The sequence below is a fragment of the Ylistrum balloti genome, unplaced genomic scaffold, assembly GCF_031769215.1.
Source record: "Ylistrum balloti isolate Yb309-2 unplaced genomic scaffold, AGI_CSIRO_Ybal_v1 Utg370354, whole genome shotgun sequence".
NCBI classification, from domain to species: domain Eukaryota; kingdom Metazoa; phylum Mollusca; class Bivalvia; order Pectinida; family Pectinidae; genus Ylistrum; species Ylistrum balloti.
The window spans coordinates 93,278-154,225 of record NW_026782252.1 but is presented as its reverse complement, the minus strand read 5'-3'; the positions used below and the strand labels follow the sequence as shown (position 1 = coordinate 154,225).

The following is a 60,948-nucleotide window of genomic DNA, read 5'->3' as shown; positions in this document are numbered from 1 at the left end:
AATGAGACATCGGCAGGATTTCCTTCACTTAGTAACTCGAACAATCAGTTTAACATTCAAATCCTCTGAGGGTTATAAAGCACGTATTTCAGACTTAAATCATGGTGCTGTGACCAGGATTCGAACTGTCGCATTTGAAAACTGTTGCTACGATATAAACCGTTCTTCACACAATCCGCCGTGCTGTAGCCAGACTATTCCCTCCTCTGTATTGGGTAGCACCAACATGTATAAAAAGTAGGGATTTAATTTCTTTTAATGTTTATTGGTTAAACTTTCGTCACGTCATGAATACCGTGTTGATAGAAGGTAAAGGCCCAGGGTCATTAAAGCTAGGGGAAATGTCATGATCGCCAGTCAACATCCCACTGACCGCCATACCTATGATGTCCTGTCCAATACCCTCGTGATGCACTGCAAAGATCAAAGGTTTACGTTCAGAAACAGAATACATAGTAATTGGTCAAAATTGTTTCTTTCCACATTTTAGAAAGTATTTTTGGTACAAATATGTGATGAAACTATATAACATTTGTATACTAGTAGCTTAGGCTATTTTAGGATAACGGCGAAACACTTGTTGTGAAACCATATACCCGGGATGAAAAGTGACAACCATGTACAGTACAATAGTTTATACCAATACAGACTACTCTGGTTATTGGTGTTTTAACGTTTCTTACTTCTTGGACTGTGACAACTTGCAGGGCTCCCGTTGCTATAGAGATGAAGGTCTTTGTGACGCTGTGGCTTGTCCAGTAAGTTAAGTGGGTCGCTCATGTCGTTGTGAAAAGGAGACGGGATAGGGTTTCTCTGCTGAATCACAGACACGTGTTCCACTAGGGGTTTGGAAGGCTGTGGGTAACCCGGACTATAGTAATCTACAGGAATAAAACAGACATGAAATAACAATCACCACATGTTACCAAGTGTAGATTAAAATTATCCAGGGTTGAATGTGAAGGTAGAGTGAGTAACATCTGTATTTCTGCGCGAAGCAATTATTTTGGCGTACGCCATCAGGCAAAATTCAGCGTAAGGTCAACGACAGGTAAACAAAGATTAAACTGTTGAAGTTTTGATTGTCTGATTTTCAATCAATGTTGAAGGGTAAATAGAATACATAACCAGTGTCTTAAGATATAAGTTGTATTTTGGGGAGGGTAAAGAAAGACAAAAGAGGCGAGCCTCCTTTGTCTATCTTCCCCGAGCCAAAATGCATCTTACATCTTGAGACACCTACTTTGAACTCTCTATATACACAATAGAGTATCAAAATTTATATAAAGGTGTAGTTACCTGAAGGCGAATACGAAGTGTTAAATGTAGGGTTACTCTGCACGACGTTAAAAGCACTGCTACCCTGGTTGTGGACATTTGACGTAGGATAATTGGCCTGAGAGATGCTGGTGTAACCGGCAGAATTGAAAAATGATTCTGCCCCAAAATCAGGATCTCCAAACGGCGGATATCCGGTGTCGAGATCCTTGCCTACGGTGTAGGGTGAGTGTGCAATGTGAGACCTGAAGGCGCTTGATGTGTAGGAGTTATTGTAGCTGCCAAGCCCGTAGTTAGGCGTTCCGGTATATTCGGATAATTGACCTGTAACATAGAAGTGCATACATACTTAATCGATTACAAGAAAAACGAATCGTTTTTATGACGTCGGTTATTTGTAATATCGTCGACATGATCCCTATCATAACAAACATGATTTTCTCGAAAATTATAAATAAAAATGTACCATCAAAAAAAAAAAAAAAAAAGAAGAAAAACCCCACAGATTTTTGTTTCCGTTTCTATTTTATCCCGTGTTGATAGCGATAAATAGTACACATCTTTTTCCCGGTGACATTTGTTATTAAATGACTTAACGATATAAAAGGTTGACTACAAATTCCTGTAATATTCTACACTGCAACATGTTTTTCTAACTACAATGTGAAAATGGCAAATAATTAATTTAAATGTGAGATATTGGCTTAAGTGATGTCAAAACCAGACACAGTGAGGGAAAATTGGATATATCTATCCATGTATGGGTACACTGGGCCTTTTAAGGACCGATGTGATACCTACCTAAGTATGGGTATCCTGGGGCAATTAAGGACCAATGTGATATCTAAGTATGGATATTCTGGGGCCATTAAGGACCAATGTGATACCTAAGTATGGATATCCTGGGGCCATTCAGGACCGATGTGATATATACCTAAGTATGGGTAGCCTGGTCCCATAAAGGACCGATGTGATACCTCCTAAGTATGGATATCCTGGACCCATTCAGGACCGATGCGATACCTACCTAAGTATGGGTAGCCTGGTCCCATTAAGGACCGATGAGATACCTACCTAAGTATGGGTATCCTTGGGCCATTAAGGACCGATGTGACACCTACCTAAGTATGGGTATCCTGGGGCCATTAATGACTGATTACTGTTGCTGTAAGGCAGGTTCGAGTTGATTACAGTATTCCTTATGGGATTGACAACAATAGGTGAGATAGGAGGTGTAGTGTGTGGCGTATGTTGTAGGTTGTTATTTCCAGGTACAGCCTGAAACAATAAAGGCAGAAATTTATTACACATTAGAAACTTCCTGTTCTCAGCCAATAATCTACTTAATGACTATTTCGTTAGACTAATCACTACACCGAACTTTTGTAAACATTTTCATTAGTCATTGGAATTCTCACTCTAACAAAAAATATTTAACAAATTGATGTATAACGACTCTGATAGCAGGACAGTTCTCCGAGGAACATACAGTTAAACAAACTGATTGGCGCACGATAATTGTAAAGGTGGCTACACATGAAATACGAGAGGCCTAATAGGCTTGCATCGCTCACCTGGTATTCAATGTCAACAATACAATCAATGTTCATCATAGATACATTAACACGTCCATCATTGACATTCAATGTGAACACATTCAATAAATTTTAAGAAATTCATCCGACAAACATTAACTTCTAACACTCAATTCCACGACCCTGCATATCGGTTAAGGTAATTTCTATTCGCAAACTTTGATGGGCTTCATCCTAGAAACCTGCCAGCCAAATAACATGTTTCTGGGCCTTTTGGTTAAATGCCATTTGGGCAGGTGAACTAAGATAGAAGGTACCATGTATAACAAGATAAAGGTGAACATCCTACATATGGTTGATCTCAATGATGAAATCTGTATAAATTTGCATTTTAATGGCTAAGAGAGAGAGAGTTAATATGGTCATCACCTATCTGTGTCATTGACGTGAGAGAATTAAGATGTGTTTAGTTACCTGTGTCATTACCGTGAGAGAATTAAGATGTGTTTAGTTACCTGTGTCATTGCCGTGAGAGAATTAAGATGTGTTTAGTTACCTGTGTCATTGCCGTAAGATAATTTAGATGTGTTTAGTTACCTGTGTTATTGCTGTGAGAGAATTAAGATGTGTTTAGTTACTTGTGTCATTGACGTGAGAGAATTTAGATGTGTTTAGTTACCTGTGTCATTGCCGTGAGAGAATTTAGATGTGATAGTTACCTGTGTCATTGCTGTGAGAGAATTAAGATGTGTTTAGTTACCTGTGTCATTGCCGTGAGAGAATTTAGATGTGTTTAGTTACCTGTGTCATTGCCGTGAGAGAATTAAGATGTGTTTAGTTACCTGTGTCATTGACATGAGAGAATTTAGATGTGTTTAGTTACCTGTGTCATTGCCGTAAGAGAATTAAGATGTGTTTAGTTACCTGTGTCATTGCCGTGAGAGAATTGAGATGTGTTAAGTTACCTGTGTCATTGCCGTGAGAGAATTGAGATGATGATTAGACATCATATTCTGAGCGTCTTTTTCGTGATTAAGACCCATGTACAGTCCATTCCCGTTGAATTGTGGGTCCAGGAAGTGCTCTCTCTTCACATTATTCATGTTGCCTCTCGGATTCATGTCCCGCCTAGTTGCTAGGAAACACGTGCTCGGTTGAGTGGACAGATTGGGACGGACACCGGAATCGTCTAAACACACGTAATTACTATATTCATAAAACGTTAACAAAGTTTCCATTTTTTGTTTCTATCGGACAAAATATTAATTCGGGAAAATGTATTAATACGCCATCATGATATCAGCTGATAATCAATGATTACCAGATCACCATCACTAGTGTTCGGAGCAGGCATGTAATCTTACTTAATGTAATGCCATTATTACACAAGGTAAATAACGAGACGTATTAGATTTAAATGTATAAGGCTGATTCTATTATAATGTTAGAGAATTATCACTGTTTGGCAGCCTTTTCAATAGGTAGCACCTTAAAAATCCCTTTCTTTTATTAACAAAATTAACAGAATGTGGTAAATTTACATTTTCGTTTATCAATCATTTCAACTTCGTTCCAGACAAAAAGAAAATAGATGATTTCTGTACAAATTCCATCGGTAGCAATACGTACCTGTCTTCATGTGTTTCTCTAGTAAGGACTGTATCTCGGCGTCTTTCTCCATGGCTAGCTGAGTTTCAACCGCCATTAGTACATATTCGTCCAGCAACATCCGAATCAAGTGAAATGACCCTAAAACCATTAATGAAATGTTTTTGTCATTCGACAGGAATTACAACATTTCACAGTGTCTATTACTTCTTATTTCCTTATTTAAGTTGCTAAATGAAAACATGACACGAATTTTGAGAATTATCTGCCTAGTACTCACCAAAGCTTGTGGCGTTATTGAGAGTAAGGTTATGCATGACCCTAGCTCCAAAAAAGGACCACTTCAGCAAAAATGACGACGCCCGCTTTTTAAAGGATCGACCATTTTGCTTACTAGGCTGTAATTGAAAAAACGAATAAAAGAAAGTTAAACCACATCATCAGGCACATAGTTCTCTTTGATTATGTAACAAAATATAAGCAACATATATTTTCTATCGATTGATAATTTTCTTGACGTAATATGTAAATAAACGCTGTATATTACACGCTCAACTTACCTTTCGTACATTTTTAAGGGTTTTTAATTGCATCCATTTAATCTTAATTCAGAAGAGTTTATATATTATATATTTGACATTAGATAACCTACCTTTATCACCTTTAATTCTACCACTCCGTCTAACCATTCTGTACACGCCTCTACCGTCGCCTGTTTCCGCAATAACTCTTTGAATTCCCTGAGAACTGTAACAGTAACCAAGCATATCAATAAGATGTTCATAATGCTTATGTCCATATTCAAACATAGGAAACAGCATACGATACAAATAATTAATCATAAACAAGCTCTTTATGACTTAGAAGTTTTCACTTTCATGACCGTGTTTAGGAAGATAATTTTTCTATTTAAATGAATTTTAGAATTTTTAAATATTTAGATGAACCTCAAAAATACATGAAAAGTCAATCCTTGTGTTTAATTCGCAGTGATTTTATTCTGAATACCATTGCATGCAAGTGTATATACGTCGAACGAGAAACTCATCTTCAAACGAGATCTTACATTCAGCATTCAGTTCCGTATCAATATCCCCGTCGTTGTTAGTATTTAGTGCATGTGTGCCTATACTGTTGAGATCTATTCTTTCGACATCAGCAATCATCTGATTGACGACCTGAGCGTCGTACAGCACAGGACGGGCAGTCTGTTAATGTAATTAACAATTCGTTAATTGCGGTGACATATCTTGTAGATAAGTTATGATTTGAGTTGTATTTTTCTTGGGATCAAAGCAACAAATTCTACGATAAAGACAATTACAAACTAGCTTGACGTCATTTAATACTTAACCTTAAATGGTTTTAACTATTTTTCACATTAAACATCACACTTAAACAAAAAAGAAATAGAAGTAGGTGATTTAAAACGAAACAAGAATGCTTATTTATAAAATATATAACTACCTGAGCGAGATGCAGGAATGATATTTGTCTTTTCATGGATTGGGCGAAACGTCGTGCTATCGGCAGTTTACTCTCGGATAGAAGATCGGGGAGGTTCTCTAGTGATGTGGATACCCAGTTCTCCCAATGTTTAGCAAAATTCCGTAAATCACAGAGTAAGCTGTAAGAAATATACTGACTATTTATTTGATTATGAATTAATTACAAAAGACATAAGATTAAACCTTTGTTAAAGATTTATGAAAATCACAAATTAACTGTAAGGCCAGAACTCTTTTTTCTATTTTCTTGTCAGTTCAAAATTTCATAACAAGTATGGTTTTATAATAACGTAAATAGTCCAAAGCTAATTATCATTTCTAGATAATAATTGCTGAATTTGGGTACTTACGTCTCCGGCATTTCTTGCATTGTCGCGGGGATTAGAACTTCAGTCAATACCTACAAATAGAAATGAAATTTACTACTAAGTTTGAGGTTAGCACATCGACTTATAAAACAGAATATTGAATGCGTTTTTAAACCAAATTTACTAAAACTGCAAAAATAATAAAATTTATCCTATATTTAATATATTTATATAATTTATATCAACAATCATTAACCAAATGTTCTCTTTTTAAATGAGTTTACAAAATCCTTTTGTATAATTACTGTAATTAGACGCTACAATGTGTGAAAGCAATACCTTGTATAATATGTTGTCACAAACGGCAATGATATCTATAATTACTGGGTTTTCCACCAACGGTAGTAAGTGCTCAGGCAATCCTTGCCAAAAATGGAGCAGAAAATTCTGAATCTGGAAAAACAAAGTTGATTTTTTATCATATATTTGTTTATAAGTAAACGACAAATAATAATAGATTACTTAATAAAACTTCTATCTACATGAACATGAAATTTTGTTATTTAGATTGATATTTATGAGCTGCCAGGGTCTCGGAACGTGGTATGCTTCGACCAGTGGACAGAACACAAAACTTTTCACTGGGGTGAACGGTTAACTAAAGGATAAAAATGAGGTAGTGTCAAGGAAAAATTAGGGAGGAGGAAGATCTTTATAATAGAGAGGTAACATGAAGACCCCAATTTAAGTTGCCTCTTACGATCTTAGCCAATCGAAGGAAGTAATGTCATGTTCTCAAATGAGATCAAGGTATGCAACAACGGAAATGACAGGCAAACTGACGAGCATCAAGCACGTCCAGCTTCATATCGCACAAAGAAAAAGTATATTTTTCAATGATATCACCAGGACGACCATAATACTTCCCCATTATTTTCATTAGCCTCTTTAAGCTCTTTAAGCCAATTACGTATAAGTCTAAACCAATAAAAATATTTGTGTACACAGTGCAACAAACGGATAACACATTAATACGATTAGGTAAGAAACGCTTCAAAGCTTTGGCATCTCTGACTGTGGCGAACCAAATGGTTACAGTGTAAGCCTCATTAATCAGTACTTACTGTTATCAGTATAATGATCGTGGAAAACTGAGGGTTGATAGAATAGTAAGTAAGGAGTAATGGTTGTTTTCAATTTAGTGTATAAACAGATTAAAGACTTCCACAGATAATGAATACGTAAGGCTCCACCAACTACACGTATAAAATGATTTGGATAAAATCATAGTAATTCTAGATATATATCTTAAGTTGGTAAATATAAGCGTTATGAATTAGTTTATCCATATTCAAAACGGCACCTAAATACATAGATTTGATTTTGTTTTCAATGTTTTACCACATTTTTCTTACATAGTGCCCTCTCTTAATACACAGACCCAAACCAACAGGGACAACAATATGTTATCTGTATTGTATTTCCCAGTAAGATTGGTTTGCATGGGACTGGTATGTCTATCGAAAAATGTCCCAGACCTCCTATGTTCACGATGTCATTTGCCATATTGCACTTGTAAATCATTTAATAACTCCGACATATTATGCACCATACTATGTTGTCCTAACTTCGGTACAAGTCTAACAGATAACTACTGCCCTTCTGTCATACACACAGTTGAATTCAACACCCAAATCTGCGACGGTGTGATTTGTTAATTTTATGAGGAAGGAAGGCGACAAAGAGCAAATACCACAACATGAAAAAGGAGATTTCTGGACGTGACAAAAACAGGGGATTGTACACTCGGAGTATTCCGACAGTGTGAAGCACGGCTTACACGTCAAGGATTGAAGGCGAGTCTGCAATACTGAGTGACTCATCCCTGGGGAAGATTAACGGTGTCCCCTGCTTATCCAGACCCCATACGGTGATGCAAATCTACTGAGGTCTGTTTGTGCAGGATTAGTGACCTGACAGATTCTTATTGAGTATGATAGCTTATAAATTCATTTTTTTCTTTTCTGTATAAGGACTTGATTCTCCTTGTTATTGAATATTTCTCCTAACGTTGATAAATCAGTCGGTCGCCATATGGTCTCCTTACTGTAAACACGATGTAGTTCACAACTGGCAACAATATTCTACAACATTCAGATTAATTTAACATGAAATGATTTATACTCAAACACATCCTACTTATTTATCATAGTTATGTAATAGGATTTTAAACTTTAGCATTGCTGCTCCGTCCTTTCTTAAATCTTGGGATATTTTTCATGCAAGCAATTCAGGCCACACAGTACATGCTTTTTTCAGTATCGACTCAAAAGATAATAAATTAGAAGACAAGTAAATATGGAAAGTTGAATTTCAATAGAGCAAAGGTATTGTAGATGCTGGAAGTAAATCAGAAACGTCTTGAAAACAAACATTGATTTAAACTATGCGTGGAAAAGGATACGATTAACATACGGCAACGATGACACTATATGGAATTCCATGTTTTTTGTATAAAGTAATTACATTCTAATTAGATGATATCTCTTGGACAATCTTAGAAATTTGAACCTTTCGAAAAAAAGTAGTGAGCCAAATCATAAATTCACAATTTCTGTTTGTTTTTCTCACGATGTTATTGATAATTACTGTCGACCTCGAATATGACCAGGGATTTGAAAACTATGGCATGAGATTATAAAACACGGAAATCTCGTGATAAGCATGCATCCAACTAGTTTAGTAGTAATCGTTTTATATCACGAATGTTGATAAATTCCTTTGGTAATTTAGTAAAGATATGAATCACCCAATCACCGAAGATCTGACATGTTATCATGTCGCTTCTGAATGTTGTATAAATAGTATACAATATGTATTATGCAATTATTACAGTGTACATATGCGCGGATTTATCATTGCACTAATTAGCCAAAAAGAGACAATGCGTGTAAAGTTGGTTGCGTAAAGTTTGCTACAATTTAAGTACATTGATTTGCATCTAAGACTCCATTTTGTATTTATTGATTGCCAGATATATGTTTTAGGGAAATTAGGGATTCGACGAGCAATAATTATATAAATCAATTAAGTTTTAATAATGTCTTATTTGTTTCAATGTGAGCCATTTCCCCCAAATTTTACCTGTTTTTGATTTCAAGGAAAACAATAAAAAAGCACATCGTTGATGATATTATTGGATCTAAAACCTGATCCGGAAACACTCAAAATAGATTTTCAAATTATTTCATATTGAAGACACCAATCAAGGAACAATCGAAAAATCTTTACAATCCTGAGGAAATGAATAAAGAAACATTTCTGAACCGATATATTCGCAAGAGTATATGAAAATCTTACAAATGTATCTACAGATTTATCAATTTTCGGTTTTTCACAAAAAGTAAAAGTAAACACAAAAATACCAACCATTTATTATTATGTATAGTCGTCGGCTTATAGTTCATGCATTCATATTATAGATTCCGATATAATATTTATAATATATAATATTTGATATACCTAATTATTTCGATCTACGTGTCCATTATCCTGTTACTTCATTATGATTTATATTTGTACCTGTCGTTGAATCAACTATTTTACTATATAAACCAATAATAACTATCAATACATAACGATATCTAAGGAAGTGTAAAACACTTATATCATTGTTGATACAGTTTAAATGTAACATCTGTATATAAAACAATCCTGCTGTTCTTCTTTGGTCTAAATGTAAATATGATACCATAAGACGATCTAAGAATTACGAGTGAATGTCTTTATCGGTATACAGGAAAGCTAGCGTGTTTGTGCTGTTTTCAAAGCACTAATCCCCAGTAATAGGTAGTTGATACCTTGTCAATGTAAGTCTATATATGACACTGTCCTCGGAGATAACCTTTTGGGGGACATCAAACGGCGGAGGAACATAGGGGTTAATGCAAGTGTAAAGGGATGCAGCTTCGTGGTAGGAGTCGCCTTAAGAGTGGCAAACAACGGTCTAAATACATCTAACATAATCTATCATTAATATCACGCTTAATACAAGTTTTATATAAACTACAGTTTGTTTCATTCTCTGTGATGTTCCCTTCTTGTTGCTTTCAAAGGGATGTATTATATTGATAGTCTTGTCCAAATGAACAACAAACATAGTTAACATGTATAACACATACATACACATTAGAGAATTTACAGTGATATGTTGTGATTTCGTTTAAATAAGAGAGAGTTAAGTTTGATCTTTTAATAATTATTATTAGGATCAATATTTACATTAAAATGTTACAGAATTGTCAATAATGTTAACGGCCGAAAAAAGATAAAAACGCATTTTTGTGTATTAATAATAAAATGTGACATTAAAATTTATTGTACAAGATAAATATGTTTTGTAGGCAGCAGGATAGTTTCTTTGAAAAACATATTTCCTTTACTTACACACTTCGTCTTCAAATATTTGCTTTAGAAATACACTTTTTAAAATTCGTTTACTTGTGTTATTACTTTAACTGGCGGCGGATAGAGCTCAAGAAGGACAAGCGTTCGACAAAAAAGATAGGAAAATGGATTTAACGTGGATTTGTTCAGAAGTTTGAGCCAATCAAGCTGGCTTGATTGCTCAGAGCAAAGCCAGCATAACGGAACTGATGATAAATATTTTCTTTTGTATAAAAACGAAAATTTGGACAAACAGTTATATATTCTCCATTCCCTATATCATAAATATAGAGATGGTAAAATTAACGAAATAGAATGTACTTGGTATCAATACAAATTTAATTTCTAATAATTAACTATAGAGTTATAAAGCTGACAATACACGGAACAAGCCGGTCGTTCACTGTTTGTAAGTTTACCTCTTCAAAGTTGGCATTAATGGCCGTGTCAAGAATGCACTGACAATGGGTCTTGTACATCATCACGAACGTCTCTACCTGGAATGACAAGGGAGGTAATTAGTCAGGTACCACCCCTAAACCTGTGTCCGGGACTGATAAACTGCTTCCTAATATCGAGAGTGATAAGACTAATGTGTACCTTGGGAAGATAGACGGACACATTAAGGAGATATGAGTTAAATTTACGTGGTTTTAACTTTCTTGTCTATTCTTTTGTTTAATGTCAATGGATGTAAAACCAAGGTCCAGTTCCCGGGAGGCAGACACAGTTTGAATGGATTTATCTTTATTTTCTGTGTTATTTATGTTATCAATCATGAGTATCGGTGAAAATATATGTGTGTCACAGTTATTTACCCAAAATTAGAGTAGTCCATAGTTGCTTTACACTAGAAAGATATAGCAGGAAACACATTTGATGAATTCGATAGATTTGATGAAATGACGTGTTTGAATACATAAGTGAAGTCAACGGGAGAAAACATTTCGCAAGAAGTATTCAATGAATTTCAAATCTAATTAAAAAAAAACAAAAAACAAAAAAGATTTATGTAGCCGACAAGACAGATAAAAATGGCATCCAAAATATACTACAAGTTAGAAATAGAACAAAACAGACCTATGTGGGACTATTTCGATGTATGTTTTAAAGTATGAGTCATTTTTGTCTAAAATACAGACTCATGTTTCAAACGCATAAAATACAGTTGATCTAGCCGGAAAGGGCAAAAAGGGAGGGCTAAATGATAGGTTTTAGGCTAACATTTAAGTTTAACAATACAGATCCTAGTAAATAAATCACTATCGGATTAACATCGTAGTATACTGTGAAAGAAATAAATCCATCAAAAGTCAGGTGCATCTGGCAATTATGTACCGTCAAAGGTTTGTATTGTGTATACAATATTGGAATATTTGCACCTTGGAACAGAGAGTGAGTATTGTCAGCAGGACAGTATGGTATTCTGGAATATTTCAAAGCTTACGTTATCTAGATTCTGATTCAATACAACAGTCAATAGACACACTAGTGTGGCCAGTATATTTAGTGAGACTGACATACGGTGAAGCTAGAGAAATTACCTTCATGATAAATTCTCAAATGATACATTTTTCCTTTTACAAGTTGTAAGGCTGGACCCACAGTGCAAACATTCCGGTGTTTGAACAGGACTAAATATTGTTAGAAGCATTTCCCCAGAAGAATAAGAGTGGATTTGTGGACCATTAATAATACGGCCGTGAGCGGAGGGTTTATCAGTGTTTCAATAAACAGTTAAGGAAATTCAATAAAATATATCGGCTTCAAGAGGATACTCAACATAGAGCCGTATATAAATTTACCTTAAGTTCGAAATCAACTCTCAAGGCATGTACTAGTTTAATAAAGATTGCAATTATTATGGAATTAATATTCCCGATTCTGTTATCAAGGTAGTCATTTGCCAAACCCTTTACAATTTATTTTGTTGTCGAAGCATTTAAGTGACATACACGTGCGCACAAATGTAATTAACCAAATGTCGTAAATCAAAGGGCAACTATTCATCATTACTTCAACATTTCAATTAATTTGCATATTGAAGATAAGACGGATATCAATTATAAATGCATTTGAGACTAATTTACAATAGTCAAATTATTATACTTGTATGGAAAAGTTATATATGCAAAATATCTATTTTAAAGCAATAACCACGAAATATCAACAAAACAATGCATTCACAAATCCAAAAATGACCTTAATTGCTTGCATTTCTGCATATTTCTAAATAAACGTTAAGAAACAGAAGAAAAGATATTTCAGTTAATGATAATGTCTATTAATATGAATCTATTTACCTTTTCTCGAGGAACTGACAGTGGAAGAATAAGATATTGCGCATTGGGAAATTCGGGTAACAGCGTTCCCGTCTTTGAACTTAATGTGTATTTTCTAGTGAATCCTCCCTGAAATAAACAAACAATTGACGCAACAATTACAGACAAGAATCATAGAAGAAATAAATTATTATTGAGAAGGTCCATCGTGCAGAAATTTGACTTAATTTTCTAAGCCGCCTCAGGGAGCAAATAGCTCCCTTGATACTCTCTACAACCCCACTCTAAAGATCTGTATTATATGCATAAACTAGATTTCGTTATCATATTATTATAAACTAGTAAACGAACAGCAGCTGTTTGTAAGATAGAAGAAAATGTTTATAATGTCAAGAAACAAGACTAAATAGATTTCAAAATTAAAGAAAACCTTGGAAATACTACTATACTATTAGAGCATTCTTAAAATCAAAATACATATCCGAAAAGACATGTGTTTCATCGAAATATACAGCATTAATTTCAAGATTCAACTGACAGTGTGTTACAACGGAATACACAAAAGACATACAATAACATCTACAAATCCTACTACAAATCATAATATCAATATAACCGGCTGATTATGAACTACATTTTAGCGTTGGGGTTGTAGTTAGGTTTGTGATGTCTTGTACATCACTACTTGTGTTGGTGTAAGAGGTTGTTTACTTATCGATAGTGTTGTGATATGTAAGTAGTTAGTATGATATGATACCCTCTTAGACTTGTAAATGATGCGATACAGTGATGTTAGATGCTCGATACAGCGCTATTAGGTATATTTGCGATCCGCGGATAAAGACAGGCGTGCCTCGGTTGGTGGCGACAGCGGAGGGATTTAAGTAATAGTGAAATTGATAGTTGGTTTAATGTTTGAATGTTGTGATAAATCGTAAAATAAACAAAGAAGACGTAAAGTCAGTAAAATGGATAAAGAGAGAGTATATGTAAATAGAAATCATAACAAATAAATAAGAGATAGTTCCGGCTTTTATCTTCCTTAAGAATAAACATACGAATCAGTCATCAGTCCTTCGTTATCAATTAGGGTGACGTTTGAATTCATCTATAGTTGAGTAGGATGTCATTCATTAATGTCTGCATGTCCTAAAACATGTTATAGGACGAATATCTTATATATTATGATTTGTCGAGGGTTAATATAAATTGTTAATTTAACGGTAAAAAGTAAACAACAATATAACGAATTTGAAATATGGAGTATCAGGTATATATCACATACTCATATATCCCAGTGTGATGATTGCAAATTTAATTTGAAGTCTGTATTAAGCATCTTTGGTAAATTATACGAAAAAAAAAAAAAAAAAAGGAAAAGCAATAGAAAAGGTCAAATGATGACAGATTAAGTGTAAATTTCACCGCTGCTAAAGGTTATAATCAATCTTTTAAAACTTTGACTATACATTCACAAACGCAGTATAACTATATTTACTTGGTTCTAAATTTCATACTTGGGTAAGATTTTGGTGTACTGTTATTCATTGAATGGTTAGATCCAATATGACATAGCAGAAGTAAGAAATACTGTGAAGAAAAACCACGAGAAACAGCAGCAGCTTTACAGTTGTAATTCCGATGGTTTCTCGTTCCACAAACATAGAACAGCTTTGGTTCAGAGACAACAAATAACATCTATCAGAAGTAGACGTCGCCGGTTTGAGATATTAAGATGACATTATGAAGCATGATCTGACGCGATACCATGGCGATACCTAACTAGTGTCAGTATGTTAACAGTGCAATAGTGATACATTCCTAAACCAAGAACATCTACCCAAATATATTCACCAGAGACTACGGGTGTATAAATGTCACGAAAGGAGTAAGGATTTTAGACGATTACATTTGGTGACAGATTTTAGCCAGGGTTTGCTGCTAAATGATCCAATGTCTACAGAAAATAGGTAGCTAAAAGGAGTTTTGACTTTGATGCGGTTTCCCCCTAAAGTGGGCTTTTGAAGATTAGAGATAACACATAGAAACTGTGATTGGTGTGACGATGAAATTCCATGTTGGTCTTCCCTCTACCCCACGCGACAGCTCCCAACGACAAGGACGTTAAGTCAACTCATGATTAATGCATTTTGTATATTATTTACCTTTCGTAACGAACTGTGGTAATAACGTTGGGAAACCATAGAGTAGTAATTTGCGGGAAAAGATTTTTCTTTACTCCGTTTTAGAGTTTTATGTAACTCATATCTCCGCCACACAGGATTTACAAGAACAACAAACCTAGGTATTTAAGCATGATCAGTGTTTTTCTTCTGCTACCTCACTCCATTTATGAAATACTAATGCAAAATTAAACTTCACTAAAGAAATATTAAAAAAGTCATCTTACCTCGTTCTTAAGCTTACATCCGGAAAATCTGAAATTTGAAAAAGAAATATTTGTCATTTATACCTTCAAATAAACAAACTTACAATTCAGTGCTTACAACATTTATCAGAAAATCAAACAGGAAACATCCGTATTTGGTATTACAACTATCTTTTTAAATCTCTATATTCCATAAAGATGAAAACAATATGTCAATCAGTTTAAAACAATAATATAATTTCTTTCTTTTAATAATTTTTTACCAAAACTCTCTTTATGAATAGAATAGAAATTGCTATAATTTCTTATCCACTTGGGTACCCCAATAGCCAGAACGATGTTTGTGTGAGTTCACTTACTTAGTGCAGCGCAATGAAATTAAATTCTTGTACATTATATATGTATCGTGAAGATATCCCTAAATACATAGAAACATGTATTGAACTTAACATAAATAATATTGTATTCTTCAATGACTGAATAAAGTAGAATTCTGAGAGAGTCCGGCGATAAAACTGATCAAAATATTTTCAGAGAAGTTCCAATTTTGTCAGTGTATAAACGCAAATATCGTTTCTTTGTTCCAAAAACATTTTGGTAATGAGTAGCCAATCAATGGACAGTCAGGTAACAGTGCAGATAGTTTATTTAAATGTCAATGTGTTTATGACGTCATTTTCAAATTATTCCTGGTAATACTTTTATATAATTTCAGAATTCAAAAACTGCATTCAAACCTAACACTGTTGGCACAATACAAATATAACAAAATCTGAATATAGACGACAACTGTTGAGACTAGATACCTTAAATAAAACAATTATTATAGTTATATAACCAGTCCTAATGACAAGAGAATCATATTGTGAGAATATTACTGTCGAAAAGACTGAGTTGTAGATTACAATGAAAATATTTGTCCCCTGGATCTGCCATTCCTTGACCTGGACTAAGCCAGGTATTAATGTTTGGTCCGTCATAACATAACATTGACAACAAAATAACACATGTACAGATAAGATAATACAAAGAAATTTAATAAAGCTCTTATTTGCTTATCCTACTAAACATCTCTCTGTGTTATCAAAATAAAGAGAAGAATTTCTAACGTTCTGTATTCGTGTACGCTGTTACTGAAAAACATGTGTATATTGTTCAAAGGAGCAATGAGGGCGGTGATCCTCTCATTAAAAAGCATCCTTTAAGGATTTCGGTAGAAGTATAATATCAACTACTGAAGAAAAACAACGTGCCCAAAGTCGATAGACTTACAAATTTAACATCAGAACACAAACATCACCCATTCATCATAGATAAAAATGAGAACAAATGTATTTTATTCAAATGAAGAGGTCAGAACAATTACTCAAACTTAACAGGCCAGGTGATCTGACATTGAAACATGATGTTTTGAAACAATTAACTGACTATAGGTCAAAACTGTAGTTCAACATCAATCAATAGACGAGATATATCATTAATCCAAGGGCCAAAAATGTCGAATTCCATACTATTTATATTTGTTTTGTCTATAAGGATCGTTATTGATTCCACATTTGCACGGTTTAATCAAGGAAAGGTAAACAACTGTTTCAACCAGTTCAAAAAGGAGTGAAAAATCGTTTTCAAAAACTTTGAAGAAAGATACATTTGTAAAGTAAATGCTACAAAAACACAAAGAAATAATAAATAAATCGCTGATGTGATTGAGAATAAAATAAGCAACACAATTTCTCCACTGTTATTTAAAGAATCAAACAAATGACAAAATCCCAACATGCCTTCCTCTTGTACTAATTTTACAACATTGAGCGTTTTAAGGTTTTCAGAAAATTGATTTTTTCTTAAATATATTTTGGCATAGTGATATGACAATGTCAACTTATAAAAGACAAACATTTAAAAATTTGAATAACACAATTGGGAAAATGAAGGAAAATGACACTCATGGTATAGGTGAAAAGGCAGCTGCTGTAAAACACATAATAACATTTAATGGATTTCTATAACTATGTAAATATAATAGAAAATAAAATATCGGCAATATGAAGTTCACTGTTTACAAGTTTATACTTGAAACAGAATTAAGTGTGAAGCTCGCACTGTACCTGCATTAAATTTGGGCATGTTTACAACCTACCTTACGAGCTACTCACTGCAGGTTGTCCCCACTTTACGTAAAATACGTTTTATACAATAGCCATTAATAATTCCCATGGGGTAAATTGACTTTTTATAAAGTTGAAATAAAACATAATATGAATAATAGTTCATATTAAAGACGATTGGTAATAAACAATCACGAGACCGCTGGCTATAAAGTTAACGAATCCACTTATCAACGTGTAAAAGTGCAGTGTAAGTAGTATAAATCCGTGAAAATAAACAGTGTATTGTAATAATTCCTTTCTGATATAAATCATAGGTTTTAAGGTTAGCTTCAGACCTGGCATGCTACAACACTTACAACACTGGTTAAATAACATATTAGATTCTTAAGAAATAAAACGTGACTAATAGCGAATATGGGCATTTCAAATTAAGTAGAAATTACTACCTGGAGGTGATGTCCTTTGAAACTGCAAAAGCCCTTACTTTCAACCTAATACGACTATATACAGTTACTTGTGATAATTTACAGCTGCCATTTTTGAATTACTCAAAGTGTTGAAAATAACGACTTCAAGAGATCATCAGCGCCTATTGTGGCACAATGTACACTTCTTAGAAGGAAATTTACATCAATGCACCATATACCTGTCTACAAAAGACTATTCGCACCTACGTTTTGCTGTTACATAACTATGAAGGTCACCAGGTCCATTGTAAATCTCCACAGGTATGAAGAGTAACACCAAGGTGTTTGAAGTATCAGACTTATACTTCGGACTCTCTTAAGAGGGTGAGGGTAGGCACAGGGACATTTGTTACGAGTAGAAAGTATACATTATGTCAGATTTTTATCAGGTGAAAAGCATGGATTAGATAATGATATAGATGAATATTGTAGGATACTACGTAGCTAATTTGTCATCATAATCATTACAGGGGGTAATGACTGTTTTAGGTAGAATGAAAATTCATTAAATAAATTAGCCGAGATTGACCCTTGACATCAAGATCAAAAGAGTATCGCGCACACTATTGAAGAGGAAAAAGATCATCAAAAATATTTACAATGGTTATATATAATGTATATTTATACTGTACCCTGGTGACCAAAATCAAGTAGAGACATCCGTCCAGTCTCAATAAATTTTGCAGTAGCATTAGTTGATTATGAGATAAATGAGCAAAAATAGCAACATTAGAAAGAACTGTACAAGATAAAAAAAAGCCAAATCTGAGATATTTCATATTTCAGGAAATATACAACAAGAACATGCAGAGTTATTGAGTGGTGATAATGATATTCGTGTTTTTTCTCACTAAACTTAGGCTATGTATATTGAGTGGTAGTATTGAGTAATGCGTCTTATTCTTCTATATAAACCGTATGATAAGCAGGATGATTCAAGTTCCCTATTGTGAAATTTCCATTTCTGGATAGCTACATTCCTAAATCTCCAGCCTATGGTTTTTACATGTCGAACTTGGTTCGATACTCTAGAACTTACTTCCATGTCAGCATACAAATTCGCAATAGTGTTTCGAGAGATGCAATTTGAAGAAAGTAATGGGGGAGTTTTGCAGTCGTCATATGATCGCTTCTAGCAATATTCGATTCCTCTTTGCGATATGAAGATAGACGCGTTTTATGCTCGTTAGTAAACCTGTTGGCTCATTTGTTGTTAACCTGGCTCTCATTTGGTAACGTGTCACAGCTTACTTGGATTTATCAAGATTTACATGGCGGGTGTGGACGATGAAACAGGAGTCGCATACGCCAAATATTATTCTCCTTGAACTTTTCAACAATCCCCTTGTAAATCTCTCTTATTCTTATTCTCTCTTAGTCTCATCGAATTAGTGTTTAAAGAATAATTCCGTTAAAATGTCAGTTCTTTGTTGTTCTTGTTAGGCCCTTGTCGGGTATACTGAGTGTTTGTATTGATCTATATGTCTAACCTCGTTAGACTCTTACTAATGTAAGCTGAGTGATAGTTTGGTATGTCTTATATTGCTAGACCCTTTGTGGTGTTTACTGATTAGAAGTATTTGGTATTTCTTACCTCGTTAAACCCTTGCCGGTGTATACCGAGTGGTTGTAATGATATATGTGTCTTACCTCGTTAGCCCCTTGCCGGTGTATACTGAATGGTTGTAATGATATATGTGTCTTACCTCGTTAGCCCCTTGCCGGTGTATACTGAATTGTTGTAATGATATATGTGTCTTACCTCATTAGCCCCTTGCCGATGTATACTTGAGTGGTTGTAATGACATACGTGTCTTACCTCGTTAGACCCTTGCCGGTGTAAACTGAGTGGTAGTATTGACTAGTCTCCTGTATCCCTATACCGTAATAATGATATCTGGAACAAAACCATTCAAATAGTGTCAACTATTTAATTAGAAATAGCATGTTGAAACTTTAAATAGAAGTAGCATGTTTAAATTCTGATTACAAACAACGTATATTATATTTTAGATTATCTACTGGGAAAGGCATTGCTAGTTAGAAAAGTTATAGAGTTATTTTCAGAATTCATTTGGCTCTATCATGATTTTTTTTTAAATATTGAACAAGACACAATTCGCCATAGTGTGGGTCCAGTACATGGTAGAAGAACGAAATAATGTATAACGTACGGCCAAATGTTGGTTCCTATAAATTAGCTATTCTGTTAGCACGAACTAATAACATAAAACCCTCAAGTAGCAATGTTATTTTGACGTCATAGCCTTATAGTGTTTATATAGTGATGAAGATTTCGCTGTATACTTACTTGGAATGTCCCCTTGTTCCCAGTCGTCTTGTTGTCAAATGAGGAAATTTCTGTCGTATCGTCTACAATGATTAAACATACCACTTATATATATATAGCATTGTGTTCCGACAGTCTAAGTACATTTTTCTGAATATGTGACGTAATTATTGTTTCGACCTATATTTAACTGTTTTTGTACCAATCACACGAAAGTATAGCACATTTTTACGTTTATACATTTTGTATTGATGCAATTGTAAATCTGGAGATAGCCACGATAAAGTTCAATTGAAAATATTATAAGCTGTTTTGAAGATTGATATCTCGATGTTTAAGTGTAAATGTAATCGCACCTTGCCAAATGTCGCAGCACATGCTGGTTCTAAGGACTCTCTCCGACAGAAGTCGAGGTAATGAGCATAAAGTATACATCTGGGAAGACACACTCCTTCACATATACAATAGTTTTCTTCCAGCCTGTAATAAGCCAATCACACACTTAGTACATAGAGATGACATTAAGTAGGATAATAATTACGAGCTTACGTCTTCGCAAATGACAAGGTGATATGACGACAGGTCATACATATATTTGACGCATTTAAGGGCTGTAGCAATGTTTTGTAGCGCTGAAATGTTCACATTTCCAATGTTGTAGCATGGCGACTTATCCAGGCCGTACTGATGTCACTTCTAAATAGACACATTCTTTATACTCTGATTATACAACTCTCCTCTGTATTATACCTGATACGCCATATGTCTGATTGGAACCGGTACCCTTGATATCGTCATTACGGATTTCTGAATTATATATGAGTAGAAATAATTTCTCTGTCAGCATCCTGACTTAGTAAGATAATTTTTCAGGAGTCTCCATTTAAGTCTTTCTTTTGTTCATATTCTATTTGAATAATGATAAAATTGGCATGTTGGTATTTTCTTGTTGCTTTTTATTAGCTAACACCAAAAATCCTTTACTGAATATGCATGCAACATTAACAGCAATGCTTTCAATATACTTTTATATGGGTATCTTATTAATTAGAATTATTAAAACCTATTAAGATAACACGGTAAACAATCTAAACAAAAGCCTGCTGACCTATAAACAATGGAAACTTTAACTGTCATTACCTGGTAATGTATTTTATGTATACAGATCATCCCATCATTATTCTTCTATTGTTTCATCCCCCTTCTTACCTTTATCAATAATAACAATTGATGGTGTCAATTTCCATTTAAGAAAGCAAAGCAAGCTAGAGAAAATGACATCAACCCTTTAAATAACCGAAATGTACGTTTCGCTTCAAACTTTTTATACTTCAAACTAGTACTGTCTGGGGTGTCTTTCTTTTAAAAATGAAATGCGGTTTGAAAACAAGCCTGATATCTTATTGAGGTCGTTTGTGTAACCACCTGTTGTGCGTCTAATACATCCCTTATTTGTCATTGTTCTACACCGTACCCAAAATCTACTAATACCCATGACAGTTTGGGACCGATTTGTATTCTAGAAAGACAGCATAGCAAGCTGTATGATTAACGTGGGCGGCCTGAGGTATTAAGGCGGTTGATTATATGATCACCTGATAGTGCCTAAAGTTTTCCCTACCCAAACCCTTCTTAAAACCAAGATATATCTCGAGACTACTTTTGTTCTTGAAAATGTTCTAACAGTATATTTAAGAGAACACTTTGGATTACTCAGACAAAGGCAAGAACACTGGACATGTCCGAACTTATGAAAATACGGTTATCAAAACGCTGTGATTAATTCCTACGCAAGATACCATGTTAGTTGGTGCCACTGTATTGTGAAAGTGTCGGAGATCATGACCGGCCCAGGTCGGTAAACATTCGCGGTGTATTGATATCAGCTAGACAAAGAGTGGCAGGTACGCCTCCGATTTCCATATCGATAACACTATTGATATTAACAGATAAACTCGCTCTGCTCTTCTGATCTTATTTTGTCTTGGGAATTATTTTCAGGTGATTGAGAAATCCCCCACCGAACTTGGAACAATCGATCGAGAATTTTATTTTGTTTTGAAACAATCACCTGCAAAGTTAATCTTAAGAAAGCGCTCTCTACCTAGGTAGCGTGCCTACAGTCGTCCGTTGACACAAACGGATAATATTTTAAATTGACTTATATGTTAAAACAAGCGAAGTCAAGAACCGACACGAAAAAATATCTTAAGAGCTGAAAATTTACAAAATTTACATTAAAACTAAAACAACCAACATCAAAAATGTAAAATATGAATAACCTCAGTGCTTAATCTTCCATTGCAAACTGGCACAGTGATCTATGCGTATCTTTTGCGCCTTTCCTTCATAATGTTTTCAGTTTCAAATGAATTTCCTTTCCTCTGATCTGGACTCGAGTTTGTAACTAAGTTTGGTCTGGTCACACCTTATGTTATTCTGATGTATCGACATACAAACAGGATACAAGAAATATATGTATGAAATAAGCTATTAAACTCGTCTCGGTAATTTGCATTCCGATATTATGAAAAGAAAAGGACAGAAATTAATAAGACAGGTCTTAATGCTGCATATGCTACAATTTTACAAGAAAAACAATGCAACAACTACTTACATGTCAACTTAGTCATAATGATTAATAAAACTAAGGCAAAATATGAACAAAAGACTTTAAAAAGAAAAATAAAAAGAACAAGACAGGATATTCCGGAAGAGTAAGCGTTTTCTGCTTCATCGATGACACACGCCATTTAAGATTGATATTCAATTTACATATATTTATAATCAGTTCATAATCAAAATTCAGACACAGAAACTGCGAGAAACATAAGGTTTCGATAACTGATAAAATAATCTTGTAGACATATGATTTTATTTCTAGATAATATCAATGATATCGACATAAGAGCAGCACGAAATAACATACCAATACGCAGAATCGGTAAGTCAAGAAAATTTCAGCGAAAAATTGTTATTATTATAACGATAGCAATAATAGAGTTAAGGAAATATATTTACTAAAGCAATCCCTCATACATAATGAAAAATATTGCAATAGGAAAAGGTCATTAAAAAGATAAAGTTACATATAAAATGTTGATAGAAAAGCGGTATAAGCAAGTAAGATAAATGTATGAGTATATGTCACATATAGATACTACAGATTCACCCGTAACTGATGTGTGATAATGCAGCAAAATTTAAGAAAAAAATATCACTTCCCGTATGTAAAATAAACAAATTAAGGGATCATTGCGGTCTTTACTGATAGCAAGGGAAAATGCAATGAAAGAATTGAGTATAGTTTGGTGTACACATGCAATAAATACCAATGTGTTCAACCACTTCACGCCTGTCGGCCATTACAGTTCTGTATCCGACTACCCAGCATTCCTTTCCTTCCCGGAAACACTAGGTGTGAAGGAGATACTGAAGTAGGCTCTGACAATGGCGGCTGATGATGCACGAGAAATCAAATAAATGTTAACAAGTTCAAGGGTTAAACGGCAGTCAGTAGAATCGGCGTGTGTCAGATGTTAAAAACACATATAAGGTACATTATCGTGTCCTTTAACAGGGATTTCAAAAAGGCAACGCACAGGAAACAGAACTGAAGGAATTCGGTATTCGGTAATATTTATCAACGGTGTGTCACTCTTAATTAAACGGTTTAACGGTAAAGAGTTGAACTGGTGTTCTCAAGGTGTAAGAAAAAAGGTAAACTACATAATTATGTCCTGACATGAAGATCTCGGAAAGGCCGAACACAGGAAATACCGTGAGGAATTCGACATTCAATAATATTTATCAATGGTGTGCCTCAGTTTAATCGTCCGCATGCATCGCTTTAGCAGCTGAATTCGGCTCCAAAATAACCCTCCCAAGGAAGTACGGCTCCTTCAGATCACTTAAGCCTGCTGAAATGTTCTGACCAATACATTTTCCTTGAATGTTAATGTATTTTACCCTATTTGAGATCTGTCATAGCAGATAAAATGTATTACAAAAACACATAAGGTTTTATTTCATATTTACATAATCCAGATTATCTTAGATATTTTGAGATATATCCACATAGAAATTATAGCAAATTCAATTCGAAAATATTCACCAGAGTGTCACATACATCTGGTATTTGCAATATTTTGCAAAAATGTTTATAACCAGCGAAAATGATTTCTAAAACAACATCATTTGTCATAGATTGCAGGATTCCTTACTCCAAGTACTTAGAGACACAACTTACCAGTAATATAGACAATCTTCAAAGTACAAACAGGAGCGTAACGAAAAATATCTGTATAGGACTGTTCAACATCTTTATGATATGTTGATGTTTCTCGTTCTTCTGGCCTCTTTCTGATTCAAGTTATATTATCGTGTTTTCGTTTTTTATTTTGTTTATTCACATTGTTTTATAAGTTGTTGTTTCGCATTATTATGAAAATAAACTAAATTGTTGCTTCAAGTAATGTTATCATGTTGTTGCTTCACGGATGATATATATATGTGTGTATTTTTGTTACTTCACGTTCTTTTATTATAACGTTGATTCGCGTTATGTTACAGTATTGATATCTACAGATCTAGGTCTAAACAGATATTTGGATTCTGAAATCCAGTCATTCGATAGTGACATTTCGGATGAAACAGTTCTGTTGAAAATACCCATTAGGCACGGATCTCGCACAAGATGTGTTGTCTTAATTCTCAGAATAAATCCTCTAAGTTTTGAGTGACATAAAGGGCATCGAAGGCATAGCCAATGTTTCGGTAACCACCAGGTGCTATTGAAGAAACACTTATAGACAAATGAAGGCTTTCAGTGGTAGTCCCCCGATTTATACGCAGACCTCTTGATGTTTACTCTCTTTGAAGAAATCAAAGACATAAATACGACCCGAAACACATTATAAGACAATTTGTGAACTTTCGGGGCTAACTGCTGTGTATGTGCACGGGATATCATGCGCCATTTGTCACGAACAAAACTCAGAAAAAATACATTTGGATCAACGAAGATTTTTCATATCGATTTTGCGTAAATCTCGTGCGAAAAAATGAATGAAAACACAGAAGTTAAGACAATAGAATTAAGAGATTTCACTTTCATAAAAGAACCAGATATAAAATGATTAAGTAGAAAAAACCCCACAAATGAAATAATCGCTGGGAAAATATATCTATTTATATATCCTGCTAGCGCCATTCGGTTTCTTGTTACTTAATAGCTAGTACTTGTCAATGCAGTTATTGACATCTTTTATGCTACATTTGTATTTCAAACACGGCACTCGTCGTACAGTCGACTGCCGTAAACTTAATATATCGGTAGAGTTATTTCTGGAAAGTTATATCAATTATGTCAGGTACTTTACAAAGGTTATTCTGGTACCGCTGGGTCTTTTAGCGTCCTTAACGACCTTTGTTTCAGGCAAGAAGCAAATGACAACTGATATCTGTGGAAAGGGTAAGTTCCTAGGAAGGACACTAGTCATATTTGTGGGCGGGGATAACTGGAACCTTGAAATACCGAGTTTTGCTACTGTTAAGTATCAGTGTAGAGTTTTGCTATTGTTAAGTATCAGTTCAGAGTTTTGCTATTGTTAAGTATCAGTTCAGAGTTTTGCTATTGTTAAGTATTTCAGAGTTTTGCTATTGTTAAGTATCAGTTCAGAGTTTTGCTATTGTTAAGTATCAGTGTAGAGTTTTGCTATTGTTAAGTATCAGTTCAGAGTTTTGCTATTGTTAAGTATCAGTTTAGAGTTTTGCTATTGTTAAGTATTTCAGAGTTTTGCTATTGTTAAGTATCAGTTCAGAGTTTTGCTATTGTTAAGTATCAGTTTAGAGTTTTGCTATTGTTAAGTATTTCAGAGTTTTGCTATTGTTAAGTATCAGTTCAGAGTTTTGCTATTGTTAAGTATCAGTTCAGAGTTTTGCTATTGTTAAGTATCAGTTCAGAGTTTTGCTATTGTTAAGTATCAGTGTAGAGTTTTGCTATTGTTAAGTATCAGTTCAGAGTTTTGCTATTGTTAAGTATCAGTTCAGAGTTTTGCTATTGTTAAGTATCAGTGTAGAGTTTTGCTATTGTTAAGTATTTCAGAGTTTTGCTATTGTTAAGTATCAGTTCAGAGTTTTGCTATTGTTAAGTATCAGTTTAGAGTTTTGCTATTGTTAAGTATCAGTTCAGAGTTTTGCTATTGTTAAGTATCAGTGTAGAGTTTTGCTATTGTTAAGTATCAGTTCAGAGTTTTGCTATTGTTAAGTATCAGTTCAGAGTTTTGCTATTGTTAAGTATCAGTTCAGAGTTTTGCTATTGTTAAGTATCAGTTCAGAGTTTTGCTATTGTTAAGTATCAGTTCAGAGTTTTGCTATTGTTAAGTATCAGTTCAGAGTTTTGCTATTGTTAAGTATCAGTTTAGAGTTTTGCTATTGTTAAGTATCAGTTCAGAGTTTTGCTATTGTTAAGTATCAGTTCAGAGTTTTGCTATTGTTAAGTATTTCAGAGTTTTGCTATTGTTAAGTATCAGTTTAGAGTTTTGCTATTGTTAAGTATCAGTTTAGAGTTTTGCTATTGTTAAGTATCAGTGTAGAGTTTTGCTATTGTTAAGTATCAGTGTAGAGTTTTGCTATTGTTAAGTATCAGTTAAGAGTTTTTTTGCTATTGTTAAGTATTTCAGAGTTTTGCTATTGTTTAGTATCAGTTCAGAGTTTTTCTATTGTTTAGTATTTCAGAGTTTTGCTATTGTTAAGTATCAGTTCAGAGTTTTGCTATTGTTAAGTATCAGTGTAGAGTTTTGCTATTGTTAAGTATCAGTTCAGAGTTTTGCTATTGTTAAGTATCAGTGTAGAGTTTTGCTATTGTTAAGTATCAGTTAAGAGTTTTGCTATTGTTAAGTATTTCAGAGTTTTGCTATTGTTAAGTATCAGTTAAGAGTTTTGCTATTGTTAAGTATTTCAGAGTTTTGCTATTGTTAAGTATCAGTTCAGAGTTTTGCTATTGTTAAGTATCAGTGTAGAGTTTTGCTATTGTTAAGTATCAGTGTAGAGTTTTGCTATTGTTAAGTATCAGTGTAGAGTTTTGCTATTGTTAAGTATCAGTTCAGAGTTTTGCTATTGTTAAGTATCAGTCAGAGTTTTGCTATTGTTAAGTATCAGTTTGGAGTTTTGCTATTGTTAAGTATCAGTGTAGAGTTTTGCTATTGTTAAGTATCTTGTTCCTGTTACAGAAGAAGTACCTATAGGTTTTATTGGTGATGTACATTACATTGTGACACCCATGTTTGGCGAAGGATCAGTGTAAGGTAGGGAGAAGAGTCTAGAACTGTCCTGATAAAGGGGCCCGTTGTTATCTCAGGGCCCGACTAAACCCTGGATCAGGGATTTAGTGCCATGCCCTCGACAGTTGGAGACTCCAGACTTAGAGGAATTATCATGTGTCTCTTTGTCTGGTCATCCTGTCAGTACATTATAACGGACATCTCTCTAGAATGCCCTGATGCGCGCTTAGTTTTTTGTTTACCTTAAAGCCGATCTGATCGATCGGATGGGTTTTAGTGTGTACAACAGATTCCCGTTATGCACTGATTTAAAATAAAACATCCGTTTCACGCATAAAAGAATGTACACAGTATATACGTGATCTACAAGGATTGTACACAAGACACACATACGGTATAACAAAGTAACGAAAGCTCTCTCATACAGTGACGAGATACCAGCTTGAATGGAACCATGTTGCACATACACTTCAATCCTTCAGATAACAATTCGAAATTACTTTGAATATATCTGGTAATATTTATCGGAGTAAAAAAATCATATTGTTAAAAAAATACAATTTGATTTGCAGCGGTTCAAACGATGATGGTTTGAGTTCTGATACATTGTGTAAATGTTAGATATATCAATAATATGCCATATCCTCCTTCATGATTTATATGGACACTTTGTTCTTTGTAAGGAATATAAAGTTTTCTGTTACATGTTCAGCAGATTGTAAAAGTATTTATATTCAGTACACATTTAAAATTGCGGGTACAATGTTAAGCATTGCGGTGGAACATTAACATACCCGTCATAGCGATGGGGTATACAGACAATACTTTACGGTACGGTAGTAGGGTAGAAGTAAACATACCCGTCATAGTGACGGGGTATACAGACAATACTTTACGGTACGGGAGTAGGGTAGAATTAAACATACCCGTCATAGTGACGGGGTATACAGACAATACTTTACGGTACGGGAGTAGGGTAGAAGTAAACATAGCCGTCATAGTAATGGGGTGTACAGACAATACTTTACGGTACGGGAGTAGGGTAGAAGTAAACATACCCGTCATAGTGACGGGGTATACAGACAATACTTTACGGTACGGGAGTAGGGTAGAAGTAAACATACCCGTCATAGTGATGGGGTATACAGACAAAACTTTACGGTACGGGAGTAGGGTAGAAATAAACATACCCATCATAGTGACGGGGTATACAGACAATACTTTACGGTACGGGAGTAGGGTAGAAGTAAACATACCCGTCATAGTGACGGGGTATACAGACAATACTTTACGGTACGGGAGTAGGGTAGAAGTAAACATACCGGTTATCGGTCGGGTCAGACTTTTACTCCTACGTACCTCCGTAGTGATGTAGTGACCGTTCCACTGATTACGGGGGCTCGCATTTGTTGACAAAAGTAATGTATCCAGCACCTATATCAATTTGACTCTCTATACACAGATTTACTGTCTGGTGGTTCTACTGCTATCACTCTCGTCTCCCATCATTATTTTCATTTTCCATTGTTTCACAATCCGTATTATCCCGACCTCTTTAATTTATAATTTTACTGTCGTTCTTTTCCGTCCATCCCCTTAACATACACTAGTCACTCAGTTTTCCCCTTTCCTTTAATCGTTTTAATGTCCGTTTTTGCGGTATAGCTAATTTGTCGTAGCAAAAGTAATTTTATTGTTAGAACAAATACAAAACAAGAGAAAAATCACAAAGCTCTTGTTGAAAACAAGAAAAAGTCAAATTGTCTAGATAAGTTGAACTGTTGCCCAAAATTTTGGTAAATCTATAAAAAATATCAATGACAAATCTCAATGTCCGCTTATAGTGTAACCAGAAAACTGTAGGTCGAAATTATCATAACTTAAAACTCCATAACTTACTGTAGGTCGACATTATCATAACCTGTACACTCCATAACTTACTGTAGGTCGACATTATCATAACCTGTACACTCCATAACTTACTGTAGGTCGACATTATCATAACCTGAAAACTCCATAACTTACTGTAGGTCGACATTATCATAACCTGGGAACTCCATAACTTACTGTAGGTCGACATTATCATAACTTAAAACTCCATAACTTACTGTAGGTCGACATTATCATAACCTGAAAACTCCATAACTTACTGTAGGTCGACATTATCATAACCTGGGAACTCCATAACTTACTGTAGGTCGACATTATCATAACTTAAAACTCCATAACTTACTGTAGGTCGACATTATCATAACCTGAAAACTCCATAACTTACTGTAGGTCGACATTATCATACTTACTGTAGGTCGACATTATCATAACCTGTACACTCCATAACTTACTGTAGGTCGACATTATCATAACCTGAAAACTCCATAACTTACTGTAGGTCGACATTATCATAACCTGGGAACTCCATAACTTACTGTAGGTCGACATTATCATAACTTAAAACTCCATAACTTACTGTAGGTCGACATTATCATAACCTGAAAACTTCATAACTTACTGTAGGTCGACATTATCATAACCTGAAAACTCCATAACTTACTGTAGGTCGACATTATCATAACCTGGGAACTCCATAACTTACTGTAGGTCGACATTATCATAACCTGAAAACTCCATAACTTACTGTAGGTCGACATTATCATAACCTGGGAACTCCATAACTTACTGTAGGTCGACATTATCATAACCTGAAAACTCCATAACTTACTGTAGGTCGACATTATCATAACCTGAAAACTCCATAACTTACTGTAGGTCGACATTATCATAACCTGGGAACTTCCATAACCTACTGTAGGTCGACATTATCATAACCTGGGAACTTCATAACTTACTGTAGGTCGACATTATCATAACCTGGGAACTCCATAACTTACTGTAGGTCGACATTATCATAACCTGGGAACTTCATAACTTACTGTAGGTCGACATTATCATAACCTGAAAACTCCATAACTTACTGTAGGTCGACATTATCATAACCTGAAAACTCCATAACTTACTGTAGGTCGACATTATCATAACCTGGGAACTCCATAACTTACTGTGGGTCGACATTATCATAACCTGGGAACTCCATAACTTACTGTAGGTCGACATTATCATAACCTGAAAACTTCCATAACCTACTGTAGGTCGACATTATCATAACCTGGGAACTCCATAACTTAATGTTTGCTTGTTCTTTACATGTACCAGCTACGCAATCAGACAGCTTAACATTTATTTTATAAAATTTCAGAGAAATTGATAAAAAATGTTTTAAATAAGATTTATTATACACCCGTACATTTCGGAAACTCATAAAATATGGAAAAAATATGAGACTTAGTTATCAGTGTCAATAATTAATTTTTTATTTGTCATAAACAATAATATATATATTTATATATATATAGGTTTGTAAGGAGTATGTTTAAAAATAGATATCTACTGTTTATGTAATTGGATCCTTTTGGAATTAAATGTTTTCTTTTTCTTTAGGAATAGTTGCATAACATAGTTATTTGAGTGACATGCGTGTGAAATTAGTACAAAAAATGTGCTTATTCATAATTCAGAAAAAAATCTACTGTACTCCATTGGTGTTTAAAGAGACCATGGTATGGTATCGAGGGTGTTGGAAGTTTATGACGGTCATTGAAGTTTTAATACTTAGGACAAGTAATTTCTTTATCTTGGCGGGTGGTAAAGATTTGCTAACTGCAATCGTGTTTACAAAAACAGACAGAATAAAAATGCCAGTCGGTCAGATGGGCGAAAGTGTCAAACAGGTAATTAGGAAATCTCGTGCGGCCCTTCTCGAGGGCGATAAGGTGCTCTATGAGAGCGTGTGAGACGACTTTTAGATAGCGTTTATTACGTAACGAGAGATTTACTGAGACACATGGATAACCTCTTCATTATTGATTAAGAGACAAATAAATCCAGATTCCGGACATGTTAAACATTCTAATGTCTATGCCCAACTATTTTTAGAAAGAACTTTTCGTGGCACGTAATATCGTCTGTTGCCAAGACTATTCGAATTTCTTTGTTTCTTAAAACTTAACCAACAACAAAAACAACTTTGTCTTCAGAAGCACAACATACTGTCTTAATAACAAATGACATGAAAGTTTAACAGTGTCCGCTAAATGAGAACACTTTCTTTCTGTTCCATTTACTCTACACTACAAAAATCGATAATATATGACCACGGACCTTTCTTATTTTAAATCCTATAACCTATAAGTAGTTATTATTCTAAATTATAAAATGTTCAAAACAGTGTTTTTTTTCTATATTATTTTCAATATATCCAGTGACATAATGGTAATCAACTACATACCCAACGAAGCGATGACGGGTATACAAAGGCACAAAATGGGACGATGCATTATAGTTTAGTGATCTTAAATATGAAAGTGGTTCCTTATAGAATATCGAGGTGATTGACAGGTTCCAGTAGGTGGCACGGTCGGTAGCATACAGGTGGTAAATCAGGCCCGCGGTGTCGTCAGATAACAGTGATAATAAATTTCACTTGGGAACACTTCAGAACACAAGTATAGTTGTTTCAACAGCAAAAACAAGAATGCTAGTAACCAATTGTCCAATAGTACTTGTATGTGCCTGTTTCAGTCGAACCTGTCTTAGACAATACCTGCTCATAGCGACTAATTGCATATATATCTAAAGCATGAAAAGATCCCCCTCAGAAACCTCCTAGCTGTTCAGATCGATTGTGAAACCTGTCCCTAACGACCACCTGTCTATCAATGCGGTAAATCCTAAACCTGACTAAGAGACAACCTGTCTTTAACAGCCACCCAAACAATAAATCCGTCATCATGAACCATCTGTTTATAGCAACCGTCATTCAAGCCTGACCCGATCATATCCTGTCTATTGCTACCATCTATATACTATACATATATATCACTGCGATGAAAACTTTCCTGAGAGACCCCCTGCCTATATCAAGAGTGAAAAATTACATTAAAACCTGCGTTATTGTCCACTTGTCAGAGGTGCAGTCACAAAAGAACAAAGGTCATTGTATCAAAACATGCCATAGAATCACACTAATTATTATATTCATCTGTACATCGCCTTTCCCTGTCTTTAGTGGCCACCTGTACAGCGCCCATTCCTGTCTTAAGTGACCACCTGTGCATCGCCTTTCCCTGTCTTTAGTAACCACCTGCACATTGGCCTTTCCCTGCTTAGATAAACCTTAGAGGCCATCTGCTTATTATCAACAGCTTAAATCATTGTTTGGCTACGATACAGCTATTTTATTAAATGCACTTATCGATATAGATCTGCGGCTCCAAAGTAAAACGGAAAGCCTTAAAAATCTTTTTTCAATTTACACAAATATGACATACAAAATGTCTCCGGACTTGAGTATCTTTCCATTCCGCTTTACTTAACAGATGAGAGTTTTTTTAAGCAGCTTTTATCACAAGGACTTGGAATATGTAGGTGATTATGTAACCCCATACCGACTTATAAAAAAAGGTAGAAAAAATCCGGCCACCTAACTAGAGTGTGTTACGAGGGCTTCCGTTCAAGTTTGTTTACCGTTTCAAAAATTACACGTATCTCAAATTACTGGTTATATTTAAACAAAGAGCGTAACTGTCATGGCGGAATGGGATTTGTCCACAATACTTCCCTGTTGTGCGAGTTCAGTGAAAAGATAGGACAGAGCTACTTTGGATAAATGTATTAACGTATTTACTTGTAATCGGAACGTGTGCAAGAGTAAATACATTACAGTCATCCTTCACTTTCTCCTCAAAACCAATTGACAGATCGAAAGGTACTCGCACACTGCAAGAAATATCGTTTAATAATCTTGTCCATGAAATGGATCACGGAACGAATTCGACGACAAGTTAATTATCTGAGTTACATTTGTTTTGTCTGTCTTCTACTTCGTCGGAGTCTGTGAAGTAACTCAATCTTGTACAGAAAAGTATTTTAGAAGTCTTCAATATTCTTTGTTTGATGAACTTGATGGCCACTAGGTGCAAGACAATAAAATCAGGACGAACATGGATTTATTACTCTTTGTTTTTCTTTGTTCGTGTTCACCAATATCTTTGCTCCAAGTTGTTTTTATGTGACATTTCATCACTTTTGATGATACAATTTTTGGCCGTTAACGAGTCTCAGAACCAACTCATCATAATCGGCCCATCGCAGTCTACGTTTGATATCTGATATTATCCTGGAACTAGCGCCGCCGTTGTCGGCACATATATTTTACATATATATATATATTACATATATGTCATTGCCACATATTTTTTGCTGTATTCGACAGTGACGGAATACATCTGTATATTAGCACGTGCGGTAATTCAACAGAATTATTTTCTGAATTTATTTAAATATTATGTTTATGAATACAAAGAAATATAAATATTTGTTGAAATAAGCGATTTTACATGTTATAACGAACATGATGATCCATGAAAATTCATTAAAAAAACGCTGTTATATCCGATGAAGTTTTGAACTAAGTTTCCATGCGGAGCAATTACTTTGGCGTCCGTCATCAGGCAAAATTCAGCGTAACGTCAACATAAGGTTAACAATGATTGAACAACAAAACTGTCTAAGTTTCCGTAATCTGATTTTCGATCAATGTTGTAGGATAAATAGAATAAATGGTCAGTGTCTGAAAATATAAGCTGTATTTTGCCTCGGGACAGATAGACAAAAGTGTCTCGCCTTAGGCTCACTAATATTGTCTTTCTTCACCCTCGTCAAAATACAGCTTATATTGTAAGACAATGGCCAGGTATTCAATATTTATCATACAACTGTCATTGTCGGAATACACCAGCCACGTATATTTTTGCTGTTTTCGGCAGCAATGTCAGACAACACCTGTATTCTAGCACGTGCGTTAATTCGACAGAATTACTTTTTTGATTGAACGATATGAATAGCCGTTGAGATCAAAATTCAATATATTGTTATGAACAAAGTATTTTATGAAATTGCTGATATATTCGTTTATGGACGTGTATTGAACCATATTTCTGCGCGGAGCAATTATTTTGGCGTACGTCATCAGACAAAATTCAGCGTAACGCCAACGACAGGTAAACAAAGATTAAACAACAAAACTACTGAAGTTTGATTGTCTGATTTTCAATCAATGTTGCAGGATAAATAGGATACGTGGTCAGTGTCTTAAAATATAAGCTATTTTAAGACACTGACCATGTATTCTCTGCACACCTACTGTAACGTTGCTGTTGGGATTGCTGAAGCTTCAAGTATACATGATCATACACTGATTTTCTAATAGTAAAATCTTTAAACCAAAATTGAAAAAAGGAGATTACAGATGTTTAAAATTAGCAACAGCAACAATGCTTCCCGATCGGAGACTACATTTAGTCGGATCTTTAAGTGTTATTGTTTAAACCAATCAGGACATGTCGTCATTTAATTTATGACGGAAATTCACGAATGTTTTCCGGATAAAAACTTGATATAGTGTCTTGTTCAAAATTCATTATGGACCGGAAGAATCTAATAGGCAATATAAAATGCCTATTTTTTTCTTAAATAAAATATAGACAAGCTCATCGTCCGACAGACAAACATTAACCACAGGAAGGTCCTTTATATAAATTATATTGTGCTTCAGTCTTAAAACATATGCCAATAAGAACAAAACATGGAGCAACAAAGTTTCATAACAAATAGCAAACTTTACAAACTCTTATATGAAATCACATTCACCCACCATTCGTCTCCTAACATGTCTTACAAAAAAACGCAAAAACGAGTGATAAATCACGACAGAAATAATAATAACAGACACAAATCATCGATTAGTAAACAGTGATTTAAAATAATAAATCCTTGTTGTATTTTAAAATTCTGGCCACCTCAACGCCGACCATGCGATAGGCATTGTAGGTTACACTTATAATCTTATCGTTTGATCTTGGTATTCAAACAAAAGAAATATCAATATCGAATCGGTCCTTCTGTTCATATGAGTCTTCCTGTAATATTCCAACTGTTATAAATAAAACGGGTCAACAGGGTTTACCTTAATATTAAACAGATTTCTAAAATGTTGACACTAGCAATTCGATATAAATTCACGTGTAATTATCATATATACATCTGCATTCACTGTCAAGAGGGATTACTATTTCAGAGCATTTTGAAATATGTTTTCTCCAGATGTACAGGTTTGAGATGAATTAGTGATTGAAAACAAAATTTTTCTTTGCCTTAGAAAGGATTTGTGACATTTGCAAAGATTTATAGGGCAAAACTGACGATAAATATGGCGCTGAGTAACATTATTGCTTCTGACTCATCCCGATAGCATGCATGATGATCGCCGGGGGGATCGTCGGGGTCCCGGTGGCGCTTGATGCAAACAAAATTAACGTTAATAAAAATACGGCATATAAGTCCGCAAAATCCTATCCAGCTCGAGTTAGCGCCACGATTCCTCTCGGCTGTATATAAACTCCATATCTCATCGCCCTCCTTTCAGAAGGTAGCTATAAAATATAGCTCCCCGGGTGTAATGTTGAAGAGGAATCTCGGTATTGGATCATGTTATCATTCAAGGAAATAATTTAGGATCATTGATAGAAAGAAATGTTATCCACAGGAAGTCAAGGAATATACTAGTATGACGAACGATTTACCGGGCACGGATCCCTCCTCTTGAAGAAATAATCCATTGTATTAACTATAAATATGGTTTCAATAGATCGAGGATAGCTTCGTATTTATTTTTAAGTTTGAGTTAGAGTCTAGTATAATTTAACAATACCCGTCTGGTTAAGATACTTTTAAAATGACATAAAATAGTCCAGGAAGACATCAACTAAACAATTATTGGACCAAAGAGCTAAATAAAAATTATTGTCAAAGAAAAGGCAAGTAAAATTAACAACAAAAATTAATCTTTTGAAACCGTTCTTTAATTTGGGATTTTGGAGACAATTGTGACAAAGGATCTTAAGTATCCTTATCTAGCCAAAAAGTGTGACGTATGATGTAAGGTCGTGAGGTGCACCGTCCTGACTTGAGCGACACAGGTCCATTATTTGACCGTCTGTGTAGGGACATGATCTAAAGTCCATGATGGCAGCTCAAGGACGGGGAAAAATCAGCACTGAAGAAATCATACAGTGGACCGACGGTTTACACCCGGAACGCTGTGTTATTGGGTGAGATGTAGACAAATGAGAGGTTTACACCCGGAACACTGTGTTATTGGGTGAGATGTAGACAAAGGAGAGGTTTGCACCCAGAACGCTGTGTTATTGGGTGAGATGTAGACAAAGGAGAGGTTTGCACCCGGAACACTGTGTTACTGGGTGAGATGTAGACAAAGGAGAGGTTTGCACCCGGAACGCTGTGATGTTGAGTGAGATGTAGACAAAGGGGAGGTTTGCACCCAGAACGCTTTGTTATTGGGTGAGATGTAGACAAATGAGATGTTTACACCCGGAACGCTGTCTTGTTGGGTGAGATGTAGACGAAGGAGAAGTTTACACCCAGAACGCTGTAATGTTGAGTGAGATGTAGACAAAGGGGAGGTTTGCACCCAGAACGCTGTGATGTTTAGTGAGATGTAGACAAAGGAGAGGTTTGCACCCGGAACGCTGTGATGTTGAGTGAGATGTAGACAAAGGAGAGGTTTGCACCCAGAACGCTGTGATGTTGAGTGAGATGTAGACAAAGGTGAGGTTTGCACACATCAATCACATCATGGTCATCTTCAGTTCATTGTGATCGTGACTGGGATTTTAACGTAAAAGGACAAACTATATTACAGCGTCAACATACAAGGACAATATATACCACAGCGTCAACACACTAGGACAACCTATATCATAGCGTCAGCACACCGGGACAAAATATACCACAGCGTCAACACACAAAGACAAATATAACACAGCGTCAACATACCCTGACAAACTGTCACAGCGTCAACACACAACACACAAGGACAAACTATATCACAGTGTCAACACACAACACACAAGGACAAACTATATCACAGTGTCAACACACAACACACAAGGACAAACTATATCACAGTGTCAACACACAACATACAAGGACAAACTATATCACAGTGTCAACACACAACACACAAGGACAACTATATCACAGTGTCAACACACAACATACAAGGACAAACTTTATCACAGTGTCAACACACAACACACAAGGACAAACTATATCACGGTGTCAACACAGAACACACAAGGACAAACTATATCACAGTGTCAACACACAACAATAAAGGACAAACTATATCACAGTGTCAACACACAACATACAAGGACAAACTATATCACAGTGTCAACACACAAGGACAAACTATATCACAGTGTCAACACACAAGGACAAACTATATCACTGTGTCAACACACAACACACAAGGACAAACTATATCACAGTGTCAACACACAAGGACAAACTATAGCACAGTGTCAACACACAACACACCGAGACAAACTATATCACAGTGTCAACACACAACACACTAGGACAAACTATATCACTGTGTCAACACACAACACACAAGGACAAACTATATCACAGTGTCAACACACAACACACTAGGACAAACTATATCACTGTGTCAACACTCATTACACAAGGACAAACTATATCACAGAGTCAACACACAACATACAAGGACAAACTATATCACAGTGTCAACACACAAGGACAAACTATATCACTGTGTCAACACACAACACACAAGGACAAACTATATCACAGTGTCAACACACAACATACAAGGACAAACTATATCACAGTGTCAACACACAACATACAAGGACAAACTATATCACAGTGTCAACACACAACACACAAGGACAAACTATATCACAGTGTCAACACACAAGGACAAACTATATCACAGTGTCAACACACAACACATAAGGACAAACTATATCACAGTGTCAACACACAAGGACAAACTATATCACTGTGTCAACACACAACACACAAGGACAAACTATATCACAGTGTCAACACACAAGGACAAACTATATCACTGTATCAACACACAACACACAAGGACAAACTATAGCACAGTGTCAACACACAACATACAAGGACAAACTATATCACAGTGTCAACACACAACACACAAGGACAAACTATATCACAGTGTCAACACACAACACACAAGGACAAACTATATCACAGTGTCAACACACAACACACAAGGACAAACTATATCACTGTGTCAACACACAACACACAAGGACAAACTATATCACAGTGTCAACACACAACATACATGGATAAATCTATATCGAAACATCCACTCACAAGAACAAATATCACAGCGTGAATACAAAATAACATGCCTATGGTAAATAATCAGGAAAACGGTCATTCCGGAGAAGGATTTTCATGCTCGAGTATCACAGACAATTATATAATATATATATATATATATATATATATCTGACGTAAACATATTTCAAAAGTTTTTGTATCTAAAGCTGGGATGCTGTGATAGTAGATAAAAGCAGCACGACAGACTGTGCTGTACCCGTATAAAGTACTACGATAGTACACCAGGTGCGGCGTTCAGTAACTCGCGCGAGGGATGCCTGGTGAGACCCTCGACCAGGTGTGTAGTCGGCGAGCGCCAACTTGTTCGTGTGCATCTACCTGGTCAAAATGACGGCGGGCAATGAATGGGTTAACATGGTAGGTCGGTTATGTTTGAAATTTCATCATAAAGATGATATATATATATATATATATGTTACTGGTGCCGTAATATCTAGAATAACAATGTCATGTCGTGAAATGATTCCATGAGAACGAGGCTCGAGAACTCTTCAGAGTCACGTGTGTCGCCTGGGAATCACGAGTGCATGCGTTACACTCAAGAGTGCAAAAACAGCTGGGATCTACACATCAAATACGACAACTTTGCAGTTTAGCAGCAGTTTTGTCTTGGTAGATAAAATCAACACTTCAAGTGACAATTCTCTCTGTGAATCGGGCAAAGTGGTTTAAGTCTTACGAAATAATCCAACAGTGGGATTTTATCGTGCTGTCATTTTCCAATTTTGCAAGTGTAAAATCTTGCCCGTTTGAACACGTTATAACACATCCAATGTGGTACAATACTCAAATAAATGCAAATATCAAGTCTCATCTTAATCCCCCCCACACACACAATCATCGTAATAATTTCTAGATGTTATACCATTGATGATGATGATGTTCCTGTAGTTGAATGTTTGTCCTGAATTCAAGGTTAGATAAAAATGACAGACACATGTATTTAAAGGTCAAAGACTTCAACAGGAAAATGCGTCCTTTTAAAACATATATCGAGTCATTGTTTTGACTTAAATGACAAAAAAAAAGTGTCTTCGCATGAGGTGAAGATGAATATGATTCTTGAAGGGTTGTGTAGGCATTAGAGTGAGAAATATAGCCCCTCAAAGAGAACCCTTCCTCGTTTGCCAGCACGACCGTGACCCTAACAGTCAAAGCCGGAATCCGAATCCCGCGTTCGTGTATGTTCTGCCAACTTTATACACATCCTGCCACTTCCGTTGTCGTAAGGACTCACCTCAAGTGTTTCAATAATGTAAATTTAAATATTACATTTGTGTGATGTTATTGTTCATTTATGTCCCATTTTTATCCCCTGTATAAATAAAAGGGTTGTGTGTTTGTAAACATGCCTTTCACAGTTTGAATTTAATACGAAAAGTTCGTGGGTTTTGATCAAAGTCTTTGTAAACTATTTTATGAATATTTGACTTGCGATAATAATCACACAGCTGTACCCGGCTGATAATGAAAATCGTGAAACAAGAGTCGAGTGTTGATATATTGATTTTAAAGTTTACGTTAGTGATATTATAAAACCACTACAGACACGGCTCGCCTACAGGAAATTCACCACACCTTCGGTTGTACATATAGCCAAACTGTTCAATACATCCAAACTCACGCCGAGTCATAGTCGATACATATCATATCCAGGTATTGTTTTTTTCATAGTTTACATCATAAATAAATTTGTAAATGAACCTCGCTTACAGATATTACAATAAATATTGTGCACTGTTTTAATCCTTTGTCCTCTCTAATACAATAAATGTCTTTGCTCGGAGTCTTTTTTGTGTTGTTCTTTCTCTTAAACAATCTAAGTAACCACAAATCTAGATTTATGATATATTTTGTTTCCTTCGAAGTATATACATGAGAGTTCTATAAATGCTATAATGAGATGTGTATGTATTTCCGATGAAATGTTATAGTTTTCTTCCGTTGAGAGATGTGGTTGATAACGTTTTAAAAAAGGGAGCAATTTTTAAAAAAAATGAAAGAGAATATAAAGGAATATTAATGAAATATAAGATGTGTCGGTTAGAACGAATGAAAAGAGACTTAAGCTGATCAGTGGTTTGTGTTTCTACTTCTAACTAAAATATTTTCATTGTTGTTATCGGATGTTGCGAAGACGTAAAAAAAAACTCAGAAGTAAAATAAAGTTTCAGATATGGAATAAAAATCCTTTTGTGATAACCTGATTAATTCTGTGAATGAGAAAGAGGTTATAACAATACTGCATAACAGAGATAAGTAACCTTACCATTTAAGCGTCAGTGCCGTCTGCTTCTTCTTGTCCCTCATGATTTGTGCAACAGTCTTCTTCTGAATCTGTTGTTCATCTGATGTGATGTCACCATTTCCTGCTTTTTCCTCTTCGTCCAAAATGCTCTCGTCATCAGTAAATGCGGGACTATTCAGTGCGGGACTGTCCACCCTGTTGGGTTCTGTGTACGATAAAGGAAAGATAAGTATTGACATCCTAGTAGGACGTAAACTTATTTGGAAAAAAAAATAAAAATTGCCATTATCAGTTGTTATGAAACTAAAACATAATTTACTAAAACGTTATCGCAAGATCGGAAGTAAGAACTACAATGTTTAAAGATATACATAGTATAAAATACAGTATGATATATCACTTCGTTACTCCGAAATCCGGTATACAGTTTAACTTCGTTACTCCAGAGTCCGTCATCGAGATAGGCATTTCTTGGTGTGAATCGTTTTGCTTAGAGCAAATTGTTTAAAGTTAAGAGAGAGAGAGAGATTCTTGATGTTAGGTGTTTTTCTGAGAGAGACAGTTCCTTACCAGGGGCGTTTGTCTAAGAGAGAAATAGATTCCTATTGTGAATCAGTTCGCTGAGAGAGGGATATTTGACAATAAACGTTAAACTGAGAGAAGCAATTCAGAGGACGAGAGACATACTTTTCTTGGAAGGATTCTGATTTTAAACGTTTAGCTAAAATACTTTTGTCTGTGTGAAATACGCCGACACAGGGAGAACAGAAAAACCAACTGATAACAGGCCAGTCTATGGACACTTGACCAACTCGTTGAAATTAGCCATTGCAAAGAAGTCACGTGACCGATGCTCAACATACATATCTTCACTATTCAATATGTCACGCAGAAGTACCAGACTGGAATTCATAATGGTTCAATAGAGATTTCATGGCTAGCGGACGTCAACTAGATGTCAATCATTTATCGTTGCAAATCAGCTTCTATTTTCATGATAAAAAAATAAAAACGTTTTAAAAACTATCACAGAGGTAGCATGCCTTAATCCAAGATTTGTGGATAACATACATATGTTAATCTCATTTATGACGTCATATAACCTATAAGATATCTATATCATAATATTTTTTCTTGAATTACGACTAAAACCAATCTGTGTTTCTAAATACCCGTGTAATAAGAACAAGTCATTTCAGTCTCAGTTCTAGTTTTTTTTTATATCACAAAGTTAAAATACCGTAGTAGATTGTCAATAAAGGTTTGTATATAATAGTTATAGATGCTAATTTACGTGAACTGACAGGAACAAATTCATCATCTATTTAATCACGTGATAGATAATTCAGGTAGAAAGTAGACATTTCCCATTCAAGTAAAAAAAAATCGTTTCTTTATCCATGGTTCTCATTGTTACGTCACAATGCAATCTGTAATTTTGTGACGTCATTTCATTGTGAAAAAACTTGAGTGACGTCATATTTGGTAATCATGTCTACACTTGTGTGATGCACAATAATATCACACGGGTATGGTTATTGAAGTACGGTCCTGTTTTTAGTGTAATATCACCCATAATACATGTATAATACTTTGTGGATCTATGATTGGCTGAAGCTTCCACGTCGATGTTGACGTCATAACTTCATGACGTCATATGCATAATGATGTTCTGGACAGTGGTGATTTATTTCCACTGATGTGATCGCCATTGAAAGATAACCATATATATATATATATCATAATCATATTTGATATGTGGTCAATGAAACTTCTCAGGGGCTCGGTGAAATAAAAAAAATCTTTAGGCTCAATGCATAAATCTCATATTAAATGGAAACTCATTTAAGACTGAACATCTATATTTAAATTTTTAGTCTATTACTTGAGTCAGCTGGTTTCTAAAAAAATCCTCAAAAGTTTGCTCGTGCCTGAAGTATCTATTTTCATTGGCTTCGTATTTTTTCATTATTTATCTATTATGAAGTGTATACATTACAAATCTAGTCAGATTAACACATCTCTTATACACAGCTTAAGTGGTCAAACGGATTTATGTTATCTCCGTTGACCACAACTGTCCACTGGTCATTTTACCTTAATCGCAGTAACAACATTAGGCTCCTTGGCCAAACCGAGGGAGATAGATTACAGGGTAATTGAACATATCTAGAAATTTATCGGTTTACGAATCCGATCTAGATACCATTGATAAATAAGAGATTTTATGATAAACCATAATTCTTGGTTGACTGTTAAATTTGTACAGTTATTCGACAGATTAAATTTACCGATTTTGCCTTTCATGTTTTTTTCTTTTATGATTTCAGATGTTGAAAGATTTCTATATGTATTCTGTGTTCATTTCTTGTTGTTTACAAGTGATTTTATTTGAAGAAGAAGAAGAAGAAGAAGAAGAAGAAGAAGAAGAAGAAGAAGAAGAAGAAGAAGAAGAAGACGGAGAAGAAGAAGAAATCTTTCATATTTTAACAGGTTTACAATATCGTGATAACAAAATCAATACACGATTCTTTGGATCCTTGAAGTAAAAACATGTCATTATTTTTTCATTGATTCGCTAATATTTAATCCAGATGACAAAATGGTTATTATAAAACAAATAAAAGGCAAACATATGCTTTGTAAACGTTGTCGTTAAGAGAGAAAACATCTGTAGCTTTTTAACTGCATAACACACCTGGTGCTATTGTCACAACTGAGCTTACCTGATATTAAAAAAAAAATAATTTGATATAGTATTTCATTACGTGTCACTAATGCATTATATATATAGACAACACAGTACAAATTATTGTATACACAGAATATTTGTGTTGATATATTGTTCCACCCAGAATGTAAAACTGTTGACAACACATTTATGATAAAACATAATAATATTGATCATGGTGTCTAATTCAAACCGAAGCAGGATATTACAAACGTATGTTTAATTGTAACAGTATTTGTTTTCATTGACAAGACAAATAGTGTATATATCTAACCCAAGAAAAAAAATCTCGTGTCCCCTTGTGTACAAAAGAAGTGTATACAGAGACCTTTGATGTGACAGAAATACCGACAGTGTTATTTCAACAATTTCTTTTGGCCCCAACTATTCCTGTCGATAAAATGGCTTCATGCAGGCCATGCTAGGATATCATACAAAACTGCTTGTCAAGAAAAACATATTACAATATAGACAAATATTTGAAAATAAATGAGAGAAAAAAATTTAACTAAATCAATTTAATCAGTTACAGGTGTGGGACAAAGAAAGACGTTCTTCAAAATTATTCCTGAACATGAATTTGGTTCGGAAAATTATAAATGTGACACTGATAATTCGATTTGACAAACAACAAAATATTCATCATTTCAATAACAGTGACGTTGTATACTTTCATCAATTAACACATTTTAATACCATTCTATAATAAACTTAATTTGGGAAGCGGCTGTTTACAATTATGACGATAAATTAAGAGAATCGATATAAATTAACATGGCGTACACCCTGCCATTCTGTTTTACTACCAGTTTTTATAACTCACGATAAAATGTGCGTTTCATAAAGAACAGGCCATTTAATTACCAGTACGGATTATCAAGGTGATTTACTGCATATATCATACGGTATATTTATGATGTTAAGGTAAAATTTCCATGTCGGTTTATTTTGTCATAATTACTGAAATTAGGGTATTTCAATAATATTTGTATGAATAGATGTCGATAATGTTTATACACTGTAATTACAATTAAGACTTGATTTGTTTCACTTTGACGTGTCATAAATGAAATAAACAAATAAAATAATGATTTTCAATTAACTGCTCATACCATATAAATTAATGTATATTTTTGCAATATTAAAGGGGGAACATAGGGCATGAAATATAACGTGGATATCTTATCACCCCTGGTATGGAAAGTTTCTTCCTAAAGCTCTAAGTTGCTCATGTAGACACGCAATGTTATATTACAGTATGATATAATGTTTCAATTAACATAATAAAATTGATGATATTGTTATTTACAATTTTTCGTGTGTTATATCTATATTTATGTTCTAGTTTTGACGTAAAAATTGGTCAGTGCTATAAATTTTAATGCTTAGCGGATATTTGTGATTCCTGTTTGTGGTTTGCGCCATAAACAATGACAATATACACACCATTCATTAACTAGTCATAACTAGCCGCTGTCCAGGTAAAATGTATCAAGGTATCACAGCCCAGGTAAAATGTAACAAGGTATTACAGTTCAGGTAAAATGTATCAAGGTATCACAGCCCAGGTAAAAATGTATAAGGTATTAAAGTTCAAGTAAAATGTATCAAGGTATTAAAGTTCAGGTAAAATGTATCAAGGTATCACAGCCCAGGTAAAATGTATCAAGGTATCACAGCCCAGGTAAAATGTATCAAGATATTACAGTTCAGGTAAAATGTATCAAGGTATTACAGTTCAGGTAAAATGTATCAAGGTATTACAGTTCAGGTAAAATGTATCAAGGTATTGAAGTTCAGGTAAAACTGTATCAAGGTATCACAGCCCAGGTAAAATGAACTGAGGTATCACAGTTCAGGTAAAATGTTTCAAGGTATCACAGCCCAGGTAAAATGTAACAAGGTATCACAGTCCAGGTAAAATGTATCAAGATATTACAGTTCAGGTAAAATGTATCAAGGTATTACAGTTCAGGTAAAATGTATCAAGGTATTACAGTTCAGGTAAAATGTATCAAGGTAAAATGTTTCAAGGTATCACAGCCCAGGTAAAATGTAACAAGGTATCACAGTCCAGGTAAAATGTATCAAGGTATCACAGCCCAGGTAAAATGTAACAAGGTATCACAGTCCAGGTAAAATGTATCAAGGTATCACAGCCCAGGTAAAATGTATCAAGGTATCACAGTCCAGGTAAAATGTATCAAGGTATCACAGCCCAGGTAAAATGGATCAAGGTATCACAGCCCAGGTAAAATGTATCAAGGTATCACAGCCCAGGTAAAATGGATCAAGGTATCACAGCCCAGGTAAAATGGATCAAGGTATCACAGCCCAGGTAAAATGGATCAAGGTATCAAGGTAAAATCACACAGCCCAGGTAAAATGGATCAAGGTATCACAGCCCAGGTAAAATGGATCAAGGCAGCCCAGGTAAAATGGATCAAGGTATCACAGCCCAGGTAAAATGGATCAAGGTATCACAGCCCAGGTAAAATGGATCAAGGTATCACAGCCCAGGTAAAATGGATCAAGGTATCACAGCCCAGGTAAAATGGATCAAGGCATACAGAAACGGCTGAACATGTAAACAGATGTTTTCTTCCCTCCACAGCCATTGAAAAAGGTCAAACTTCACAAACATGAAGACACAAGCCGAGTATATGAACCAAATCTTGAAAACCATTGTCTTACCCGTGTGTACCTGTCGGCATTAGACACATAGACCATGAAAATCAATTTCTCACAGGTGCACGTGACGCGTGCGACGACAATAATATTTGGTCAAATTGTACTGTTTACATCAAAATTACCTCCAGTAGTAAATCTTTGTTTGCACGCCTAAGGAAAGGTTACACGTACTTTTAATTCTGAACCTCTTTTTTTTTGTATTTTGATAAAAAAAAATTTGCTTAAAAGGGATGAACGGTATCATTGTATCAATCCATTTTGGTCTGTAAAAAGCGATACAGACAGGTGTAATAAATTAATATGAAAAACCTATCGAAATGAAATCCGGCTAACAAATAAATTTCAAACATAAAAACTAAAATATCAATAAAAATTATAACGCTATGGAAACTTCGGGGTTTTGTTTATATAATTAAAATGTGAATTTCATAAGTGGTACATAAACGAACGATTTAGATTTATTATACTAATCGGATGTTTTCTTATTTAAAAAAAAAAGAAAAACTTTCCTTAAAGTACATCTGTAGTATTATATAAAACATCGCTTCCTTTTCCACTTGAAATGACATTTATACAGTTTGTACAAATAAAAAATGGCGATGTTGTTATATATACATCTGCATTAATATGAGCACTCCATCCTGCCAAACTTCAAACTCCAGTCCTCAACACGAGGCAGGAAGTAAACAGGGGGCCGCGTGTACCTCCCTTTCTCCTCTAGGTCGGTACCAAATATCGCCCGATTTCCCTAACAGTTTGCTCATAATCACCCAAATATTTTGTAAAAAAGCGATAACCCTATTTCCTGGTTATATATTTAAACTCACCAGTGAAGAAAACCATGTGTATGAATTGAAAGGGAATTAAAAAGTAAGAAATGAAAAATATCTTCAATTTCCTTATAACATACAGAGAGAAGATTTACAAATTATTTGTACTATAAATTGCAACACCGGTGACATTAAATAATCTATTGAATGGAAGAAAGAAGGGACAAAAACGCTAAAAATATAACATTAATGATTAATCGATGAAAATAGAACATTTGATTCATTACGTCACAAAGCATTAAATAGGAAAACAGAAAATACATGATCTACTGATAAAGTTAATAATTTCAGTTATATTCGGGAAGAAAACAATGGAATTCATTTTTCAGTGGTAACATTATAAATACGTTCATTTGTTTATTTAGGTGATATTAGATGTGTCTAAAAACTTTCATGAATATCTAATTTAAAAAAAATTAACTTAACCAATTTATAGACTGTAAATAAATACAAATAATGCCGTTTATTGATTTTTCTGACAAATTATATCGAGTTTGATGAAAATAATTTTGTTTGAGTTAGGGAGATATATTTAATTAGTGTTTATTTATAACGTTTGTTAAACCTCTGATCGATATCAGTATGATCACCATGAAGTTGATATAAAATAAATCGGTGTAGATTTTCCGTGTTTTCGTTGACAGTGTATTAAACCTTTCACGTATAAAAAATCCTCACAGACTCCGCGCGACATTTCATCGTTATAAGGTCTGTAGCAAAATATTCTTTATGTAGATAGCATTTCTGTGATCGTGACACTATTACAGAGTAGAAAATTCAATCGTTCAATTTTCAGAGCGAACTGTTTTCTAATTTTTTTCTTGCTTATACGCGTATAAATTCCATGCACTTGTAATTAGAGATCGGGGGGAAAATCGGACGTTGAATTTCAAATTATCCTCATTTAATCGCCTGTTTCCATGACAGTTTAATAGCAATTGACTTACATTGTTATATGGCATAATTTGGTCCATAACTGTGATGTTATAATATTATACTAAAATTACAAACAGACATGATTTGGTTTCATTATCACTAAATTTGACGTGCTTCCCATATTTTTCACAAAAGAAATTAATTTTAAAATCTATGAGCTTTCGAAATATGCCCCTCCTCGGTCCCCTAGTACAGCATACATTAACTGCTTTCTCAGTAAGAATATAAAGATACGTATTTATTCTATGCAGATTATTAACGCGTGTAATTCTCTATATAAACAGATGCACCCCAAGTCCCCGGACAGACTGTGTGAGTTTGTTTGTACATAGCGTGACGAACAGATTACGTTCTAGTGTCGGGTACGTACAGATAGCAGATCTCGTCCTACTTTGAAGAATGACAAATCGCACTATCTTCCCTGTCGACATTTTACCAACTTCAAATAATCTCAGCCTTTCCACACAGAGATCTTCAACGTCCGTTCAAAAATCTTTCGCACTCTTACCGATAATATTCGACGACAGTAACGTGGAGAATGAACAAAACCGCTAAATATGATCGCAGCATATTTCAGGATTTTATCTCGGAATATTAAGGGTATTGTTATTATAGAGAAATTCCTGTATAATTCCAGTCTTTTCTTATCAGTATTATAGTGTTTGAATTCATCTAGGTCAAGATATTTCTCGATGTAAGGCTCCAACACGAACTCTAGTCCGTTGTTTTGTCTAAAGCCACTGACGGGCGGGTAAAGAGCATCGCGAGCGACTTCACATTGGACGTCGGTTAGAACGGGTGTTGTGCAGTAGGTGACTTGTTATAACAGCTTCCAAGATATTCCTAAAAGATAGACCTATGTTTGGGAATTACTCTCTTGAAATATTTCTTGTTAAATCAATTTCGTTCACTAGCGAAAGGCTGATTACTTTTAAAAAAAATATATATATGTATATCTACATATATAAACCAATCTTTATCTTTTTTTAGACTTTACTTGGTATATCATTAACATTTATGTGTGTTTCTAAGTCCGAAGGTATATTGAAGTTATATACCTGCACGTGAACAACATTTTTAATCTCGTTAAATTAAAGGTTAAATATGTTATTATGTTGATCATATCAAAATTCAGACAGAAAATATTCTTTCTTTTTATAAGTTTGTTGTTCATCTCATTTCTGTTACATCAATATCAAAAAAAAAATATAAGTTGAAAAACATAAGGATCTTCTGACAAAGTCTCATAAGGACAAATTGAAGTTTTAAAATTTGTCAAAATAAAACCTTTATATATATGTTCTGGTTTAAAGAACGTACATGTAGTGTACATCAAAACAAACTGGGTTCAACTTGCACAACTTATGAAATTGATAACAAATAAAAATAAATAAATAAATGAATAAAAAAACAAACAAATGACACGGTAGACGCAAGAGTGAAATTAAGAATCGATGATATGAACGATGAATGAAACAATACGATGATCACGTGATAAGTAAATACATTATGTTTTTATATTGTTGATTTACAGATTTATGGTAGTAATTTACATATAACGCGCCGTGTTTTTTTATGATGACGGGGAACAATAAACAATCATAAGTTTCTTAAAATAAACAAAGTGTGTTTAAAGAAGCTGTAAAATATAACAAGGATTGCTCCTCAAAATCTTAAATAAATATCACCCCGTAAAACATCCCGAAAGTCGACCAATGAGAGTCTATTAAACACCGACTCGGATTTGTAATGTAGGGAGCTTACAGTATATAATACTACACGGAACTGAAGGCGGGTTCCTGGGTTTCCGGGTACGGTCGCCATGAGCTGGTAACTGGGGTTTGGCAGATTGACTTTTTCGGAATGTCAGCTCGTGTCACACGAGTACACGGACAAGTACACAATCGTAGTGTTTATGTCCAGTCGATTGTTGTTGTTAAACACGTGCAGCGCACGTGCTACCTGGTGCTATTATGTTTTTGCTAAGATTTAGAAACTCTTAACTTATAGGTACAATATATTCCTTTGTATATTTCTAACTGCAGGATTTTATATTTGCTATGAGTTAATATATGTGTGTTCGGAAATTTTCCTGAATATCAAATATATTTCTATACATAAACATCGATTATATGAAAAGTAGAGTAATTACCAACCCAGGATACAACCTGAACAAAATGCATCTTTTGAACAATCAATGTTTGCGCCGTGAATATAATATACTTTTGAATACGCATATATGGATCAGCAATGTATTAGACCTCGTATGAAATGTCAGTTTTTTCACACTGTACATATATATTGTTCTATCTATGTATGTTACCAGTTATAACAAATAAAATCATACTAACATTGGAGTAACTGGTGTTTTAGAAAATTTTTGTCCCAAATACTTGGCCGTAATATTACTTGATTACCGATGAATATTACTCCATCCGAACTCTATCTCCAGGTGAGGTATTGTAGGTCTGGGAGAATACATGTATCAATGGTTTTATAATTTAAAAAAAAATCTTGTGTTATTTAAATCAAAATCAAACATTCAAAACTAACTGACAACATGAAACGGTTACTGTACAAACATCGCTCGTGCCTGTTTTAATTATGCAAATGAGATGTTTGTGAGCAAATATAATCATTTTCAATCATAATGGAAGTGTACCATTTCACTACAACACAAATTTTATATACTCCATATATCATAAGACATGTTCTACAAAACAACGTTTCGGAGTGACCTTACCGTTTTTGACTCCACGTTTCCGATATTTCCGACGTTCGTCCGAACTGATATCCGGGGATGTACTACTCGTATCTATGGACTCACGATCCGTATCTATGCTACCCTCTCTGCACGTGATTTTCGCAGGAGTTTGCATCTCTAAGAAATCCTTGTCAGACGTACACGGCATCCCCGTGTGCACTGATGGTCAGATGTCCAGTCCTGGGTAGCCACAGTTGTATGGCTTCACTGACTAGTTACACAGAGGGACGTCTCGGAGAAGACTACCCAGCCAACCAGATGGTCCTTGACAGCCGATATAATGTAGGTTATACCATAATTTTTTTATCAATACCTTCATAAATCACAGGTAAACCAAAAACAACCCAGGTAAATGATGTATAGGTCGTCTCGTCCTTGTGGTATAATTCTAACTAAGGTATGACAGATCCACAGGTAAATCAGATCCAGGTAGGACAATATATAAATACGGTTTGTGGAGAAAGATGAGGTTTCGGGTAGGCTTCCTTCTACATTATCATACAGATATATCTTTCTAATAGCTATCACTGATTTGTCGCCAATATTGATCCCCACGACGTCACATCACGTGACACACATGAACATAATGACCGATATGAGAAGATAAGGGTTTTAATAATAACTACCCGGCCGATGTTGTTATCAGTCCACGAGTACCCGCCCCCTACGATAACGATGATCGACAGCTTTGATGGACGGTCAGACAAGTGGCACTATACAGCTTACTGAAGCCCTTTCCTGGCGGTCGGAGAACTCAGAACTGCCAAGAGTCATACTTGTTTAGTAATAATAATAATAAACAAAAAAAAAAAAAAAAATGTAACAGAAATAATGTTTTCCAAAATTCAGTACAAAAAACAATAATAGTAAAAAAAAAAAAAAAAATGAAAAATAAGGAATTAAAAAAAAAACCAATCTCAATACATGCTAGAATTCAAAACTATTTATTTTGTAATACGCACGTGCGATTTATTGTTAATTTTGAGTACCAAAACAAATCATGTCTTTATCCTGTGCCGAGATACTGATGTAAAAACATCTGTGTGTCCGACATTGGTCAGTTTCTTATCTGTCCACTTACCTGTATACCTATTTAGGTATAAACCAGGTAAGACTATCGTGACACGTATGACGTATTTATCGGAAACGTGAAACAAATTCTGTAGTCCAAACTACCTAATTATCCGAAACACGATAATACTTGTTTTACTACCTAGAAATCTGCAGTATCGATTTATTAAGGCGTTTCTAGACCAATTTTCAGAAACATAAATGATGTTCTGTCCTCAAAATGCATTTTTTATTATCGATATGTATTTTATAAATTCGGTGTCAAAACTTCGGCATTATTCGACACACGAATTCTGTTTTATCAAGCAGGACGTAGTATTATGGGTAGTTATAACGGTTCGTTGTTTTGTCTAGTTTTCATTGCTGTTAAATATTTGTGGTTCTTGTTTTTACATTTATTTTTTCCTTTTTCTGTTAAATTCTTGAAAAAAACTCACGTCCTATCAGATTATATACCACTCTATGAATAGAATGTAATTTATCCATTAATTTATATCAAAATACAATAAGTCCGAATGGCAATGGTTTCCAATTTCTTCAAGTTTGGGGCAACTCCCGTTTTTCTAATCCCCTGTTTTCTATTTCAGCTGTTCTGATAGGCAACTGACATCTGCTAGAAAGCATTGGGTAGTTTCTGTTAACATCAACTGTTTATGATAGGAAAACAATTGACCCGAAGTAGACCTCACACATATAGTGCAAATACAACGTTGTAAAACTACATAGAATCGCTGATTTCAAATCGAAGTACGAAAAAAAAGAAACAAGAAACCGTCCGGATATCAGTACCAGGATGTGAGATTTCAATACAGTCTGGTGTTTGTGTGGGTCGCACATTATCCTCGAAGCCACACATTTCTGCTATGTGTAAAACATTTTTTAGTATAACGCTTGAATTACATTAGAATATTGTCTGGTAATATGTATATAGATAGAAAGTCTTTTCATCTTCACTGATTTAAAGTGGTCTTTTTATTGTTTTAATTACGACATACCCATCCCACGATAATTATTGAGTATGACGTCATTTGCGACCTGTTGATTATGACGTAATAATCTCGTTAATTGAACTTTACGTTTTCGTAATGACGACATATGTATCTCGTAAATAAGAATTTCACCTTGTCGTAAATATAACATACTATTGTATAAACAAGATAAAAATATAATTCATATGGGACTAACCGGCTTCCATAGCTGTAAATTACACGTTAAATCATTAACTTAGATGAAGATCAGAAATTTTGACTAAACATAGTCCTGGTATATAGGGATTTGAAACAGCTGGGACCTGGTATATAGGGATTTACAACAGCTGGCACCTGGTATATAGAGATTTGACACAGCTGGGACCTGGTTTGTATGGATTTTAACACAGCTAGGACCTGATTTATAAATATTTTAACACAGCCAGGACCTGGTTTATAAATATGTTGATACAGCTGGGACCTGGTTTGTATGAATTTTTACACAGCTGGGTCCTGGTTTATAAATATTTTAACACAGCTAGGACCTGGTTTATATGGATTTTAACACAGCTGGGTCCTGGTTTATAAATATTTTAATACAGCTGGTACCTAGCTTATATGGATTTTAACACAGCTGGTACCTGGTTTATAACAAAGCTGGGCCATGGTTTATAGATATTTTCCTACAAACGGGACCTAGTTTATATGGATTTTAATAGAGTTGGGCCCTGGTTTAAAGATATTTTACTACAGCTGGTACCTAGCTTATAGATATTTTACTACAGCTGGGCCCTGGTTTATATGGATTTTAATAGAGTTGGGCCCTGGTTTATAGATATTTACTACAGCTGGGACCTAGTTTATATGGATTTTAATAGAGTTGGGCCCTGGTTTATAGATATTTTACTACAGCTTGGCCCTGGTTCATATGGATTTTAACAAAGCTGGGCCCTGGTTTATATGGATTTTAATAGAGCTTGGTCCTGATTTATAGGCATTTCAACAAAACCAGGACCTGGTTGATATAGATTTTAACACAGCTGAGTCCTGGTGTATAGATATTGCAACACAGCTTGGTCCTGGTTTATAGCGATATCAACACAGCTTGGTCCTGGATCATAGCGATATCAACACAGCTTGGTCCTGGTTTATAGCGATATAAACACAGCTTGGTCCTGGTTTATATAGATATCAACACAGCTGGGTCCTGGTTTATAGAGATATCAACACAGCTGGGTCCTGGTTTATAGAGATATCAACACAGTTTGGTCCTGGTTTATAGAGATATCAACACAGCTTGGTCCTGCTTTATAGAGATATCAACACAGCTTGGTCCTGGTTTATAGACATATCACCAAAGCTTGGTCCTGGTTTATAGAGATATCAACACAGCTTGGTCCTGGTTTATAGAGATATCAACACAGCTTGGTCCTGGTTTATAGAGATATCAACACAGCTGGGTCCTGGTTTATAGAGATATCAACACAGCTTGGTCCTGCTTTATAGAGATATCAACACAGCTTGGTCCTGGTTTATAGAGATATCAACACATCTTGGTCCTGGTTTATAGAGATATCAACACATCTTGGTCCTGGTTTATAGAGATATCAACACAGCTTGGTCCTGCTTTATAGAGATATCAACACAGCTTGGTCCTGGTTTATAGAGATATCAACACAGCTTGGTCCTGCTTTATAGAGATATCAACACAGCTTGGTCCTGGTTTATAGAGATATCAACACAGCTTGGTCCTGGTTTATAGAGATATCAACACAGCTTGGTCCTGCTTTATAGAGATATCAACACAGCTGGGTCCTGGTTTATAGAGATAACAACACAGCTTGGTCCTGCTTTATAGAGATATCAACACAGCTTGCTCCTGGTTTATAGAGATATCAACACAGTTTAGTCCTGGTTTATAGAGATATCAACACAGCTTGGTCCTGGTTTATAGAGATAACAACACAGATTGGTCCTGCTTTATAGAGATATCAACACATCTTGGTCCTGGTTTATAGAGATATCAACAAAGCTTGGTCCTGGTTTATAGATATTTTAACACTGCTTGGTCCTGGTTTATAGAGATATCAACACAGTTTAGTCCTGGTTTATAAAGATATCAACAAAGCTTGGTCCTGGTTTATAGCGATATCAAGACAGCTTGGTCCTGGTTTATAGAGATAACAACACAACTGGGACCTGGGTTATAGAGATTTAAACACAGCTAGGACCTGGCTTATACAGATTTTGATACAGCTTTGTCCCGGTTTATAGATATTTAACACAGCTGGGCCCTTTTTGTTTGATAGATATATACATCAGCAGAAAAAAACCCAGCAAGCCAAGGTCTGGAGGGTTCGGAAGTCACATATTACGTGGTTTGAGGAAAAAAATTGACGTCCAAAAGTTTATGTCTCCTATGCTAGGGCATTTGTTGCTGTGTACGGGGTTGTACCATCCTGCTGAAGCTATACAGACTCGATATCTAAACCTCTTATCTTTAATGTTGGTCTTTATGATTGCCAGTTAGCTTTTCAACTGACAGCTGTTGTGCTACCGTCACCATTTTCAAAGAATAAATGACCAACAACGCCATTTACGCTCATACAGTTACCATCTAACCATGTAACGGTGTAAAAGTAAGGATTCTCAACGCCCCAATATTTACAGTTCTTTTCATCAGAGAACATATTTTAACTACAAAATCTATGTTGTTGCCCATCCATTATGCAGATGTCTTTTTACTCACAATATCAGTTAACTTAAGGTGTTGCTTTGCCGGAACTGCATATAAAATTAGTTCAAAGTCTAAACTAAACATCCTGTTTGCACTTGTAGCACTGGTGGAGTTTGATATGTCCCCCAGAGTCTTCAAAAAAATTTCGCTAACTGTTGTGGAGCTTCATAAATCGATGTATTCAACTGTTGAATGGTTTTATGAGTTTGCGCAGACATAGGGTATCCACAGTGGTGGTGCCACCTGTCTTTAAATGTCTTCAGACAGGCCAAATTAATTTACAATTGAATCACATGGTCCCAATGTACTTTGCGATGAAAGTTGATTTCGACTACGCTTTTCTGAAAACATGATCGAAGATGTGCGAGAGTCTATGGGACCCCTCGTCCCTGTTTAGTACAGATTCGCTCTGGCGTATCCGGATGGCTTCATTGACTTGCCGCGTATAAAGGTTGCTTTCTCTATTCATTATATATTGTCCCAGGCAGGTATATGATTATTACTGTTAGTAACGACTTATAGACTTGGAGCTCCCGAGTTTACACTCTTGTCTGGTTATTTACTGCTTTTTGGATTTCCGATTCTCTCTGGTGTTCATAAAAAAATCGTATCCCAAATCCTCTACCGGTTTCACCGTTACTGAACGCGTCGCAGTTCTTGCATCCGATAATATGTATGCATTTCCTAACATTCTCTTTATGTGCTTGGAGCATTTCGGAGTCTTGTGAGGATTCATGGCTGGAGTACGAGGACTGTTGTATATACTCTGGATGGCTATTTGTCTTTTCATTTTATCCTTTTACTTGATGGTTCTTCTCTTTGACTTCCTTCCTTCCCCAAAGTTATTTGTTCATGTTTTGAATTGCTTACTCAGGATAGTCAAATGTTTGCATGATGTTACACGGATGTGATCTGTGACAATGATATCACATATTTTGCAAAGTTCATAATGAGTTTGACACAGTTTGGTCCTAGTTGATGGGGAGTGAGACACAGCTGGGTTCTGGTTTATAGGAAGTGTAGCACAACTGGGTCCTAGTTTATAAGGAGTGTAACACAACTGGGTGCTGGCTTAAAGGGAGTGTGACAAAGCGGGGTCCTAGTTTTTAGGGAGTGTGGCACAGCCGGACTCTGGTTTGTAGAGAATGTGGCACACTTGGGTCCTGATTTGTAGGGAGTGTGATACAGCTGGGTGCTGGTTTATAGGAAGTCAGCTTGGTCCTGGTTTATAGGAAGTGTGATACAGCTGGGTCCTGGTTAGTGGGGAATGTGACACAGTCGGGTGCTGGTTTATAGAAAGTGTAACATAACTGGGTGCTGGTTTATAGGGAGTATGACACAGCTGAATCCTTGATTGTAAGGAATGTTACACAGCTGGGTTCTTTTTTATAGGAAGTGAGACACAGCTGGGTTCTGGTTTACAGGAAGTGAGACACAACTGGGGCCTGGTTTATTGAAAGTGAGACACATCTTGGTTATGGTTTATAGGGCGTGTGCTCATCTGGGTCCTGGTTTAAAGGGAGTGTGACACAGCTGCGACCAGGTTTATAGGGAGAGTGACACAGCTGGGTTCTTGTTTGCAAGGAATGTGACACAGCTGGGACCTGGTTTATAGGGAGTGTGACACAGCTGCGACCTGGTTCATAGGGAGTGTTACACAGCCAGGTACTGGTTTGTAAGGAATGTGACACAGCTGGAACCTGGTTTGTGGGGAGTGAGACACAAATGGATCCTAGTTTATAGAAAGTGTGGCACAGCTGCGACCTTGTTTATAGGGAGTGTGACACAGCTGCGACCTGGTTTGTAAGGAATGTGACACATCCGGGTACTTGTTTGTAAGGAATGTGACACAGCTGGAACCTGGTTTGTGGGGAGTGAGACACAAATGGGTCCTGGTTTATAGAAAGTGTGACACAGCTGCGACCTGGTTTGTGGGGAGTGAGACACAGCTGGGTCCTGGTTTATAAGGAATATGACACAGCTGCGACCTTGTTTATAGAGATTGTGACAGAGCTGCGACCTGGTTTATGGGGGGTGTGACACAGCTGGGTCCTGGTTTAGAAGGAATATTACACAGCTGCGACCTGGTTTGTAAAGAATGTGACACAGCTGGGTCTTGGTTTATAAGGAATATGACACAGCTGCGACCTTGTTTATAGAGAGTGTGACAGAGCTGCGACCTGGTTTATGGGGAGTGAGACACAGCTGGGTCCTGGTTTATAAGGAATATGACACAGCTGCGACCTTGTTTATAGAGAGTGTGACAGAGCTGCGACCTGGTTTATGGGGAGTGTGACACAGCTGGGTCCTGGTTTAGAAGGAATATTACACAGCTGCGACCAGGTTTGTAAAGAATGTGACACAGCTGGGTCTTGGTTTATAAGGAATATGACACAGCTGCGACCTTGTTTATAGAGAGTGTGACAGAGCTGCGACCTGGTTTATAGGGAGTGTGACACAGCTGGGTCCTGGTTTATAAGGAATATGACACAGCTGCGACCTGGTTTGTAAGGAATGTGACACAGCTGGGACCTCGTTTGTGGGGAGTGAGACACAACTGGGTCCTGGTTTATAGAAAGTCTGACACAACTGCGACCTGGTTTATAGGGAATATGACACAGCTGCGACCTGGTTTATAGGGAATATGACACAGCTGCGACCTGGTTTATAGGGAATATGACACAGCTGCGACCTGGTATTTGACACAGAGCTGAGACCTTGTTGATGGAGATTTTACACAGCTGAGACCTTGTTGATGGAGATTTTACACAGCTGAGACCTTGTTGATGGAGATTTTACACAGCTGAGACCTTGTTGATGGAGATTTTACACAGATGAGTCCTGGTCCAGGGAGATTTTCCACAGTTGATTTCTTGCTGATGGAAATTTGACATGCGTTAGTCCTGACTGGTTGATATAGATTTACAGTTCATACAGAATTAGAATTTTGACATGCGTTAGTCCTGACTGGTTGATATAGATTTACAGTTCATACAGAATCAGAATTTTGCTAGATCATTTTATCATCAAGGTCTCAGAACACAGTTTTTCGGTGTAACAGTGGGTGATATTTTTCGTCCATTAAGTTACCTCTTTATAAAGACTTTTATTTCGAAAGTAAACCCCTGACTAAAAATTGATGTAATAATGTTGAAGTGAAAAAAAAATCATATTTGGTTAGACATTCTGTTGGTCAGTCTCGAATCTGTGTCTACAAAAAAAAAAAAAAAAACGATTTACCGGAAGTGAAATTTCCTGAGCGTCAACAAGACTAGTGTTCATGTTGTTAAGCCGTTTGTGATTGGGATTTGCTTAAACGTGTGTAATTTGTCACCACGACAGTAACATTATTTTAAAACAGGTGTTCATGAAATAATTTCTCATTTAAAAGTGTAATTTTGAGATGAAAAAGTGATATTTTAGAATTTTAAACATGCTATGAGTATATACATGTAACTATGTATTTCACAAGTCAGAAATCACGGGAAATATTTTGTTTACATAATCATTATTTCTCCATTACATCTTCAATATGTATGCATGTAATCGTGTATTTTTCATCAGCAACCTACTACACCTGTGTACCTAAAACATGTTAAAATTTCAGGTGAAATACAAATTAGCTGTTTACTACTATCTAAGGAAATCGGTTTAAGAATTTTCTGATCTGGACCTGATCTACCTCGAGCACTTACAACTGTATGCAGAACTTCTAGGCATTTCTTTGGACTTAAGGTGATTATATGATTGTTATCGATTTTCATCAGCTGCCTTGGGGACAAATACACCACAAATGTATTGATAATATGATTTTATGAAGATTTCAAGAAGCAAAGCTGAAAAATTATCCCTGTCGGTGTCCAATTTCTATTATTACAATGCATAAGATTATTTCCAGTAATTGATGTTAGTAATATAAATAAAATTGTTATCTGCTGGTAAATTTGAATTGTGAATTATTTCCAATACCTGCCTGTAGTGCATGGTCCAAAACCTTCAACAAAGTCTGCCTAAAGAAAACACGTTTTACATGTACCGTACTGCATATAGACTCTCTCGTAGAAGGACTGTGTGAAACTTTTAAATGGTTAGTCTGGTTGTCTGAATATTTACACAGTGTGAATAAAACGGAAAATTAATAATGTACAAATCATTAAAGTGAAATTAAACATGAGCTAATTGATAGAGGCCATTCTGATGCACACGCTCTGTTTGGGCTAGTCGTGAGTTAATTGTGCACGGTTTACGCTGTATAAACATTTATATTAATTTTCAAGTATCATTAGTGCGTCTATGTATTTTCATGCAGTTTAAAATACTAATGTAAATATGGCATGTAAACGACTCCGAATGTTTAAGCGATGCACGGGTGGTTGAAATAACAGGAGATCCCCAACCTGGTGACCTTAAATGACCCTGGGAGGGGCGGGATAATAGTGAGGATTACGTCAGTCTAGTTATATCAGAAAATATCGGGTAGACTGAGTTTGTGTCGTGGGAATCTATTTATCTCACATATATCAATACTTAGCATTGTATTGAATCGAACAAAGGTGACACAAGACACTGTTAGTTACACCCTTAAAAAGAATATTCAAGCCATAATTCATATTTAATAACCTATAAATAAATAAACAAATAAATTAATTGATTAATATTCTTTTAATTAATATTCGATCAAGCGAGCGAGCATAAAAATGATGGAGAATTAGTAAATTAGTGACAGAAAAGGAACTGAACATTGATTGTTTGATTAAATGAATGAATGGATGAATGAATAAATTGATCGGACGAACAAACGAATGAATGAGACTGAGTGAATTAGTGACAGAAGGAAAGAAGAATACATGCTAAAGATCATAACACACTGTAAAGTGATATGAAACAAAATCATTCCTTTCTTTTATATTTTCATATTATTCCAGTACAGAAAAAACATAGCATGTTGTAGGGAATTGTTGCTATTGTATAAAAATATCAACTTTATCCTAAACTGATACCAGCATTTGATATTCAATTTTATATATAACAAGCATTAATGAAATATAGTTTCATAATAAGTAAAATGGGCTTGCAGAAGCT

At 35.3% G+C, this 60,948-nt stretch overlaps 1 protein-coding gene across 1 annotated transcript; it reads right to left on the bottom strand.

Moving 5' to 3' along the window:
• Nucleotides 1–280: 280 nt before the first annotated feature.
• Nucleotides 281–51,238, bottom strand: LOC132553804 (DNA-binding protein RFX6-like). The gene is made up of 20 exons (XM_060218083.1): nt 51,070–51,238; nt 41,160–41,343; nt 20,579–20,702; nt 20,244–20,305; nt 19,752–19,829; nt 15,376–15,403; nt 12,987–13,094; nt 11,103–11,180; nt 6,577–6,690; nt 6,280–6,329; nt 5,889–6,048; nt 5,488–5,629; nt 5,074–5,168; nt 4,702–4,819; nt 4,443–4,562; nt 3,779–4,002; nt 2,400–2,556; nt 1,300–1,602; nt 684–881; nt 281–414 (listed from the first exon to the last, which is right to left on the bottom strand). The coding sequence occupies exons 1-20, from the start codon at nt 51,236–51,238 to the stop codon at nt 281–283; spliced, it is 2,646 nt and encodes an 881-aa protein (XP_060074066.1).
• Nucleotides 51,239–60,948: the final 9,710 nt, after the last annotated feature.

Bases quoted from the DNA above. Each gene is read 5' to 3' on its own strand.
- LOC132553804 (XM_060218083.1), bottom strand. From the start codon at position 51,238: ATGCCGTGTACGTCTGACAAGGATTTCTTAGAGATGCAAACTCCTGCG. The intron at 6,330-6,576 runs GTATTGCTTTCA...TTCTATTTGTAG, and splicing joins GTGACAACATATTATACAAG to GTATTGACTGAAGTTCTAAT. The intron at 4,820-5,073 runs GTAGGTTATCTA...TTTCAATTACAG, and splicing joins TAGAATTAAAGGTGATAAAG to CCTAGTAAGCAAAATGGTCG.